We start from the raw sequence: 71,428 nt of genomic DNA, 5'->3' as shown, positions 1-71,428 counted from the left end.
AACTCCCTTTGTTTGCCAATGTATAGTTGTTAGCTAAACCATGCAAAACATGACTACTCTTCTAGTAGCCAAGACCTACTTCCTGGTTATTTGATGTAATTTTGAACTTGTGCTATTTCTCTTGAGTAGAAGAAGCTGATTTATAGCGCACATATATGTAAAATATTGCATTATTTATTTCTGTGTTTAGATTTAGACTTTTCAAGCTGTCATCAGGTGCCACTTTCACGAAGTATTTAGTGCCACTTTCATGAAGTATTCAGTGCCACTGCCAACTGTTTCATTTAAATTCTGGATTTAGCTTTTGTGATTAGTTGTATAACTGGGTTTTCTTGGATTGTCCAAGTGCCTGAAACTTGGTTTCCTCTTTTAACCAAGAGTTATCTTCGGTGCATCTGTCTTGGTAATTTTTTTTTGTCATCTGCATTCCCCTATTAGTTTAATTGATAAGTGCAGATGGAATTCTCCTTGAACTATTTACTGACTGGAACATAACTAGGCAAAAAAAGGTGGATAGGAGGCCTGCTCTTCCCCTACTGCTGCAAACTTCAAATGTAATCTATCCTCCTTTGATCATTAAAAAAAAAAATCCAGATTGAGTCAATATGTGGAGTAACTGTGGAAAGACCAGCTTCTATGAGACTCTGTCTGAATTAAAAGTACTTTACCTTGTCTATGTTTGTGATATTATCTTATGCCACTTTCTCAAGAACAATTATTCTTTTATGGATTAGTGTCTTGTATTACTCCATAAATTGGGAATTGATGAAAGCTAAGTTAGCCACCAATATAAAATCAATATCATTTGCAAATAATGAAGTTTCAACTGAAAATTCCATTGGTATAAGACGACCGCTTGTATACTGAATATTGTATTAATTCCTATTAATCTTTATTTAGCTGCATCTTCGTATTTAAATTTCTGCACTTGTTTTGCCTTGATAAGTTGAGCATCCTTATATATACGCTACAGCATGTTGACCACCAAATATGCAAATTCATTACAGGAAAGAAAGCATGAACATTGACACAGAATCTTTTCACTTAAGGAATGATATTTTATCTATTATGTGGCTTAAAAATTTGCAAAAAAATATCGCCTTGGAACATTATCATTGTTGGAGACAGTTCTTCTGAAAGAGCAGATAGCTCATTTCTTCATTTTATCTTCTGCTAAATGGACAAGCCCACAACTTCTTCAAATGATATATACAAACATTGCCAACGGGGCTCCGCTTGTCTGGTAGGAGCAGCTATTGCACATAACCTTGTGTTGCGACATTGCAGGTTCAAAACCCAATGGTGTAGTTGTATAACTGGTAGGGGTCTGCCTAACCCCAGCTTGCCTTTCAAAAAAAAGATATATACAAACATCACGTATCTTCTTAGTTTTGGAGCAGTAAATTTGTGTCGTCTAAATCAAAGGGACATGGGCACTGAGGAGATTATTATCCTCCCCAACAAGGAGGAGGTGGAGCTCGCCTATGGGTATTTCCAGCGATGTTGGGGGCTTTGAATGCCCCAACGTCTAGTTTTTGTTTGTCCAACGTCTAGTTTTTGTTTGTCTAGACCTTGAGATTCGGACTCTCATGGCTGGTGTGATTTCCAACCAAATATGATATGAAATCATCACATGCCCCATTTTCTCATGTTCAGTATCTATGAGAAAATGGGAGCCAAATGATATTTGAACTTTGCGTAAGATTCGGAGTCGACCCAACCAATCATGCCCTAAACTCGCTAAAGGTTAGACTGATAAGTGATTGTCAGATCCAAGCCAACAAGTGAATGTACCAACACAGAACACCGATATCATGGCTTAGAATCATTATATCTTTTGGACTGATTAATTTTGTACTTTGTATTCTTTTTTTATTGTTCGTACTGGTAGGGGTCTACTTAACCGCAGCTGGATCATCCCAAAAAATGAATCATCACAATTTCTTATATATTACTTTCTAGAAAGTCGTATTATAATATGTGGATGATGACATATATAGGGCCACCAGAATATGTTAGCAGCAATTATGTGAACAAGAGTGTGAACTAAGCATTTCTGTCATTTTAGGCTGCCGGCACGACCTTTGGTATGGCAGGCTGAGCCAGCGTGATCAGGTCTTCATGCTGGGTGCGATTTCTTCTGATTATAAATCTAAAAAAAAAAAAACCTTACCAATGTGCTAGATATGGTCCATTTTTTAGGTGTTGATTGTTTGATCATGTATTTTTGGCAAAAGATATGATTTTTGGTTGCTTGGATATTTAGGAAAAATTTGAATCATTGATTTTGCAAAGTGTTGGGTTGGGTACCGGGTCCGCCCATGATGGACGAGACCCGGCCCACCATTTGAGGAGGGAGCGGTTTGGAAACCGCCCACCTCCCCATCTTCTCCTCATATTCCTCTTTTACGTGAAAAGAGATATAACACAAAACACAGAGAGGAGAGGGTATTGGAGCACTGTGCATGTGAGAGATATCATAACACACACACACAGAGAGTACAATGAGACACACACACAAAGAGAGAGAGAGATCTTGTGCACAATGAGCGCATGTTTTGAAAAAGAAGAAGAAGAAGAAGATGGTGATGTCATCTTCGTGGTGATAGTGCATCATGGGGCACTTGGATTCGTGGATTCGCCATTCTCTCCAAGTGAGGGCACGCATCCGTTGAGCAAGATGAGCATCAACGATCCGCTTTTACGCTTCCACTACAAAGAGGTATTTATTTATTTATCATTCATTGGTATTAGAGCTACAAGTTTTTTTTATGCCATTTTTGTTTGCGGGTGTATCCCTCATATGCACGTGGCTGGGACCATGTGCGTTGATGGTGAACGCATGCAGCGGGGCTGCCATACAACAATAATTTTTTTTTTGTTTTTGACCGTGCGACAGTGGTCGCACGGCCAAGGCGAGGGATCGGCCGACTGTAGAACCTGGGCCGCAGGCCTGACCATCGGCCAGGCCAGGCCCGGCCTCTGACCAGACCCAGCGGCTAGGTTGCAGGCCTGGCCTTCGGCTAGGCGGTTCATAGGCCCGGCCTCTGACCTGGCCCATTGCGGAAGAGCCGCAGGCCCTATTTTTTTTTGGGTCGGATTCTGGCATTTAGCCAGGGTCCATATGAGCAAAGGCTCATGGCATGCGGCTGGTGCCGCAGGCCATTTTTTTTGGTTGGGCCTTCATCTAGTTGGGAGATACTTGGACCCGGTTTGGGGTTATTATTATATTTATTTTTATTTAATTTTTGTTTTAATATATTTATTTATGCATGATATGATATATATATACATATGTTGAAGTCTATATAATTTGTCACATATACATGTTTATGTTATGCATTTATACATATCTGATGCATGTATACATATTTTAATATGTATGAGAATGTATGTGATGTGATCATGTTGATTATTTGAGGAGTTTGAAGTACTTTGGAAGTACTTACTTCATGAGTTAATACTTTATTTATAAAGTTATAATACAGTTTAGATGAATATAATCATCTTAAGGGAAATGGAAGATGATTGTGAACGTAGTGAGCTTTCGATTCCACGCCTTGAGAGAACTTATATATTATCTAATTGTGTGATTATGATTGCATATAGATGTGCTAGTGATTAGATCACAACATGCATGAATAACATAATTGTGTATTGTATCTTTATTAGGATATGACTACACCAAGAAAATCCATAATGGACTTAGCACGGATTGAGAAACTGAACGGTGATAACTATAATATATGGCATAGGAAGGTTCAATTTACACTAGAGGAGGCTGAGGCCTTTGAGGCTTTCAACCATACCGTAGAACGACCTAAAAATGGTAATGCGGCACAATCTCGTAGGGACATGAAAACCTATAAGAAATGGAAGCGCATGAATACGGTTGCACATGTCACCATGCTATGTTCTATGCAAGATGACATCATGTATCAATTTGAGTATTTTAAGACTGCTAAATGGATGTGGATTTCCCTTAAAGATAAGTTTGGGGGAACATCAACCACAAAGCTAAGAAGGTTGACCATCATGTTCGATTCCTACAAAAAGTTTTCTCAGCACACTATGAGCCAGCATCTCAGGGAGATGACAAATATGATAAGAGAGCTCAATAGTGCATGACATATCATTACAGATGAACAGCAGGTCTAGGCTTTGATTCGCTCTCTGCCACAAAGTTAGGAGCATATGAAAATTAATATGACCCATAACGAGAGTATTAAGACTTTCGATGATATTGTCCATCATGTAGAGTTAGAAAATGATCGCCTAGAATCGGCTCGACCATCTAGCATGAGGACATATGTGACAGAAAGCTCGAAGAGGTCAAAATCTTTTAATAAAAAAATTTATGGACCAAGGAAGTTTAAAAGGGGTGACAAGAAGGGACAGTACAAAGAGCAAGAAAAGAAGTCTTATCAGCACTCTGAGAAGCGTGGTAACAAGAAAAATAAGGCGAATGCAAAATGCTTTAAGTGTGGCAATTTGGGTCACTATGCACGTGAATGTCATGAGCAGAAGAAGGTACATTCTCTTATAACTCCTGATTTATGTGCAAATGTTTGTAGTTGTGCACTAATTATTGAATCTAATCCTATATGGATTTTAAACTTAGGAGCCACCGACCATGTGACCAAAAACCACACAAACTTCATCGAATATAGGAAGATGGCATCTAGTTTGAAGTGGTTGTTCCTGGGGAACAACACTAAAGCAGAAGTCAAAGGGATCGGGACTTGCAAATTGTATTTGCGAGAAGGACGATCTTTATTATTACATGATGTTCTGCATATTCCAGAGATTCGACGAAATTTGATTTTAGTTTCTCCTTTGTTTATGTTAAACTATAAACTTGTGTTTGGTGATGTCAATATTGACATCCTTTATGGACAAACTTTAGTTTCTTCTGGTTTCTTGATGAATGATTTGTATGTGTTGGACACAAAACTTAAAAGCTTGAATATTGATAATGAATGTTTTTTTCTTGTTTCAACTGCTAGTAATATGAATGTGGATGCATCTATATGGCACATATAGGGCAAAAGAGAATGGATAGGCTCGCATGAGAGGGTCTTTTGGGATCCTATGCGAAGATTGAAATGCCTATATGTGAGCATTGTCTCACTGAAAAAGCAACTCGATTGCCTTTTGGAAAGGCAGTTAGAGCAACCTATCATCTTCAATTAACTCATTCTGATATATGTGGGCCAATGAATGTGGTAGCGAGGCATGAAGCATCTTATTTCATTACTTTCATTGATGATTATATACGATTTAGCCATGTGTATTTAATTTCACATAAATCTAAAGCATTGGATTTCTTTAGATCCTTTATGAATATGGTAAATAATCAACTTGATCATAGGATCAAGGCTTTGAGAACAGATCGTGGATGTGAATATCTATCTGAAGAATTCAAGGAATTGTGTGATGATAAAGGGATAGATAGATAATTAACTATTTCTTAAACTTCGCAACAAAATGGTGTTGTAGAAAGGAGGAATAGGACCCTCTTAGATATGGTCAGGTCCATAATAGCGCAGGCAAATTTACCCATTTCTTTTTGGGGTGATTGTTTGTTGAGTGAATCCCATGTATTAAATCATGTACCAAATAAATCTATTTCTTCAACTCCCTACGAAATATGGACAGGCAGAAAGCCTGATTTAGCTTACCTTAGACCCTGGGGGTCTGCTACATATGTCCATGATCTTTCTCATCAACATGGAAAATTGGGTCCTTGGAGAAAGAAGCGTATCTTTATAAGATATTGTGAATATTCAAAAGGATATGTATTCTTAAAAGAGAATACAGATAAGAGTTTATGAGATAGATTCAAGAGATGCCACGTTTATTGAGAGTGATTTTCCTAAAAGAGGAAAGATAGAGCGTAATTTCCAATTTTATGAATTGGATGATTCAGATCAGTCTAAAGAGATTGATCATCAAATTTTAGAGACACAAGAGGATGTATCTATACCACTATTGGATAGTAGAAGTAACACTCAAATGAATATCGACTTTGATGAAGATCTGGCAACTCGAAAGAGTTCAAAGAAAAAAATTTCTCGCTGAAGATTCCAAATCGAAAGGAAAGTCTTTGTGGTTATGCCCCAATATGATGAGATACCTAAGAGTATTAGAGATGCTCTATCTTGTTCTAAAAGGGATGAATGGCGCAAGACAATGGAAGAGAAAATGAAATCCATGGCATCCAATGAGGTCTGAGATCTTGTTAATCTTCCAAAAGGAAGAAAACCTATTGAGAGCAAATGGGATCTCAATATTAAGAAGAATGCCGATGAATCTATCGAGTGATACAAAGCACATTTGTTTGATAAAGGATACACACAGATGGCAAGGATAGACTATGAGGAAACATTCTCTTTTGTAGTCAAATGGACCTCTATTCGCCTTTTATTAGTCATAGTATCACATATGGATTTAGAATTACATCAAATTGACGTTAAGACTGCATTCTTAAATGGAAAACTGGATGAAGAAATATACACGGAACAACTCGAGGGGTTTGTTACTACTGGATTTGAGCACAAAATATACAAGCTCAAACGATCCATTTATGGATTAAAGCAAGCATTCAAACAATGGTATTTAAGGTTTCATGAAACCATCATGAGCAATGACTTTGCTATGATTGACGAGGACCACTGTGTTTATCTTAAGCATCAAGATCCAAAATTTGTAATTCTAACTCTATATGTGGATGATATTTTATTGGCTAGTAATCATTTAGAGTTTCTAAAAACCATTAAAGAATAGTTGTCTATTCATTTTGAAATGAAAGACATGGGTGAAGCATGCTTTATGCTGGGTATAAAGATTAAAAGAGATCGTTAAAAAAGACTTCTTTCTCTTTCACAAGAGTCGTATATAAAGGTCTTAGAATAATTTCATATGCAAGATTATAAACCCATAGATACTCCTATTGCAAAAGAGAATGATTTAAGTCTTAAGGTATATCCAAAAGAGTCAAAAAAAATAGAAGCTATGTCCAAAGTCTCTTACTTCGGTGCAGTAGGTAGTCTAATGTACCTAATGATGTGCACCCGACCCGACATATGTTATGCAGTAGGGTTGGTGAGTAGATATCAAACTAATCCAGGACAAGCACATTGGAAGGTTGTGAAGAGGATTATGTGATATCTTAAATGCACATCGAATTCAGTTCTTTGCTACCATGGTGGTAACATGCGTATAGTAGGCTATACAGACGCAGATTGGGATGGGGACCTTGATGAGCGTAAGTCGACATCTGGCTATGCGTTCTTGATGAACAATGGTGCTATATCTTGGTGTAGCAAGAAGCATACGTGTGTTGCCTTATCCACAATGAAAGTTGAATTTATTGTAGGCTCGTTGGCAATACAGAAATGTATTTGGTTAAGGAGATTCATCAAACATTTGGGAGTCACTTCTGATACAAAACTACCAGTGACTTTATTCTGTGATAATCAAGCAGTAATTGCGCTTACCAAATAACTCAAGTTTCATAGTAGAACCAAACATATAGACACGAGATGCAAGCATATACGGGACATTGTATCTAAAGGCAAGGTTGCCTTGGCATATGTTAATACCCAAGATATGGTGGCAGATCCCTTTACTAAGTCGATTAATATAGATTTTTATGTTAAGCATGTAAAATCTATGGGCATTTGTAAGATTTTATATGCTAATGTTATTCATATTTCTTTCTATAATTATTGTATAGCATGTTGTACATCTATATGAGTATGCTATCAGGTTTGAGATAAATCTTCTCACACAGATTTATCACCTCAGACGCTGCTTGTGAGCGAGATGAGATGAGATGTAACAAAATTCAGGGTTGCTAAATTAATAAGCATGTCGGATCTTGGGGATATCATGTGTTAATAACTCAAAAGAGTGGGAGTACAATGAGTTATGATATCTGCCATATATATGTATATGAGATACATCACCCTAACTGGGTTAGGATGAGGTCTCGTATATATTTAACTATATGGAGAGATCGACCTTGCATCCTGAAGGACTCAAGTTAGTTTTTTAGAAAAAAATGAAACTAGTATAGATCTGTACGACAAAAGAATTTATGGTGTATGCATACACTCACTAGAGTGAGATAGTCTTGCCGTAATACGTGAGTCATACCACGTATGTCGCACCATAACTATAAGTCGACCACAAAAGGAAATGAAGAATGATTTGTGCTTCTTCATTGTGTGAGTCCTTGATATATATATATATATATATATATATATATATATATATATATATATATATATATATATATATATATATACTTTGGTGTCTTTATTGACTTTTGACTTTATTTTAAGGAGAAAGATGAGTGTTGCTAGTTTGGCATATTGCTTAATTAGGCCATGTCTGATCTGGTCTAAAAGGACATGTCTGGGAAAGCAACTTATCTTGATTCAAAGAATGAGTGTTGGAAAGGAAGATCATTTGGCATTTTCAGATTATGCACATGTTAAAAGCTAGCTTATTTTACCAAATCCTAGGGATGTTGGGTTTATGATTAAACATGTGACATAATAGAAGGCCTTGATTGGCATAGCTTGGCACTATAAATACATGCAGAGGGATTTAGTATACTAGAATGTGAAAAATGTATTTGATCTAGGACACAATGAGCTTCTAACCTTGCTTGTGCAGGTATACCTTGTGTCATCTTATTTTTGCAGGTTTAGGCTATTATGTTACACTAACCGGTACATAATATGCCTCCATTCCCTAAGCTCATGGGTCACACGATCCATTTGTCAGTATGAATACCCGATGTTATTCACCATTTGAACACATATGGTGTTCCTTCTTTTAAGATCTCTTCCCATCATGTGCGAGTGGGAGAATATTGGGGTTGGATACTGGGTCCACCCATGATGGGCGAGATCCAGACCCGGCCCACCATTTAAGGAGGGGAGGTTTGGAAACCGCCCACCTCCCCATCTTCTCCTCTTATTTCTCTTTTACGTGAAAAGAGATATAACACAAAATACAAAGAGGAGAGGATACTAGAGCACTGTGCGTGTGAGAGAGATATCACAACAGAGAGAGAAAGAAAAGTGTGCACAGTGAGACACAGAGTGAGATCTTGTGCACAGTGAGTGCACGTTTTGAAAAAAGAAGAAGAAGACGGCGAGGCCATCTTCGTGGTGATAGTGCGTCATGTGGCACTTGGACTCATGGATTCACCGTTCTCTCCAAGTGAGGGCACGCATCCGTTGAGCAAGACGAGCATCAACGATCTGCTTTTACGCTTCCGCTTCAAAGAGGTATTTTATTTATTTATCCTTCGCAAACCTTAAAAGATCATACTTGTATATAATCTGGTGATCCAAGAGCCAGACCCTATAAAACCAAGAATGTAAATCACATCTTTAAGTTAAAATTAAAAAAAAAATACAAACAATCCATGAAAATCTTGGTTCATATTCTAGTTCATATATTTCCAGTTAACATGTTTTAGCGTGTGTATATATATATAAAGAGAGAGAGAGAGAGGCCCGTATCATCAAACAACAAAAAGTCCTATGCAAATAGGATGATTTTGCACATAATACAGTTTTTAGTAGCTGTAAAGAACTGGCGCTAAAACCCTTCTTTGGGTTTTTTTGGATGTGCGGCACATGGCTGCACATCTGAGTCTAGTTCAACAAAGACCCGTTTGATGATACAGGTTTTTGTATATATATATATATATATATATATATATATATATATATATAGTCATTAGAATATGAAAACTAATGTGAACCACGATTTTCATAGACTTTTTGTTTTTTTCTCTTTAATCTAACCATACAGATGTGATCTACATGTTTGGTTTTTTAAAAACATACTCTTGAATCATCTTATTTTGATGCATAAACAAGATTTTTGTAAGTCTTTAAAATCAATGACTCATAATCTTTATAAATATTCAAGCATTCAAAACTCATTTTTTCATCGAAATACACAATCCAATGGTTGATTCCAAACAAATTCACCGTGCATCCACATGGTTGGATTTGCAAAAAGTGTTGAAAATGCCCATATTTCTGGTTCTTATATTTTAGTGACTATATATAGAGAGAAACTTTGTGGCTGTCAGGCGTGATGCGTGTGGAGTGAACCATCAACAAGAAAACAAAAACAAAAACATTTTGGATCTTCGGCAGCATATTCCTTAACGTGGGGATTGATTTCGTAAGAAAACAGCTGATGCGTTGTACATTTCTTTTTTATTTTTTTATTGGCTTAGACCAAAGGACCCCCCCCCCCCCCCCCCACCACGCCGAGCTTCAGGCATCTGGTTGTTAAAACCCTTAACTCATAACAATCTAACTTCCCCTAGCTGGGTTTGCCGAGCTTCCATGGGGGCTATTGCCTTTGCATTGACAAAAGTAAATCACTGGTAGAGAATTTTTTGCCACTTTGTATGATACCATGATGCCCACAAGGGCTCCCCTCACCTGATTGGGGTGACCTGTGAATGTCACCAAGTTGATGGGATGTCACAAGTTCGAAACCCACAGGTGGCATCCCTTGCTGCAAGGTCGAAACTGGGTGTACTCACCGGTGGGTAGGGAGACCTCAACACTCAACAGTTTTACCAACCGAATACCATCCAATGTGCAGTCGGTGATATGGGGTTTTCTCCTTGGATTATCTAAAGAAAAAAAAAAACAAGAAAATAATATAGCATGATAACAATTGCAAATTTTTTTAACCTCCACGTGCTATGCTATTTTGATAACGATTGCTATGGAAATGAAAAGGATAGGTCACGGAGATATTTCTATTTACTTGTGTCGTGTCCTGAACGATCTATGTTATTTTTAATGGAAAACAGCAGGAAAGTAACGTATCCCACTGATCTTTTTTAGCGTGTTCATGTGACAGTGGAAAGGTAGTGTTTATTCGGTCGGGGCATACCTTATCTTATTGTGTGCATGGTCATAAGGTTGACTGCAGAATTGCTTTCCAAAAAATTAGGATTGGTTTGGGAATTTCAAAATCTTGGTAATATGACAAAGTTCCTTGGAACATCAAATTTTGGAAATTAATTGGAAAACTCGTTTTTTTTTTTTTTGATAATCCAAGGGAAAAATCTCATCTCTGACCTTACCTTGGCTGGCCTCGGGCTGATAAAACCCTTAAGGTCCCTCCTGCCCACCCGGGAGTATACCCAGCTCCGACCTTGCAGCAAGAGATGCCACCTGTAGGTTTCGAACCTGTGACCTCCCATCAACTTGGTGTCATTCACAAGTCACCCCTATGAGATGAGCTGAGCCCTTGTGGGCGGAAACTCTGTGGAATAACATATCCCTATGTGAACATGAAAATTCACTATGATTATAAAATGGACCTACATTTTGAAATTTTTCAAAAACGCACTTAAACTTTGTTATGGTAAAAAAAATCTAATGAAAGTTTTGGCATTAAATTGATAGTGGAATGTCGAATGTGGCCTTTAAAACTTTATTACTAACTTTTTGCTCTTCTCCGAATTTTGAACTGATCTTTTCTGTAAGTTGCAGTTGCACCAACTTGTTGTTGCATGGAGACAATGGTCGAAACTTCAATACAGTTTAAAGAATAAATAAAAATAATAAAATAAAAATTTGTTAGAGGCAAATATTAAAATCAAAACAAATCTAATTCATAAGCCTTGCAAACCAAGGTTGGCATATAAGACCAAGAGTGTATTCGAATTACTGGATGATAAAGTAACCTTACATGGAAGTAATTAAGCTTTTTCATTAATAAAAAGCGTCCAGACTGTCCAGTAATTATGCTCCATCAATTTCTAAGTCTGACTTGCCTGATCCCCGTGTCCTTTGGGTCTTGCAGGTTGACCACCCAAATGTGAATTCTCCTTTGAGAGAGGCCATCCACCCTCCCATCTCTCATGGTTTCCTATGAACTTCAATACGATGTATGCACACTCTAGGTATCAAACTCACATCGTCTTTCAACTTAAAAAAATTAAGCAGACCCACTTAACCATGTGGTATGCGGGGTCCTGTGCCAAGTTGATGGCCCAAGTTCGAATTCCTCTGCCACATGTGGCTTAAGAGATGTCTGGTAGGGGTCTGCCTAGCCCCCAGCTTGCCTTTAAAAAAAAAAAGTATATATAACCCTTGTGGGCTATTGATGCCCATAGGATTAGAGTCTGAGACCCATTAGTCGTGATAATACCCTAGCTATCCAGCTATCCCATCCTACCTCCATTTATGATCATAAAATCACTTGAAATCAGGTAACCCGACTTGTAGTTGTAGGTAGAGAACATGCCGAAGTAAGAAAAGCCCCAGGTGGGGCTCCACGACCACCCTGCCTTGCGTGGCCCACCTCTAAAAGCTATGGACACACTTATGCGCCAACAGGGTCTGATCTGGTGCCTTCATCTCAGTACCCTCATAACCACCCTGCTGAAATATGTTGAGACTTAGTAGTGATAAAGAGAAAGATGACAGCATATGAAATAAATTTATAAATTATGAAAATAAGCCAATCCACGTTGGGAATCTAAGATGAGAGACTTAGGGCATGTTTGCAATGCCCTGTAATTCTTGATTTTCTCAATACTCCGTGATTGTAAATCACAATTACAGCACTTTCTCAAGGTTAGTATGTTGGATTTAATAATCCACCAAAAAATAAAGGATCGCAATTCATGTTCGCGTTGAATCGTTGAAATAAAAATAGAAATAAAACTTAATGTGGAAGCGTACCTAAATCCATAAGTGCTTCGATAGATTGTTGACTGTATGATCTTTCAGAACCTATATATCTGGCCCTTTTCATTTATCTAAACCTAATGAGAGAGGAACCGAATTCTCTTTCTGATAATAGGGAGTATGAAGAGATGGTCATTATATAAGGTTTGGGGATCATAACCTAATGTGTTTAGGAGTCTGTCTTCAATTCAACCTATTACAGAATTGTAGACAGAGCAGTTCTCTCAACATAGTGTATCATACCGTATAAGATATCACAGGGCCCAACCGGATTAGATCACATAAATTGGGTCTGAACCTAAGACAGTCAATAATGTGGGGTTCAAAGTATGTAGGCCCACATGAATTTTCTAACAATCTCCTACTTGGGCCACATACGTAACATTATAATCACACAATATAACCTTATGAGCTCAAAAATATTGTCTTATCAATTGATATCTCTGTCAATCCGATCTATTGATCATATCAACATAGAACCAAAGCGGTCTTTATTATAAATAATGTAATTGGACCCATCAATGATCATATATATCGACATAACCAAATGACATGGATCAAGTATGGATGTGAAACATGGAAATTACATGCAATGTGATCAAACATGCTTATTTTTAACTAGTCTTTCCTGAAAACTTTAGTTAGATCACAACATAATGAGTACAAAATGAAACTAAAACTTTTACTTTATACCGAAGTGGCAAAAAAAACTTTATTATATCATAAAACATCCAAATACAAAATCTCACTAAACCAACATATCATAAAATGATAAAACATTCATTCGAGCAGTATGCTCATGAAAGACCTTGGGTGGCAAACCTTTAGTAAGTGAATCCATAATCATGAAGTTTGTGTCAATATGTTTTATCGATATCTGACCATTATGTACTCTTTCTTTAACAACAAGAAACTTAATGTTAATATGCTTTGACTTTGAGGAACTCCTTTTGTTATTGGAATATTGCACTGCTGAATTATTGTCACAAAATAACTTTAACAGACTTTTGATATTATCCAAAATCTGTAGTCCTGTGACAAAACTATGTAGTCATATCTCATGATTAGATGCATCATAACAAGCTACAGATTCTACTGGCATGATGAAAGAAACAATAATTGTCTGCTTGACACTCTTCCAGGAAATAGCTCATCTGGCTAATAGAAAAATATAGCCTGACGTGGATCTGTGTCTGTCTTGGCATCTCAAAAAATCAGAATCAGAATACCCAATAATCTCCAACTGATCTGACTCCATGTATACGAGCATGTACCATTTTGTTCTGTATAAATACTGCATAACCCGTTTGCCTTCTTTCCAATGATTTATACCTGGGTTACTAAGATATTTGCCTAACATCCCAATAATGTACACTAAATCTGGATGTATACATACCTGAGCATACATAAAACTCCTCACAGCTGATGCATAGGGAATTTGTTTCATAACCTTAATTTCAGACTGGTGTTTGGGGCACTAAGCAAGACTAAATTTGTCTCCTTTAGCGATAGGAGTATCCCCTGGTTTGCAATCTTTCATGCCATATCATTTCAGAATCCTTTCGATATCGCTCTGTTGTGATAATCCAAGAATACCTCGAGAACAGTCTTGATGTATTTGGATCTCTAATACAAAAAAGGTGTCTCCAAGATCTTTCATTTCAAATTTCTTTGTAAAAAATCTTTTGGTTTCATACAGTATGACTATATCATTACTGGCAAGCAATATGTCATCTACATATAAAACCAGAAAAATAAATTTACTCTCACTGAACTTATGGTATATGCATTTATCAACTACATTCATCTCAAAGACAAATGAGAGGACAACTTGATAAAATTTATGATACCACTGACAGGAAGCTTGCTTAAGTCCATAGATGGATTTTTTTAATTTGCAAACCATTTTCTTGGCATCACCTAAGACAACATATTCTGGTTGGACCATGTATATTATCTCATCGATGTCCCTATTAAAGAATGCAATCTTAACATCCATCTGATGCAGCTCTAAGTCATAATTAGCCACAAGTGCCATCATAATCTTAAAAGAGTCTTTCATAAAAAGCCGAAGAGAAAGTCTCTGTGTAGTCAATGTCTTCCCTTTGAGTAAATCCTTTTGCAACAAAATAGGCTTTACACTACAAGAAAAATGTTAATTAGCGACAGAAATAATCCATCATAATTTTGTGATGGATTAGCGAGAGAAAATGATTCATCCCTAAAATTTGATTTAGTTGCGGGATTTACGACAGAATAATTTCGTCGTCAAATCCGTCGCTAATTAGCGACATAATTGCATCCATCACAAACTATGTCACAACTTAGCGACGGAGTAGCGATGATATTTTTCCATCGCTAATTAGTGACAGTGTGTGTGACAGAATGTTTTCGTCGTTAATTCGTCACTAAGTAGCATCGGTATTGGTGACAAAATTATTCTGTCACTAATTTTTGATATAAAACGCCCATCTAGGGCACGAAATTAACTTTGCTCTCTCTCTCTCTCTCTCTCTCTCTCTCTCTCTCTCTCTCTCTCTCTCTCTCTCTCTCTCTCTCTCTCTCTCTCTCACTCGCGCTGCTCGCCCCGGCCACCTACTGCTCTCCGATGACTGCCTCGGCCACCTCCTCCTCCCTGTGTCTGGCGGACACCCTAACGACTCTGAGAACCCCCTCTCTCTGTGTCTCCTCTCGTTTCCTCAGCGGCCACCGGCGACTAGAGTCGTCGGCGACTACGTCGACGATCTCCCCATTGTCGCCCCTCTCTGACCTCACTCTCCAGGAGCCTCCCTCGGCTGACGACCTCTTTTCCCCGGTGACACCTCCCTCAAACCCTCTTGGTTGCCATCGACATAACTCTGAGCCTCATCCAACTGCCAACTATCATCGTCGTTGCTCCGGTGAGCATCACCACGCCTCTCATTTCGTTCCTCTCCTCAGGTAACCCCTTCCCCCTTTTTTCTTTGGCCTTCTTCTCCTTTGTCTTCTTCGACCTTTTTCCTTCAGCAACGATAGGGTTGCCACCTGCATTGGGTCGAATGGCCGACAGGGACCAAGCCTCTGCTGCCCCCTCTCTTTTCCGTTGGCAGAGGCCTCGACCTCTGCCTCCGTTTTCTTTGTTTGGCTTGGGGAAAGGCTCCCGAGGAGCCCTTATATTTTGGTTGGTAAGGTGGCAAGGCCCCCTGCCTGCCTTTGGTTGGTAGGCCGGCGGGGGCAAAGCCCTTTCCGCCTCCCCTTTTTTTTCTCGGCATGTGGGTAGGGGTCGAGCCCTGTTGCCCCCCTGTCTTCTTTTGTTTTTTCCGGTAGGGGGCGAGCCCTTTGCCTTCGATTTTGTCTTTTGACAGGGGGCTTTTCCCCCTGCCTTCGTGTGTGTTCCGGCATGGAGCGGAGCTCTCCCTGCTCCTTTTGTTTTTCCCGGCAGGGGGCAAAGCCCCTGCCTCCTTTGGTTTCCCAGTAGGGGGCGAAGCCCCCCAGCCTTCCTGTTTTTGTTCATAATCTTGCCTTGGAGACTTGAAGTCTACTTCAATGCAGGTGCAGTTATTTTTACATTACTCTGGGTTATTTTATATTACCTGCTTGGAAACTGAAATATGACATCTCTACTTTGATGCATGACTTCGTTTTCATGTACAAATCCATATTTAAATGCATGTCTGGTTCTCTGGTTTCATTTTATGTTATTTAATTTCTTGGATGCAACACTTTTCTGTTCACACACTCACTTAGTTGTAGATATTTATGACTGCTTTGATGGAGTTTGGAGATCATGCTGAGCATGATTTTAATGTATGAAAATAGAAGTGTTCTTATTTTTGGAGTTCGGATTCCATGCTAGGCATGGTAGTAGTTAGCGGGATATTGGAGTGTGTTTGCTGCAGGTACATATTTGACATTATTTTGATATGAATGATTTGAATGTATTGCAATGTTTGATGCGTCTGTATCCATGCTTGCATGAAGTTATTTTCCATTTGATTATGCCTTCCATGTGAAATTGTATCATGAAAATATGCTTAAAATGAATGTATCATTTTATGGAATGTGATTTCATATTTCTAAATATCCTCGTGATGTGTATAAATATGATTTGATGGTATTACACACAAAAATATTAAATTATCAATTCATGCACAATAGTTCATGAAATTGTATTTTATGTTAAGCATGTTTGTGGTATAGAGGGAAAGAAATTTTATGCATTAACTAAAACAAAAAAATTACTCACAAACAATCACCAAACAAGAACTAATAGATTAATTAGATATTTTTTTCATCATAGCATTATTATGATTCTCTTTTAACTGATGATGATAATATCTGTAACATTATAGGACAAAATGGCTGCAAATCGTGAATGAATGTATCGTAGGATAGTTGATAATGAGGTGTCGCATGAATATATGGATGATGTTGATAATTTTATTGAATTCGCAATGGCAAGTGTTAGTATAGTGGATCCCACTGGTCGGATCAGATGTCTCTGTACAATGTGTAAGAATAATCGATTTGTAGAACCATATGGCGTTAGACATCACCTATACAGGAAGGGTTTTGTTAGTAGTTATCAGAATTGGATGTTTCATAGTGAAGAATTTTGGAATAATTTTGATGCACGGGTGGATGTGGTGCACAATAATCTATATGTGAATTTGATATGTGATGTCGCAGGATCAAAAATAGGTTCTCCTATGGAACCTAGTGATGTATTAACTGGGGTAGAGGAAGAAGCAACAAACGATGTAGCTAGTAGATTTTATGACTTACTTAGAGATGTTGATGAGCCACTGTGGAATGGTTGCAAGAGTTACACTATCTTGTATGTAGTTCTTCAACTATTGAATTTGAAGTCAGAGTATAATTTGAGTTAATCATGTTTTGATCGTCTGTGCTCTATTGTGAAGAGTATGTTGCCCAAAGATGAGAAATTGACAGAAAATCTCTACCGTGCAAAGGTTATGGTCAACGCTCTAGATATGGGGTATCAAAAGATAGATGCATATCTAAATCACTGTATGTTGTATTTCAAAGATCAAGAAAATAGCAGATCATGTTCGTCATGTGAGCATCTTCGGTTCAAGCCAAAGACAAGGGAAAATAGTAGCAAAAGGTCAAAAGAAGTGTCATACAAGTCACTCTGCTACTTCTCTCGCACCCCTAGATTGCAACAACTGTATATGTCTTCGAAGATAGCTAAACAAATGATATGGCATGCAAATAAAGTTCTACATGATGAAGACAAGATCACACATCCTGTTGATGCGGAAGCTTGGAGGCACTTTGATTGTACTCATCAGAACTTTGCAATGGAAGTGAGAAATGTTAGGCTCGGTTTATACAGATGAATTTAATCTATTTGGGGGTAGATCAACCCCATACTCGTGTTGGCCGGTATTTTTCACCCCATACAACCTTCCTCTAAGCTTATGTATGAAGTGTTAAAGTCTTTTTTTGTCTCTATTGATCCCTTGTCCGACTTCTCTGGGCTAAAATCTTAATGTATATTTAAGGTCATTGATTGATGAACAGAAAATATTGTGGGATGACGGTGTACTCATGTACGATGCCCACAAAAAATAAACTTCAATATGAAGGTTGTTGTTCTATGGACAATTAGTGACTTCCCTGCATATGGTATGTAGGGATGGCAGTGGACCGGGGGAAACCGGGGCCCTGCCCCGCCTCGCCCCGTTTGGACCGGGGATGAAGGGTATGAAACGGGGATGGAGGCGGGGACAAAGGTTAAAATCCATCCCCGTCCGGGGGTGGAGGCAGGGATGGACGTGCATTTTTTCCCGCCCCGCCCCGTCCCCGCCTCATCCCCGCCCCGACCACTTTTTCCTGCAATATCCCCACCCCGCCCCGCCTCATCCCCGTTTGAACCGGGGATGGAGGCGGGGTGGAGGATAAAATCTTGAGGTGGGGCGGGGGTGGAGACCTTGTCCCCCGCCCCACTGCCATCCCTAATGGTATGTTATCCAGTTGGAGCACACATGGGAGGTTGGTATGTCCGTACTGCATGGAGGATACAAAATCTTTTAGATTGACGCATGAAAGAAAGCCGTGTTGGTTTGATTGTCACTGTCGATTTCTACCCAGCGATCATGTGTTCCAACGACAAAGGAATATGTTTCAAGCAAGCATAGTTGAAATAGAAGGTCCACCTGCACGGTTGTTGGGCATAGAGATTTTAAGATGATTGCGATACTTTTCATATGGACTGACAGATGCCCGTAGTGCAAGGCCCTTCTTTGGATTTGGGAAGGATCACAATTGGACAGAGAAATCTATATTTTGGGAACTACCATATTGGCCGACCTTATTGATACGACATAATCCGGATGTGATACATGTGGAGAAAAATGTGTTTGATAATGTGTTCAATACGGTAATGAATATCAAAGGAAAAACGAAGGATAATTCAAAGGCCCGTATGGATTTTAAAGTAATATGTAAAAGACTAAAATTGAAATTCCAAGAGTACAATGGCAAATTATTGAAAGCAAAGGCAAAGTACGTACTTGGACCATATCAAGTAAAGCAGGTATGTCAGTGGTTGAGACAATTAAGATTTTCAGATGGATATGTCTCTAACATTGCTCGGGCAGTGAAGATAGACGAGGGCCAATTGTATGGGTTGAAGAGCCATGATTGTCAAGTTATCATGCAACGGTTGATTTCCCTAGCATTTCATGATTTGCTAGACAAATCTATATGAGGGGTATTATCCGAGTTGAGTTGGTTTTTTAGAATATTGTGTGCATTGGAAGTTGTAGTAGCTGAGGTAAAGAATCTCAAGGATTCTGTTGTCACTACTATTTGTCTGCTAGAGAAGATATTTCTTCCAGCATTTTTCGATGTTATGGAACATATGATCATACACTTGCCATATGAACTTAGGGTTGGTGGTCCTATGCAATATCGGTGGATGTACCCATTTGAAAGGTAAATTTTATTTTATATTTTTCTCCTTAATGTTATTGGGAATTTATTGTATTACGATATGTATGTTGTTGACAAATGCATGTTTGACCTAAAAAAAACAGTTTGAAATAAAGCAAGAATAGAGGATTCAATTTGTGAGGCATACACTTTAGAAGAGATTTCAAATTTCTCATCTATGTACTTTGAGCCTCACATTCCAACACGTTACACTTGCCCACCTCATAATGATGATGGAGAACAAGTTATTGTGACTGACAAACTATCGACATTTAAACCACTTGGGAAGGCCTTTGGTAGTTGCCGATCAAGACTCTTGAAAGATCGAGAGCAAGACGCATCACAAATCTATATCCTTTTTAATTGCTCAGAGATCGACCCCTATATCGAGTAAGTATACATAATATGTTACACTTAGTTCTTTACGTACATGTTTTGGTAATATAATTATTTGTTAAATACAAACGATTTGATTTAGAGTTACGAAGAGAACTTCCACATCTAATTGATTCAGAATTACAAAAAGAACGTGAAAATAAGTTTATGGCATAGATGAAAGAGTTGGCAAGGACGATGACATGCATTCTTTCCATGTGAACAACAATATGTTACTTAATTGGTCGTGTTTACAGTCATTGTTTATGCTTGTAGGTCCAGCATGGTGGTGTTAATGACCAAAGAATATGTGATTTACAAAATGGTCTGACCAAAGTTGTGAAATGTTATAACGAATACATTATAAATGGTTATCGATTCCATATAAAAGACTACGGTGCAAACAAGTCAATGATGAATAGTGGCATGTGTGTTCAAGGCAGCAGTTACGGTGAAAATGAATTTGACTACTACGGTGTTATAGAAGAAATAATGGAGTTCACTTACTTAGGCATAAATAATAGGTTAACTTTATTCAAGTGACATTGGTTTGGTCCTACAACAACAAGAGTCGACAAAGCCTCAGGCATTGTGGCGGTGAATCATAAATCAAGGTTTGAAACATATGAATCATTCATATTAGCATCGCAAGCTCAATAAGTTTACTATACTTCATATCTGAATACAAGGAAGTCAGATAAAAATGAATGATGGGTGGTTTGCAAGGTGAAGTCTAAACTATACCCCGAGTATGATCAGTTACAAGAAGACAAGATTGTTAAAGAGGTTAAATGCTATCAATCTGATGATATGTATGACTTCTTTTATGGTTATGATGTCACATATGGTCTACATGTCACATCTCCATTGTCCGATGACACACATATAGAAGAATATGATTCAAATGATATACCAAGTGGATGGTGGCCCAATGTAGAAGAAGACAAAGAGGAGCAGGAACAAGAAGAATATGAAAGTAAAACAAGTGATGATGAAGCATACTCGATCTAGTGAAATACATGTTTGAGTGCTATGAATGATTTGAATGTATTGTCATGTTTGATGAGGTAGTAGTTAGCAGAATATTGGAGTCTGTTTGTTGCAGGTACATGTTTGACACTGATATGCTATAAATGATTTGAATGTATTGTCACGTTTGATGTGACTATATTCATGCTTGCATGAAATTATTTTTGATTTGAATATGTATCCATGAAATTGCATATCATGTAACTGATCCAAATAATATTTTTATTTGTTAAAATATTATTCAGGGAGGTCATAGTGGTCGAGAATCAAGTGGGAGCCATGGGACATCATTAGGTAAATGTCTTTGTGTTATATTTAAATATAGGCATTCATTATATTTTTGCTTATATATTGATATAAACATTATTACTTGTTAATCGTCTTTATAGGATCTCAGTTCAGTGATAGGCAGTCTTAGCCTTCATCTTCACACAATGCTTCGATAGGTATATCATTTAAATAATTGTATACTTGATTAGTTTAAATGCGCATTATGTGAATTTTTAACTCATTGTTCTGTAGGTGATGTTTCACCTACACATGACCCACCTATACCAGCTACTCATACACATCACGAGATAACGCCGGATGTAGGGTAATATGACACATGATAACTCATTCAAATAGTTTATCGATAGTCGACCGTAAGTATTTCATTGTCACTTGTCCAATACTTATCTTATGAATAGTGTATATCGACGATCAATTGTTAATGTGTATCAATTCATGTGCAGTGCGAGGTTCGAGCAACAAGAAGTAATACGAGAAATTAGGAAGTCACTACTGCATCATCTTTCAGGATCGGTCGCACAATGAAAAGAGTACTTGATGGAGGTGTTGGATAGATTAATGTCATCATTTATAGTATGTAATCGTTTATCATAACTAACGTGTTTCATATTTAATTTTTTTTATACTCATGTGTGCTAACTTTCTAAAAATATTTGTAGGCTTCTCATCGCTTCGCGACTGCGAACGAGGATAAAGACGCGAGGGTTGTGTGGCAGAAGGTGGCTGCCAATCGATTTGCCGACATGCTGCACAATATGAAGACTGCAGCAAAAAAAGCAACTGGTGGGATAGATGGTCCACTGCATTAGAAGGGTAATGGGCCTTCTACTATCAGGAGAGATTATTGGAAGGGCATGTGCGACAAGTGAGTGAGCAATGAATTTTAAAACCGCTCAACAAAGGCTGCACAAAATCGAACGAAGATGCCCTATGCCCATCTACACACAGGTGGATCTAGGACTTTTGGGAGCCACCAGAAGAAAATGGTAACTCATCAATATATATATATATATTTATATTGTTAAATTTATAAGTATTTCCACATACTTATTAATTGATTTTTTTATCATTTAACATTATAAGAAGCAGAAAAAGGAGACATTGTGCCTTACAAGGATGTATTTGTTGAAACACATAAACGTAAGAGCACGAAAGATTTTGTATCAAAAAAGGCAAGAGAGACATCGGTATGTATTTATTGTATTAATAAACATTATAATATACAAGTTACCATAAATTACGTTATCATAAATATTATAATTATTAATTATTAATTCATATTATAATTATTACTTTATAGGAGTCATAGGAGCAGCAAATGGTAGAGCGATATGACGATGACTCCACTCAGCATCCACCTTTTGATCCTACAGCATGGGCGACTGCAACCGGTGAACCCAAAAAGGGTCGTGTGTTCGGGTTGAGAGTAACATGAACACCACCGCAGTCGTTGCCTCCTGCAGCCATGGCTCTTAGAGTTCTCCTGCCAGCATCAACTCCCAACGTTCGATCGACCCTGCTATGTCTTGGGATGGTGTATATCAGCGTCTTAAGGATAAAATGCAGTACTTTTTAAATGAAGTCATTCCCAACATTGTCCATAATGAGTTGTGCAACTTTTTTTGTGACAGAGAAACTTCGTCTGCATTTAACATGAGCTCCGGTGCCCGTCAGGTATAAAGATTCATGTCATTTGTTTCATGTCGTTAGATTTCAAGCTAGTATATGCATGATTGAATACATATATGCATGATTGCCTCACTATGGATTTTTTTGACACCTTTAGAACACATATATGCATGATTGATTCACTATACAATTTTTATGACACCCTTATAACACATATACGCATGATTGAATCACTATAAAAGTTTTTTTACAACCTTACAACACATATATGCACGATTTCATCATTATAAATTTTTTTAGTGCTTTATAACACATATATGCATGATTGAATTACTATGAAAGTTTTTTGACAACCTTAGAACACATACAAGCATGCTTTCATCACTATGACAACCTTAGAACACATATGAGCTTGATATTAGCATATATGAAAGTTTTTTAATGCCTTATAACACATATACACATGATTGAATCACTATAAAAAAATTTGACTGCCTTAGAACATGATATGCATGATTGAATCACATATAAAGTTTTTTTACTACCTTAGAACACATATGGGCATGATTGAATCATTATAAAAGTTTTTTTACTGCCGTATAACACATATGAGCATGATATTTGCATATATAAAAGTTTTTTGACTGCCTTATAACACATATATGCATGATTGAATCAATATGAAAGTTTTTTGACAACCTTAGAATATATATATGCATGATTAAATCAATATAACAGTTTTTTGACAACCTTAGAACACATATATGCATGATTGAATCACTATGAAAGTTTTTTTACAACCTTAGAACACATACAGACATACTTTCATCACTGTGAAATTGTTTTACTGCCTTAGAACACACATATGCATGATTGAATTACTATAAAAAAAAATCTAGAACACATATATGCATGATTGAATCAATATGAAAGTTTTTTTACTGCCTTAGATCACATATGAGCATGATTGAATCACTATGAAAGTTTTTTGACAACCTTAGAATATATTAGCATGATTTCATCACTATGGAAGTTTTTTGATTGCCTTATAACACATATATGCATGATTGTGATACATAACACATTTATTTGACAACCTTATAAACCATATATGCATGCGTGAATCACTGTGACATTCTTTGACAACCTTAGAACACATATTTGCATGATTGAATCACTATAAAAAAAAATTCAGTCTTAGAACACATATTTGAATTCTGTTAATGTCCTTCAGTTTATTGCTAGTCTATGTGTCATTCAGCCATTTACTTTGTTGCATTAGATTAGGTGCATTGCATATAATTTATTTCATTATATTTTGTTTATAAATACTAACATTTTGGTTCTCTTGTAGGATGCTGAAGATGATCAGCGTAGAGGAGCTGATGGAGGCATGAAGGGAGGGGCATATCGAGAAAATGAAGCGGATGATGCCTCAAATCTTGGCAAGGATTAGATTTATGTGTTTAATTTGTTTGACGTACTTGTAACTAATTATAACTTGGTAAGGATTGTATTTGGTTGTTAAATTTGTTTAACTTAGAACTTGTGTTAAATTTGTTTCACCTGTATATGTATTTTTTATGTGTACTTTATTTTTTATAAGCATGTTATATGAATTGTATAACGAGAAAATTTTCTCGAGTTTCATATTTCAAAAAAAAATTAAATTTTTTTTAAATTAGCGACAGATATTATCCGTCGCCAATTTAAATCAGTCGATGGTTTGCGATAGAATTTAAGTTGTCGCTAATGTTTATTGTCAAATTGGTGATAGACATTAGCGACGGATACATATCCCTCATCACAGCTTAGCGACAGATTAAATTTCATCGCATAACCAAATCAGTCTCTATTTAGCAACAGATTAGTGGCGAGCATGATCCACCGCTAATCTGTCGCTAATTATCAACAGATAAATTCTGTCACAGTTTAGCGACTAGGATTATGTGACAGACGCTATCTGTTGCTAAGTCGTCGCTAATCCATCGCTAAACACATTAGTAATGGATTTTGTGATGGATTAGCGATGGATAGCGGCTATCGCTAATACACATTTTTCTTGTAGTGTTATATCTTTTCATATTACCCATTGAATTCCTTTTGGTTTTAAATATTTATTTGCAGCCAATGGGTTTCACACCTTTGGGTAATGGGACAAGATCCCACATGTCATTGTCTCTCATGAATTTAATCTCCTCATGCATTGCTTCAATCCACTTTTGAGAGTTAGAACTCTATGTGGCTTGATGAAAATTGATTGAATCATCTTTTCTCAAGCCAGTATTACCCTCATGTTCTGGTAGAAAGACAATATAGTCATATGAAATTATCATTTTTCTCTTTCTAGTGGATTTCCTTAATAACACTGGTTCCTGAGGTGTTTCTTGAGGTTGTTGAGTTTAAACTCCTTGAGTAAAAACTTGATTTTGGATAGGGAGATCTGAAGTATTGCCTTGATCCGAATTTATGAGAACAATGTCAGGAATGAAAATTTAATCATTATCATCCACAACTGTAGGAAGAGAAAGAAATTCTTCTTCAAAAGTAATGCCTTTTATTTTATCACTCCTCTCAAACTTAGCACCCTCAAAGAAACAAGCATTTCTCATTTCAAAAAAGAACTGATTTACAGAGTTATAAAACTTATAGTCCCTGAATCTTTCAGAATACCCAACAAAATAATAGTTAACCATTCTAGAATACAGTTTTTTTTCATATGGTCTATAACACCTACCCTCAGCTGGACATCCCCAAATATAAAAATATTTCATACTAGGTTTTTGGCCTATCTACAATTCATATAGGGTCTTAGTTACTACTTTAGAGGGTACTCTATTCAAAACATAAGCTGGAATCTTTAATGCTTCTTTCTAGAGGGACTTTGGTAAAGTAGAATGAAAAATCATACTCCTTACCATGTCCTTAATAATCTTATTTTGTCTCTCAGCAACACTATGCATGCTAGGAGTGTCTAACATGGTATATTAAGGGACGATCCCACATTTCTCTAGGAATTTAGCAAAGAGTCCTAGACGATGTTCACCTGATCCATCATATCTACTATAATACTCACCACCACGGTCAGATCTGACGACCCTAATTCTTTTGCCAAGTTGGTTTTCAACTTTGACCTTAAATGATTTGAACACATCTAGGAACTGAGACTTTTCATGAATTAAATATAGGTACCAATAACGACAATAGTCATCTATGAATGTAATAAAATATTATTGACCATTCCAAGAAGTTGTGTGAAAGAGTTCATAAATATTTGTATGGATTAGTTCTAAGACGTTTGTTCTTCTTTTGGCACCTAATTTCTTTATGTTTGTTTGTTTCCTTTTTATATACTCAACACAAACCTGAAGGTCAGTGAAATCAAGAGAATCAAGAATTTCACTCAACACAAGCCTTTCAATTCTTGGTTTAAAAATATGACCTAAGCGCTTATGTCATAATAAAGCAGAATTCTCATTCGTTAATTTTTATTTTGTAACATGAGAACTTAATTGCAATATTTTATTAAATGAGGTAATAGTATCAAGCAAATAAAGGTTATCAACCGTAGATAAGGAACTAGTCTCAATAGGATTTGAATCAAGAAATAATTTAAATTCATTATTTCTAAATAAACAAGAATAACCATATTTATCCAAAATATAAACAGAAACCAAATTCTACCTAAAAGATGACACAATAAATGTTTCTTTTAAATTCAAATAATTTTCAGTCTTTAAAAGTAACATAAAGGTCTCTATTGCCTCAACTGCAATTGTTTTGCCAACGCCCACATAGATGAATCTTTCAGCATCAATTGACGATCAACAACTTAGGCAACCCTACATAGACACACTTATGTGAGTGGTAGCACCAGAATTCATCCACCAAGTGTGTTCGAAAAGAGAAGTTAAATTAACTTCAAAACAAACCAAAGTAAGGAGTATACCTTTCTTCTCACACCAGGCATGATACTTGGTACAATCCTTCTTGATGTGACCCTCTCTTTTACAAAAGAAATAAGTAGGCTTTGGGTCATGATGTCTTTTCTGCTTTTTCTGTGATTGAGGTTTAACTGCAGCTTCTTTAGTCATTTTCTTTTTCTTAAACCTGTCCTTAGAGGTTACTGTCAAATGAGCATTTTTTGTCTTTTCTTGTTTTCTTCTATCCTTCTTTTGAACATAGTGTGAAATGAGCTCATCAAAAATCTATTTTTTTTCTGACAGTTGTAACTGACCTTAAACTGGCTATATTGTGCATGAAGGGATATCAAAACCAAATGCATGAGTAAGTCTTCAGACAACTCTAACTTTAGTGCCTTGAGTTTTGAAGCAAGATGAAACATCTCTATAATGCACTCCATAATGTTTTCTTTACTCTTATACCTTATTTAGATAAGACTCGAAAGTAGAGTACTTGTCTCAACCTTTTCATTTTTCGTAAAATGCTTTTCAATTTCTTTAAGAAAATGTTTGACATTCACCCTTTCAGACATGGTGCCCTGAAAGGATTTAGGAATTGCATATTTTATGATCATGAGACTCATGCGATTAAATCAATCCCACCGTTCGGAGTTCCTTTTATCCTCAATGAAACTCCTATCTATAAGAGCAAAAGGTTGATCTTCTTGTAGTGCAAGATTCAAATTCATGCATCCGAGAACAATCATAACATTTTCTTTTCAGTTCTTAAAATTGAAACTGCTCAAAATATGGATGAAATTAATATTTACAAATATCTTAGAAGCAAAGGTATTAACTGAATAAAGAACAAACAAACTTATAATTAACATACAATTTTATATGCATTAACACAAAATAACATATTTAAATAGTGGTGAACATCATCATAAGATACCCAACACAACATTGACATTTAGTCTTTAGATAAAAGTATCAACTTGTAAGTGTTATTTTCAATACAGTAATCAAAATATGAACAATAAGTCCTATCAAATGATAAGTCTTCTTAGGACCGACTCGTTATTCACATAGAAAACCGAATAACTGTCTTATATTTATTATTGAAAGTATATATTTGGGTTTAACCAAATAGTAATATTTCTTTAGGCCGATCACTATTCGCATAAACCGCAAACATATAACCATCACAATATTCTAGAATGAACTAATCTACACAACATAGGTTACTTTGACAATTTATTGATTCAACCAATTCAATTTAGAATATTGGACCCAAAATTTTAAATAATACCAATGTTCAAATATGTCAATAAGTGCATATAAAAAAAAATAAACACAATTAAGTACATGAGCCAAAAAATAACCGAAGATTGACCCATGATAGTGACCCATAATGCATGCTAAAAGCCTTGAATAATAACGCTCTTAAAAAAATTTATTTTCCCTTTTTATTTATTTGTATTGCAAAGCATATGCACGGGTCCGGCCCCATGGGATTGGGTCGGACCCTACAGTGGGTCACATCAGCTCTGACCAGTCATGAGTCAGACCTGAATAAAGTATACCCAAACGGTCTTGACCATGGGGTCAGGATGGACCAGGTCTGACCCATGGGTCAGGTCAACCCGACCCAGCACGGGTCAGACCCTTAACCATGTCGGTTCAATCCCCTTTGACCTAATAGGGGCTTAACTGGTTCGATTCCTGCTGCAGTCTCGGCATGGCACTACCCAAAGGGTTGAACTCAGCCTCGTGCCGCCTAGAAAGCCGGACGTAGCCTAGCACTGCCGAGAGGGACGAGTTTGGCCTTGCACTGCCCTATAGTTCTGATCTGAGTCTAGTACCACCAGAAAAGCGAAAAAAATGGCCTTGCGCCTCCCTGATGGCCAAAATCGGTCTGACGCTTTCTTGATGGCCAAACTCAACCTGGGGATGCCTAGATGGCCGAACTCAGCCTGGCACCATCGAGAGGGACAGATTCAGCCTTGCGCCACCCTGTAGTTTTGATCTGAGTTTGGTACTATCAGGAAGGCCGAAAATGGCCTTGCATCTCCCTGATGGCTAGAATTGGCCTAACGCTACCCTGATGGCCAAACTCAGCCTAGCGCCGCCCAGATGGTCGAACAACGCTGGTGAAGGTTGGATATACCATTGGATGATCATCGACTCTGAACCATCCAACGACTATGGTTGGGGCAAACCAAATGCTCTCACCACCATCGTCGAACGTAACCGACCCCAGGTCACCAGTCGACGAGTGGGGAGAACAGGATACCCCACCTACCATGTCCCAAAACCTGATCATCCATCGGTGGCTGGAGCAATCTAAAAACCCAGCCACCATTGCCAGGCGCCATTCGATGTTCAGCGTGGGTGATCAATCAATAGTCATGTCGGTACCTCACCCCGATCGACTAAATAATGAAAGGGTCGATAGGCCCTTCTCCTGACCAAAACCAAAATAGGGAGGGGCAGATCTACCATCTTTATCGTCTGGATCAAGAGTGAGAGCCAAACAGTGCGAGGAGGGCCAACCCTCCTTCGCCTATGTCCTAACAGAAGGCCGATAAACCAAACTTCTCAAAAGTTGTGCAAGCACTCGACAGTGTCTGCGCCAAAGGCCGGACGCCACTCGGTAATCCGTCTGATAATGTCCAATGGCCTGCAGCCATAAAAGAAAAATGAGCCATCCTTCACGGATAGTCGTTGATCCCATCAGTCCTCCAATGCCACCATTGTTGCCAAAAGAAAAATATTCTTGTTGTTGCCATTTATTTGATTTAATGTTGTTCTTGTGTGATAGTGAATATTCTTGTATGATTCAATTCTTTACAGTATAATATGAGCTAATATTATTTGCATGAAATTAACAGATGTCAACATATCGTTCACGATGAGGGGGCGAGCGTTATTCCTCCCCGTGGATCAGTTCACTACTCGTTAGTCAAGGTTAACACCTAGACGAGATCGACTTCAGATCACAGGTGATTGATACTTCAAGGAAGGAAGAGAAGACCTCCTACACACCACAGGCCATTGCAGCTCTAGAGTAGTCTACAATAGCCTCAACTAAATATTAATCTAGTATTTCTTTGGTACAATTAAAAATTTATTATTGATATTCCTATTAATATTTATTTTTTACAACAAATTAGCAACTGCAGAATCTTCTCAGCACAAATGTGAGAAGAATAAATATATAGCCCACCAGAAGCAAATCAAGCAACAGAAGGCTTCAGTAACTATCAAGCTTAGGATGCAAGGAGTCGTAGGTGAGGGCACACCTTTGTATTCTCTAGGAGGCTTTTGTGCATCGTTAGGGAGTGGGCCAACATCATTCATATGGCATGGATAAAGGTCCCAAAGGATAAGAAGATGATATTATGCGAGACAGTTTATGTAAGTATATTACCTAACTATAGTTTGATAAACAAATTAATCCATAAAAAAATATGGGCAATCAAAAAAGAAAAAGATCGAATCCGATGAGATTCCAGTGACCCAAAAGAACATACAACGACAAAATCTTATTTCAATGATTCAATATGAACAAGTCACTCTGATACCAATTATTGAATTTAATAATCCACCAAAAAATAAAGGATAACAACGCATGTTCTTGTTGAATCGTTGAAACAAAAATGAAAATAAAACTTAATGCAAAAGCGTACTTGAATCCATAAGCACTCCGATAGATCGATGACTGTATGATCTTCCATAACCTGTATATCTGATCATTTTTCTTCCTCTAAACATAATGAGAGAGTGACTGGATTCTCTTTCTGATAATGGGGATTCTGAAGAGAGGGCTATTATTTAAGGTTTGGAGATCATAACCTAATATGTTTAGGAGTTTGTCTCCAATTCAGCCCATTATAGAATTATAGACAGAGCATGTCTTTCCACATAGTGTACTATACCATATGAAATATCATAAGGCTCAACCGGATTAGATCACATAAACTGGGCCTGAACCTAAGACAAATTATAATGTGTGGTTCAATGTATGTAGGCTCACACAATTTTTTTTAACATAGTAAAACATGAAAAAGTACAAGTTGTGATTGTGAATATTTCTGCCATGCATAATCTTGTGAAAGTTGGTCACAAGATTAACCTTGCAACCAACAATCACGGCTTCCACCTTCTCGGTTGTGATTGTTTATCCTCGCTTGTGACCAAAGCAAACATGTCCTTGAAAAAAACTCATACCACAACATAACAGGTTTTTTTCCCAATTACGGTGCCGGTGGTCATTATGTCTAACTAGGTTTGTCCTAATCCTGGTTTTGATTGAGTTTGAGTTTGAAACCAACCCACATAAACCATGCTGAACCTAGGCATGAGCCAGGCGTGGAAAGTTGAGTTTGTAGTTGCTTTCTTCCCAAAGTTATCTTCCAAAATATCCCCTCCCTTTGTAAATGTGGCCAGTGTTGTGAGAGGCATATGCCTCAGTACCTGAAGCGTACGCTTCAGAGGCGAAGCGCACGCTGAAGGTACTGAGGCGTTACAGTGATGCGCCTAAGGTAAATATAAAAAAAAAATCTGATTATTTGCAGATGGGGTTTCAACTTTCCAAATCTGATCATTAAACAAAGGTTGTTCTGATGTAGTCGAATACGTATTAATGGTATTATCGGGGTTTCAGCTTTCCAAGGCTCGTTTACCACAGATACTTGAGAGCAAGGTCGTTGTGAGAGGAGGCGAAGCGCAGGCTCAACGCCTCGCTTCGCCTCATCGCATTTAACAACCTTGAATGTGGCAGCATGCTAATGCTGGGTGCATTCAAACGCATTGATTTAGAGATCGCTTGATCAAGTCTGTTTTTTTTTTTTTATATTTACATGGAGAAACTGCCCCCAAGAATGGAGAACTAGCCGCACTGGCTTTGACTGATGTACTTACTGTCACTGTCCTGACAGCATAAAACTGTGGGCTTACCCCCTTGCCCCGAGGGAGTTGCCAGGATTCGGCTTGTGCAAGAGATGACGCTCATGAGATTTGAACCTGTGTTGGTTACACATAGATCCTTGGTTTTTGCAAACAGAGATCTCAAATTCTTGAGTACGACATCATCAAGACAATTCTTGTATCTCTTGCTTGATAGGAGTTTTTTTTTTTAATAACGAGGAATCCTCAACAACAAGAGCTGGGTCACTTAATGGACCCGCCCCATGTGAGGGTAAACCTGGGTGAGGTTATTGAAACCCAAGCCCTTACGATGACCACCAGTTAAAAGCATCCGCACAACTAGGGGAGTTGAACATGAGGTGAAGAGATCAGCACCTTCTCCTCAGGCTCACTGCCACTCGAGCAACCCAGGCGTTTGTCTCTTGGGCTAGAGATGCATGAAAATGTGATTCATATTTTATTGAAACTCTGAGGTTCCACTTGGGATCTGAGGCAATCAAAGGCACCTTTATAGTTTCCAAGCTTTCATCATATCACTATTATCGAAAATGGAAGGTTGTTCCATGCTAGTAACAACAACCCATACGTGATAAAATTATTAAATAAAACACTTGCTGTTTTATTAGTTTCTTTTAAGACATTAGCAATAATGAGAGTTTTATTTTGTTTGGGTCTAGGCTCTAGATATCCAAATCAAATGCTGAGAAATGATTGAGTACTGCAAATGGTGCCTGCAGATTTAGGGAATTTAGTAGAATCAGGATCCAATTTCACTAAATTCCTCAATATGGTTCAAGAATGTTAAAAAAAAAATTGCTAGAATTCAATGGAATTGAATTTGAATTCCACCAAATTGCAGGTATCCAGAGTCCAGACACACCCAAAAGAAATATTTACATCTAGGCCCCTTAACCTTTTTTTTTTATTACAAGATGGGGTTAGGCAGACCCCAACCAGTTTACAAAACATTTCAATTACACATCATAGATATTAGGAAACCATTATGGGGTTTGTCCTTCCATATTCTATTTGGTTTTAGAACCCCCAGTCTAGCAAGACTCTAGAGCTGCAAAGTTCTGCTTCTTTTCAATGTGATCACACCTGAACCTTTGAAATAACATCCTTTCCACCCGATCAGATTCCATATTATTCAAAGGGACTCCACCTTCTATCATCCCTTTTCTTTGACCGAGAAAGCTGGGGTTAGGCAGACCCCTACCAGTTATACAACCATATATTATTGGGATTCGAACTTGCAACGTCTCAACACAAGGTGACATGCGCTAACTGCTCCTGCTAGACAACCCCCCCTTGTACCTTCATGGTCTAGATGACTCCATAATCACCATCTCTGAGTTCGAAAACCTTACCAGCCTCAAACTCCCATTCCAAAACCTATACCAATGTTGTCAGAATCGGTCTCAAAAGAAAACAGCTGGACTCATCCCGAATCGAATTATCTTGAACCGGCCTAATTAAGAGAATGTTTTTTTTTTTTGTTTAATTCAACAAAGCAAGAGACAAAAAGTAGAGGCCATAAGGGCTCCACTAATCTGGTAGGGGCAATTTGTGAATGTCTCCAAGTTGTCAGGGCATCACAAATTCAAAGCCCACATAGGTGGTGTCCCTTGCCGCAAGGACAAAGCTAGGTGTGCTCCGTAGTGAGCAGGGGACCTCAATGGTTTATCAACCGGAGGCCAGCCAATATGCGCTTGGTGATGGGGGAATTTTTTCCTTTGATTATTAAAAAAAAAGGACAAAGTATAAAATGATTCAGCCCTTGGCCTGATATAATGGCTTTTGCACGGGCCTGAATTGACCATGCATAGAATAATAAAAAAAAAAGGCCGATTCCATTCGAGTTTGGCAACATTGAGACCAGTTAGATAGACCTAGTGAAGGTTCACTAAACCTGACCAAATGGACATGGATCAACCTGTTCATTCTTCCACCAACAATAAACATCACAGTCATTTTCTCTATGGATGGCAATCGATATAATTTATGATTCAAAGACCATTTTAGTTCAAATCAACACCATATCCAACCACAACAACCCTTAGGACATTTAGGTCATTTCAATTATTGACACCTTACCAACTTACCCTAGTAACCCACTTGCCCTAATGATAGGGCCAAATCCCCCAATAATCCCAAAATGACATATGGACCTTACTCCTTTTATAGGACTGCTTAGCTTTGTAAAATCCTGGCAAAAATCAAACTAAAGTTTGGTACTATTTGTTCGTGGCATGAATGAAATGAAAACAACCCTTTGCCAAGTTGCTCACATAAAACTAGGGCTTAGAGAGAAACCTTCCTCACTAAGTTGAGAGGTAAATAAAATAGAAGCCCCAAATGAAAGTTGAAATTGATTTCATTTCCCTTCGATATACACAAAAGTACTCAAAACCGACATCGCTTTTTCGTATGCAGTATATATGAGGGAACCATAGTCCTCCATCCTTCGAATTAACCTTCAATTCTCTCTCTCTCTGTCCAAAACCCCTCTTTCTTATTTGGGTTGTCATCGAGAAACCACAGAGGACGAAATAGAGAGAACAAGGGAAGAAATCGACGGCTACCCTTGTGAGCTCTATGCTTTTGGATGGTACATATCGACGTGTATGCATCGCCGAGTTGGGGTTTCTAGGCACCAATCACAGAGGACCCCAATTGTAGGTAAACTCAATTTTGCCACTTTTTCTCCCTCGTTTTCTCTTGTTGGGTTTTGTGGGTTTGTTGTTTTACTTCGTGTTTTTTTTCATTTTCTGCCTTTCTTTGTTCTAGGGTTTTCGGTGGTAGTGTTGGGTTGTAGGGTACCCGGTGAAGATGGGTACCGTCTTGGGGAATCCGCCTATGCGGCTGCGCCAACTCCTTTCGTCTGGCGAAGGGATGATGAGGCCCTTATTGAAACTGGATGCCGATCCTGTGAGTATCGTCTTCAGCTTTCTGTTGATTGGTGTTTGTTTTTTCTTGGGGTTAACCTTTTGATTGGTTTTGATGATTTTAGTTGCTCAATTGTATTAGTGCGAATAGGAACCGTAGTTTCTTAATTGACTCGATCTTTTTTAATGTTTTTGTTCTGATTTGTGGGGTTATAGTGGTGATTTTGGTTGTGGGAAGTTGGTTTTCTATTTTATTTGTGGTTACATGCATTCTTAGCATTGTAATTAAGGCTTCTTTGGTTTCATTTGTCTTCAATTTTATTGAATTGGATGCTGCTTCAGATGCTTGCTTTCTGCTTTCGATGCCATGGGTATGACCAAGGAGCTATTTGTGGGTATTTGTTATTGATCAATCGCTGGATGGCTAGTTTGTGTTTCTTGTAATTTTATGAATCTCAAGTCGGTGAATGTATAGTTGTTTTTTGTTATTGCTGACTCCATGGTACATGGTATTTTGGTGTACGGTACTGTAGTTTATGGTGATTGATGCTGATCATTTTTTATCTCCTTTCTTCATAGTCCATTCGTCTCTGTGTGTCTTGGTTTGGTTTGATAACTGTCTCATTTTGCATGTATCAACTTCTATATGCGTAAAGAAATTCACAACTGAGCATCTATGCTGTGGACTGCGGGGTCTTTCTTGGTTAGAAGTGGAAGGGGCTGTTCTCCACACTTTCATGCTTCTTGTATCGGTCTGTTTGATTGTTTCCCTTTATGCACGTGGTGTGGTTCTTATCACTAGTTTCAGTAAAATCTTAATTTCTTTCAATCAAAATTTCTTTTGGCGCCTTCCAATATAATGAAAAAACTCTTCTGCATTTTTTTTTGTTGACGTTGAGGGAGCATTATCTTGATGGTTCTTTTTTCATTCCAGTCAACTTTCACAGATACAAATCATTCATATATTGAGCACTTTGCAACGAATGAATCATGGCTATTTTCATGAATTAAAAGTGGAATATGTATGTAACGTCTAGATTATGTTAGTATTTGCATATCAATGTCATTTACTTATTTATATCTATTTGAGATTCATGCAGCTATCTAGTCATATCATTCAACTTTTTGAATTTATCTTTTTTTCCGAAAGGATCTTGTAATTAGGTTTGGCTAATTACAAATGACCTTGATGTTATTTAGGAATGCTATGATGTAGATTCAATGTATGCTCCTTGTGATTTTTTTATGGTCAAAATTGTGCGTTCTTCCACTGCAGGTTTGAGAAATGACCATGGCTTCATGGCATTGCATGAATCAGTTGTCTTGGATAAACTCTGTAGTGTTTAACTGTTTTGTGTGTTTGAGACATGAGTAGGGATGTAAAAGGCTCATGTTTGGTTATACACATAATCCAACCTGAGTTTGGTCAATCAAATTCTGCAAAATTGTATCCAAATGATAATTGGGCTCAGATTCGGTTTTGCAATTTTATATCTGAGACTGCATGCATGTCTGACTCAAAGTTTAACAGGATCGGACCCGATTTTATGTAACTGTAGATTTATTAGGGTATATGCTCTAGCTGGATCTGGATAGGGCAGACATGATCTGAGCTTGAGCTGATCCTGGACTGTTTCAGCTTGGCTCATTTAGGAAAAAAGAAAAAGAACGTTTGAGCTTGAACAATCTTTGTTCAAGATTAACTTGGATCAGGATTGAGCAAGCTTGAGTCAGGCTCTGCTCAGGTTGAGCTGATTGACCTTATAAAAAAAAGTTGAAAATCTGTTTTTGTGGGGGACGAGATTTGAACCTTAAAACTCTTTAAAAGCTGCCTGATGTCTGGGTGGGATACATATTTTGCCTTGTGCGAGTGCAAGAAAAGGTCTATATAATAATATAAACCTATTAATCTATACATTTAACAAGTGTACTGTAATTGAACCTGCTCGAGCTTGATGGATCTGATATATGCAAGCAAGCTGACTTGTGCCTGAGCTTGGCTCAGTTATATACGTGAACGAGCTGGAGTGCAGCTCAGGTAGCTTGACTCATTATGCACCCTAGGTTTGGATTTGGTAAAGACTCTAAGTAGTCTGAGTTTGAATCTGATTATGAACCTGATTAGATCACATCCCATTATATATGAATTGAGTCTGACCCTTTAAATCCCTAGATGAGTAATTTCAATTTGTTAAAGTATAGTTGAAACATCATGTATATATAGTAGGCATGGTAATGATTCGGTGCACAAGGTGCACCTTCTCCTTGTTATAGTCTGCTGGATTTTATTTTATCCAATGGTTGTGCTAATGAAAAAAAAAGAGCGCGCAATGCATTTATTAACTTGAAGATTTGAAAACCTTCACCTAGTGTCTAATTGGCAAGCATAGTAAGTGTGAAAGCATATGCTCATGATTAGCCGGATGTTAGGAGGTTTGTGTGTTCATCGTGCTTGTTAGGACAAGTAGCGTTTGAAGAAATAAAGACCTATCCAAGAATTATAGGGCGACAAAACATCAGTTTTCAACCACACCTTAGGAAAACATGGAGTCCATAATACATGCAAACTTTTTCTTCAAAGCCTATATGCTATGTCGCACGGGTGCGGTGGGTGCAGGCACAAGTACCCCCACGCACCAAGTGTTGTGTGGGCCAGGTCAGGACCGGACTTGGCCAGGCCCACCCGAAAGCATCACAGAAAAAGTGGAGGGAGGGGGGTCCAACAGCCCCCTTCCCCACTTCCTCCCTCTCGTCTTGGTGCACACGAGAGAGAGAGAGAGAGAGAGAGAGAGAGAGAGAGAGAGAGAGAGAGGTGGGTTTTGTTGCCTCCTCCCACCTTTTATTTTCATTAAGCAGGAGAGGGCCTATAGGCACCTCCTTCTCCCTTTATATAAAGGATATGGTTGGGTTTGGATTATAATCCAACCCAAACTCATTTTATATAAAATGTAACATATGGGTTTTGATTGGGTTGTATATGGGTTCGAATATTTATTCAATCCAATATATATATATATATATATATATATATATATATATATATATATATAGCCATAATCCCATACCTGCAGTTTTAGAAATCTTGCACCCGTATCCGTACCAGAACCCGCACCCCCTACCCATGTGACATAGCCTATATGTATTTCATTTAGATTTCACAAAACAGTCCATGGTCTAGAGATGGATGGCATCTATCCAAATAGTTGGCATTATAGAATTCAAGGGATGTTAGGATCTCCAGCTGTCACATAGGTATGGGTGTAATAGTGTTTGGAGGCTTCAATACAGAAATTTCTAAAAAGATGGGAATAGGGATATGATCATATGTGTGTGCATGTCTGTGTGTACGCACATACACACACACCCCACAAGTTTTACCAGATCATAAAATGGATAAATGGGGTTGGTTCAGGTTCAAAACCCAAGTGATCTGTGTCCAAAAGTACCCAGTGCCAGTTTCCATGTCAATGTGGTATGAGTCGTATGACACAAATACAGGGGATTACCCATGTTACATGGATCTTCAGATGGCAACTGATGTTAAGCAAAAGGATTTATTATCTCTCTATATATATACATACATACAGACATAAAACCTTTCTTTCTTTGTTTGTTTGTTAGGTTTTTACTTTTTACTTTTAACTCTCTCTTTCTTCATTCAATAACTATTTCAATATGCCTCTTTTGTGGGCCTCCTATGTCACATGGGTGCGGGTGCGACACTTTCAAAAAACTTGGGTGCGGGGTGCGTTAAAAATATAAAAAATTATATATATATATATATAAGTCCAAAAGTTGGACATAAATGACCCTGGGTGCGTTGACTGCACCCAGGGTCAGGTTGACCGCATTGGGTGTGGGTGCGACACGGGTGCGGCACCTAGTTGAAGAGTCCCTGTGACTTAGTGGGCCTCACATTCTCCTTATTTTTCTGTTTTCTGTTTTCTGTTTATTTTTATATTCCTAGTCAACTCTCTTTTTCATGGCCCATAACCAAAACTTACTATTTTAATAAATAAATATATGTGTAGGGAAAATATTGGCTACAGTCTAGAGCATTTTACCCTCTAGCTGAAACTCATAGTCGCTCTTGTGTAATGAAGTAATCACCTACAAGAAAGATCCAAGCGCATCAACACCACTAATCCGATGAGCATAACAGTCCACCAAAACAGCCACAATGGGTACAAACACAAGAGCCACTAAGGACGCAATAGGCACACACAAGGGAGCATATTCAAGATAAAAAATATTATTTTAATAATGCATAACAAATACATGGGGGAGATAGAAATCTAGCCGTTAAACTAGTCCTAACCGCTAGTAATCATAGCTCTAAAAAAAGTAAAAATAAAAAATAAAAAAAATAGGATACAAAAAATTATGTAGAATATATATATATATATATATATACATAGGAAATGCTCTTTGGATCAAGTGGTTTTGATGTAGAAACATGATTTTAACACATCATGAACCATGAGAATTTGATGCCCTTAAAAAATCTACTTACATAACATGATTGGACTGTCTAAAAATTGGTTTTTCCTAAACTAACCATATAGATCGTATCCAAATAACAAAAATGAAGAAACGAGCTATCTCTACTAGAGGGTACAGTACAGTTGAGGACTCGAGGGTAGCCAATAGCCCAATATTATATATATATATATATATATATGTGTGTATGTATATATTGCTTTAATGATTGGTAGTTGATTGAGCTTACGACACATCTTAAATATTACACCTTGAGCTTAGAGTATTATTATTTGTTTGATCTGATCATGGTTACTCTTGCATGAATCTTTAACCCTACTATGCTGATGTTATGTTCTCATTGACACCTTATCTGCAGTGAAGGGTTTGACTATCCTTGGCAGTAAGAATAAAACAAAAACCCTTTACTCTTTCTCCCTGAAAAAATTTATATAGACACACACACACACATACATACACATGTACATGATCCACAAAAAATGATAAAAATGATGAAACAGGCTATCTCTACTAGAGGGTACAGTACAGTCGAATATATATATATATATATATATGTTGCACACACAAAGCTAACTTCACTATCGAAGGACTAGGAAAGCGGCACAAACCAGGGGTAGTGATTGTTTGTTAAAGATACATGACTCTGCTAAGTGGTAACACGATGTATAGAATCTGACACCTGCCTGGTGCTGGACACATCTTACATTTTTCACCTTGAGCTTAGAGTATTATTAGTGTATGATCTTATCATGGTTACTCTTACATAAAGCTTTAACCCTACTATGCGGATGTTCTGTTCCCATTGAGTTCCATTATACAGGACACCTTATTTGCAGTGAAGGGTTTGAAGACCCTTGGCTATAAGAATAAAACGAAAACCCTTTTCACTTTATCCATTAAAAAATTCACACACACACACACACACACACACACACACACACACACACAAACATGCACATACTTGGGCAGCAAAAACAATTGTTCACCTGATGTTGTTCATTTAAGTTCTAAGTTTTGATATCAATGATTTACTGTAAGTCACTGTGAGAAATGCAAAATATGTTTTGTATGGAATTTATTGCTCATTCAGCATAACTTTTGCAGCCTCCAAAGATTAAAGACTTTATAGACAGGGTAATCAAATGCCCTTTGTCTGATATACGCACTCCACTTTCCAGTTTTTCTTGGGAGTACAATAAGGTATTTTCAGTAATGGAAATTTTAGTTTCCTCTGTTATGTTACTTTAGTTCCTCTCTTTTCTTCTCTCTTTATGCTTCTTTAAATTATCGTTTCTTGTTCCAGGGTAATTTTCATCATTGGAGACCCTTGTTTCTCCATTTTGATACATACTTCAAGACATATATCAGCTGTAGAAAAGATCTTCTATTGTCTAACGAAATTTTGGATGAAGATGCTCCATTTCCAAAATATGAGGTCTTGTTAGTTTTGAAAGTTATGCAGACTATTTTGGAGAACTGTCCGAACAAGAGTTCATTCAGCGGCTTAGAGGTCTGATAAAATCCTTTGACATATGCATTTGCTAGAAGCAGGACAATGGTCTGATTTTGGATAAATCACGTGTGTTGTACTTGGTTGCATATGTGTTGTATATGTATTCACAGACATGCATGTGCTCTCTGGAACTTCTTTTAAGGGGAATATCTTCTTTCCTGAAAAAATATCTTCACATTTTTTGGGATTAAAAATGAAATAAAAGGAATTGATGTACAAAATTACTTTTTTTAATTTTGGATGTTCTTAAATGTTGCACTGCTGTCATAGTTTTTAATTTGGTTTTGCTATGTAAATCTCACGTTAGTTTCATAATGTAGGTCATGATTGTCATATACTATACGGGTGTGTCTGTTTATGCAAATCAAACAGACATATATTATGCATCCGTGCATGTGTGTGTTTATACTTTATACTAATTTGACAGTTAATGGATCACTTATGAAATAATAAAAAAGATAGACAATGAAAAAACGAAATAGATTACCAAATACTTGATTGATGGCAGTACAGTTTCAAATGCATATACTGAAGTCACACACAAATACATGTGAAGGTATGTACCTGTGTGTACTTATCTGTTTTCCTGTTTTTTCATCCAAAGAATTTAAAAAGGAATTCATGAATAAAATTCATGCAAAAGTTGGTTCTGTTCATCCATATCAGTCTGAGGCATTATTCTTCTTTCTTCTTCAGCATTTCAACTGCTTGCTTGCATCAACTGATCCAGAGATCCTGGTGGCTGCACTTGAGACACTCACTGCTCTTGTGAAAATAAATCCCTCAAAGCTGCATGTGAGTGGAAAGATGATTGGGTGTGGTTCTCTGAATAACCTTCTACTTTCTCTAGCTCAGGGATGGGGAAGCAAAGAAGAAGGCTTGGGTTTGTTTACATGTGTTGTGGCCAATGAACACAGGCAAGCAGAAAACGTAGACCTGCTTTCAGCTGATTTAGAAAAAGAGTGTGGGAAGTCACAATACCGATTGAGCTCGACCTTGCATTTTGAATTCCGTTCTGTTAGTGATGAAACACAAGCGTCCAGATTGTGTACTATACATATTCCTGATATACATAAATGCCAGGATGGTGATTTGGTTATTCTGAAGCATTGTGTTGACCAATACAATGTGCCTTTGGAGCAAAGGTTTTCTCTGTTGTCAAGAATCAGATTTGCTCGGGCTTTGCGCTGTCATAGCACTTCACGGGAGTATAGTAAAGTTTGCTTGCTTGCCTTTATTGCATTGGTCCAATCCAGTGATGCACATGATGAGCTGGTAGCCTTTTTTGCAAATGAACCAGAGTTTACCAACGATCTTCTCAAGCTTGTACGATCTGATAGTGCTGCTGTTCCTGAAGACATAAGGACTCTTGCTGTGGTTGCACTGGGAGCACAGTTAACAGCTTATTCATCTTCTCATGAGCGGGCTCGCGTGCTTAGTGGATCTAGTGTTATTGCTGGGGGTGCAGGAGGGAACCGTATGGTGCTCTTAGGTGTACTTCAGAAGGCTGTTATGTCTCTTGATGGCTCATCTGATGCATCATCAGTTTCATTTGTTAGTGCTCTTCTACATGTTTTTCTTCTACATGTTATATCCTCTTCTAGCTCTGGAAGTTCTGTGAGAGGATCTGGATTAGTTCCAGCCCTTTTGCCGCTTCTGCAGGATGTTGAATTGAGTCATATGCACCTTGTGTGTTCTTCGGTCAAAATCCTTCAGAAGCTTATGGATTTCAGCAATGCAGCTGTCTCCTTGTTCAGGGATCTTGGTGGAGTGGATTGCTTAATTCAAAGGTTACAAGTAGAGATCAATAGAGTCCTTGACACATGCTCAGCGAATAGGAGTCCGATGATTATGGGTGATGCATCGATTTCTGGAGATAATATCTTGTACACCCAAAAGCGCCTTATCAAGGCTTTGTTGAAAGCACTTGGATCTGCTACCTATGCTCCAACAAACTTTGGAAGGTCCCAAAACTCCTATGAAAATACTTTGCCTGCTTCATTAGCTGTAATATTTCGCAATGCAACTAGATTTGGAGGTGACATCTATTTCTCAGCAGTTACAGTTATGAGTGAAATTATTCATAAGGATCCTACTTGTTTCCCAATTTTGTATGAAGCAGGCCTTCCTGATGCATTTTTGTTCTCAGTCATGAATGGTGTCCTTCCTTCTGCAAAAGCAGTTTCGTGTATTCCAAGTGGTCTTGGTGCTATTTGCCTCAATGCAAAAGGATTGGAGGCAGTTAAGGAACAGAACGCTTTACGTTTTCTAATAGAGGCTTGTACAACTAGAAAGTACTTGGTTGCTATGAATGAAGGCATTGTTTCTCTTGCCAATGCACTGGAGGAGCTTTTGCGCCATGTTTCCTCGCTGAGAAGTATTGGTGTTGATATAATAATTGAGATTGTTGAAAAACTTTCTGGTTTGGGTGACGGATCCTCTGGCATTGTTGAGAGGGAATCGGCAATGGAAATGGATTCTGAAGAAAATGTGATTGAAGGGCATAAGCTTTCAGCTGATGCAATGGAATCGGCTTTTGAAAGGGTTTCTGATGAGCGTTTTTTCCAACTGTGCATATTTCATGTGATGCTGCTTGTACATCGCACTATGGAAAATGCTGAAACTTCTAGATTGTTTGTTGATAAAAAGGGTATAGAGGCAATGATAGGACTTCTTTTGCTACGAAACATTGCACAGTCATCTGAAGGTTTGTCCACTTCCATGTATACTGCATCTGTTTTCAGAGGTTTTACCCAGCAACATTCTGCTGCACTGGCACAAGTTTTCTGCTCTTCCCTGAGGAGTCATCTGAGAAAAGCTTTGAGCATGCTGAGCTCTCCTGGGTTGTTTTTATTGGATCCTCAAGCTGATCCAAACAGGGAGATATTTTCTAGCCTTTTTGTTGTGGAATATCTTCTGTTTCTTACTGATGCATCCAAGGAGAATCGTTGGTTGACTGCATTGCTTAATGAGTTTGGGAACGGTAGCAAGGATGTTTTAGAAGATATTGGGCGGGTCCATCGAGAAGTTCTATGGCATATATCTCTCCTTGAAGATTCCAAAGTTGACATAAAGGATGGTGCCACCAGTTCAGTGCAGTCCCAGAAATCAGACTTGAATGTGCATGATAGTGGTGAACAGAGACCGAGCAGCTTCCGCCAGATCCTTGATCCATTATTGAGGCGTAGATTATCTGGGTTTGGGGTAGAATCACAATTTTTGGACTTTGTAAGCCTTTACAATGATGTTAGCCGTGCCTCGGGCATCCAGCGGAGACTGGGTATAGATGCTTTAACCAACATGCGTATTGGTTCCAATCCCAGCCAACTACAGGTCTCATCTTCTTTGGACGGTGTCTCTACAAACAAATCAGCAGGTGAACAGCAGAGGTCCTTTTATACCTCATGCTGTGATATGGTGCGGTCACTTTGTTTTCACGTTAGTCATTTGTTTCTTGAGTTAGGGAAAGTGATGGTACTCCCTTCTCGACGACGGGATGATGCCACCAATGTGTCCCCATCAGCCAAGTCTGTTTTATCTACACTTGCTTGCATTATATCGGATGACTTGAATTTTGATGGGCATGTTGATCCTTCTAAATCAGATTCATTTGTGTCAACAAAGTGTCGCTACATTGGTAAGGTCATTGACTTCATTGATGTCATCCTTTTGGACAGACCAGACTCATGTAATCCGCTTCTGATAAATTGCTTTTACAGTTATGGGGTTGTCCAAGCTATCCTAACAACTTTTGAGGCTACAACTCAATTGCTTTTTGCAGTCAATAGAGTACCTGCTTCTCCCATGGAAACAGAGGATGTAGATGCTGGAGTTGATGAAAAGTCGGAAACTGAATGTTCTTGGATTTACAGTGCTCTAGGTAGCTATGGTTTACTTCTTGACCACCTGGTGACATCATCTTTTATCTTGGCACCTTTTACAAAGCATTTGCTCGTTCAGCCTCTGACGTCTAGAAGCACTCCAAAGGACCCAGAGACATTTGTGCGAATAGTTCAATCCAAAGTATTGAAAACAGTGATTCCTATTTGGAATCATCCTCAGTTTTCTGAGTGTAGTTATGAGTTCATCAGTGCTATTATTTCTATTATTAGGCACATTTACTCTGGAGTTGAAGTAAAGAATCTAAGTAGTGGTATTGGAACTCGGATGTCTGGACCTCCTCCAGATGAATCCTCCATATCCATGATTGTGGAGATGGGGTTTTCAAGGTCACGGGCAGAGGAAGCTCTGAGGCAAGTGGGGATAAACAGCGTAGAGATGGCAATGGAATGGTTGTTCTCACATCCAGAGGAAACCCAAGAAGATGATGAACTCGCTCGTGCTCTGGCTATGTCACTAGGAAATTCCAGTTCATTAATGATGGATGACATGGTTGGAAGTTCAGGCAATGTGGACCAGGAGGAGGAAAATGTGCACCTTCCTCCTGTTGATGAACTTTTATCATCATGTCTTAAGCTTCTGGAGACAAGGGAAAACTTGGCTTACCCGGTTAGGGACCTTCTTGTAATGATATGTTCTCAAAATGATGGTCATTATCGAAACAAGGTGGTTGCCTTCATTATTGAGCATTTGAAGTCATGCCATGTGGTCCCAGATGGTGGAAATGATACTATGTTGTCTGCATTATTCCATGTTCTTGCGCTGGTTCTTCATGAAGATGCTGCCACACGAGAGGTTGCTGCTAAGAGTGGTCTTGCATTGGTAGCTTTGGATTTGCTATCTATGTGGGAGCCACATACATCAGATGGAGGGAAGCCACACATCCCAAGGTGGGTGACAGCGTCTTTGCTGTCCATGGATCAGATGTTGCAGGTGGAAACAAAATGGAATTCTGACATATTTAGTGCTGAACAGTCAAAGAAGGATGGAAACAAGGGCCAGTCTTTTGCTGTTAATGAGAATGGTCCAAACAATTTGAACTCAGCTTTCGGCTCGGCTACCATCCAACTATCTGCATCTGATCAGGAGAGACTTGTTGAGATTATTTGCAAATTCATTTGCAAGCAGCTTCCTTCTGAAACAATGCACGTGCTCCTACAATTATGTGCTACTCTGACCAGGGATCATTCTGTCGCAGTGAGTTTTCTTGAGTCGGGGGGTTTGGTTTCACTTCTCTCTTTGCCTACCACTAGTCTATTTCCTGGTTTTGACAGCATTGCAGCAACCATAATTCGTCATATTCTTGAGGATCCACAAACTCTTCAGCAAGCAATGGAGTTTGAGATACGTCACACTCTAATAGCTTCCCTAAACAGGCATCCCAGTGGAAGAATGACACCACGCAATTTTCTTAGTAGCATGGCTTCTGTCATCGCTAGGGACCCATCTGTTTTTATGCTAGCTGCTCAATCTGTATGTCAAATAGAGATGGTGGGAGAAAGAGCTTACATTGTTTTGTCTAAAGACCGTGAAAAGGAAAAGTGCAAGGATAAAGATAGAACATTTGACAGAGAGAAATTGACACCTGCAGATAATAAAATCTCCTCTGGCGATTTTAATACTGCTCCAGTTCCAGGAAATGGGCACACTAAGCTTTCAGATGGGAATTCTAAAGCCTCTAAGCCGCACAGGAAAGCTCCTCAAAGTTTTGTTACTGTTATTGATCTTCTCTTAGATTCGGTTGTGGCATTTGTTCCTTCAAAAAATGACGGCTTAACAGATGGTAATCATGGTACCTCATCACCAATGGAAATGGATATTGATATTGTCACAAACAAGGGAAAAGGGAAGGCCATTGCTACCGTACCTGATGAGATCAAATTGGGTGGCCTGGAAGCTTCAGCATCTCTTGCAAAAGCTGTTTTTATTTTGAAACTGTTGTCTGATATACTTTTAACTTATTCTTCATCTGTGCATATTCTTCTTCGCAAGGATGCTGAAATTGGTAGCTTCCGTGGTCAAAGTCAACGTGAGCCTACTGCACGTCGTCATGGAGGAATATTTCATCACGTTCTTCACAAATTCCTTTCTTGTTCTGGAAGTACTAAGAAAGACAAGAAAGTTGATAGTGATTGGAGGCATAAATTAGCAACCAGGGCTGGGCAGTTCTTGGTGGCATCTGCTGTTCGTTCTGCTGAGGGGCGAAAGAGGATTTTTACTGAGACAAACTGTGCCTTTGGTGATTTTGTTGATTCATCTGATACCTGTGCTTATAAGAAGCCGAATTGTGAAATAATCGCATTTATTGATCTTCTAAATGAAATTATAGCAGCCCGCTCACCCACTGGTTCATATATATCAGCTGAAGCTGCTGCGACATTTATTGATGTTGGGTTAGTCCAGTCCATGACCAAAATTCTCCAAGTGTTGGACCTAGATCATGCTGATGCTCCCAAAGTAGTTAATGGCATTGTCAAATCTCTGGAGTCAGTAACAAAGGAACATGTCCATTCTGCCGACTCCAATACTACAAAAGGTGAAACAACTATTCCATCTACTAGTCAGAATCAAACAGGCAGAGCAGATAGCAGTGGCGGTATTTCGCAATCTTTGGAGAACACTTCACAGCCTGATGACATTGAGAGAGCAACTGATCCAATAGAACCACTTAATGGTGCCCATATTTCTGGGAGTTCAGACTCAATTACAGATGATATGGATCAAGAACATGATGTAAATGGTGGTTTTGTGCCTGAAACTGAAGATGATTTTATGCATGAAAATTCTGAAGAAGCTGGAGGGATTGATAATGGTGTAGATACTGTGACCATCTCCTTTGGCATCCAGCAGGATGCTCAAGGTAATCTTATTGAGGAAGATGATGATGAGGAAATGAGCAGTGATGGTGGTGATGAAGTGGATGAAGATGACGAGGATGATGATGATGGCAATGATGAATTGGATGAAGATGAAGTTCATCACTTGTCGCACCCAGACACAGATCAGGATGATCATGAAGTTGATGAAGATGAATTTGATGAGGATGTCATGGAGGAAGAAGATGAAGATGATGAGGATGATGAAAATGGGCTCATACTCAGACTGGAAGATGGTATCAATGGAATCAATGTTCTTGACCATATTGAGGTATTTAGCAGAGACAACAACTTTTCCAATGATGCTCTTCATGTTATGCCTGTTGAAGTTTTTGGATCCAGGCGACAAGGGCGGACTACATCTATATACAATCTTCTTGGAAGAGCTGGAGACAATGGCATTCCTATTCAACATCCCCTTCTATTAGAACCTTCTGCTTCATCACGTTCAATTCTGCATAGGCAGTCTGGTATGTTTATAAGCCATGTTAATGGAATAGCCCTTTGTATTTACTTTAGTTATTTATTTTCCTTTTATCAATTGTATCTGTTGTCCTGTCACAGATAGTACAGGTGGAACAAGTGCCTCTGATCAAAGCATTGAGAATTCTTCAGCACATTTGGATGATATTTTTCGTACTCTTAGAAATGGAAGACAGGGAAGCCGTTTGAGCATGTGGACGGAAGACAGTCAGGTACGTGGTGGATCTAATGCTACAATGGTTACTCAAGGTATGGAAGAGTCCTTTGTTTCATGCCTGAGGAGACCAAGCCAAGATGAACCTTCCAGCCAACCTAGTGCTCCAGTGCAGCCTCAACACAAAGCCGATGGTGATAATGTGCAAGAGTCAGTTGGACCAAGGGAGGAACCATTGAATGAAAGCAATGCCGGCAATGAAAGTGAGATTTTCCAGTCGTCAAACTTGGCAGGGACAGATGAGACGAGAAATGTTGATATAGGCAACAGTGATCATGGTTTTCTTCAAGAGAGGGATGTGGTCCACTCACAATCCCACGGTATTGAGATGCAATATGAGCGCAATGATGCAGTTGTAAGGGATGTTGAGGCAGTGAGTCAAGAGAGTGGTGGGAGTGGGGCAACCTTGGGGGAAAGCCTCCGTAGCTTAGAGGTGGAAATTGGAAGTGTGGATGGGCATGATGATACAGGAGACAGGCAGGTAGGTGATCAACAAAACCGAATACGAAGAGTCATTGTATCATCAGTGAATTCCTTGCCAATGAATAATGTTGATGCATCCCCGCAAACTGTCAGTGAGATATCACATGATCCTAACCAACCAATTGAGGAGAGTCGCCCAGCTGAAAACCAACAAGTTACTGGATCATTGGATACTGGCTCAATTGATCCTACATTCTTAGATGCTCTTCCGGAGGAACTAAGGGCTGAAGTCCTTTCTGCTCAGCAGCATCAAGTGGCTCAGTCCTCAAATGAGCAGCCTCAAGCTGCTGGGGAAATCGATCCTGAATTCCTTGCTGCCCTTCCCCCAGATATCCGTGCTGAAGTGCTTGCGCAACAACAAGCACAGAGATTACATTCCTCACAGGAGTTGGAAGGGCAACCAGTGGAAATGGACACAGTTTCTATAATTGCAACTTTTCCTTCAGATTTACGTGAAGAGGTAAACATTTGGTCAATTATATTTTTGCTTATGCCTTTGGAAATTTCTGTTTCTGTTATTCACCTGTTTGTTGGCCATATTTTGTAAGTGCTACAAATTTAAGATTGTTGTGCAATATCAGGTTCTATTGACTTCATCAGATGCTATCTTGGCCAATCTAACACCTGCATTAGTTGCGGAAGCAAATATGTTGCGCGAGAGGCTTGCACATCGTTATCACAGTCGTGCACTTTTTGGAATTCATTCTAGAAATCGGCGTGGTGAGTCTTCTGCAAGGGGCGAAACTGCTGGATCCAGCCTGGACAGAGTTGGAGGTATTGCTTCACGAAGATCTGGTGGGGCCAAGATTATTGAAGCTGGAGGTGTTCCTCTAGTTGACACAGAATCCCTAAAAGCCATTATTCGCCTCCTCCGCATTTTTCAAGTAATCAATTTTATATTTTTTTAGTTCCTTTTCTAATCGATCACCCTAAGCTTTTAATTTATGTCCTTCACAGCCTCTTTATAAAGGGCAATTGCAAAAGCTTCTGCTCAATCTGTGTGCTCATCGTGATACCCGAACTTCATTAATGCAACTTTTAATGGATATGTTGATGCTTGATGTGTGGGGCCCCACCAATATTGTAAGCTCTGCCGGAGAACCATCCTATCGCCTTTATGGATGTCAAAACTCTCTCATTTATTCTCGCCCTCAATTTTTGCATGGTAAGCAATTCAATTATTTTTGTCAGGACTTGCTTTGAAATGTATCTGATTGATCTTTTCCTGAATGTTAAAAAAAGATTTAGGTCTGGGCATGTTCTCATTTTATGGTTTGGTATGAGGCAGAAGAGAAAAGAAAAAATTTCCCTCATTGCTTAATTTCTTTCTAGTTGCTTTCAGCTTCTGGCTATTTGTTCCTATCACTGAACATATGATAATTGAAGCATCTAGTAGTATCATCTGCAGTGTCGAAGTGAACCTTTGTCCTAACATCCATTCTATTTCACAGGAGTTCCTCCCATGGTATCAAGGCGTGTCTTAGAGACGTTGACATATTTAACTAAAAATCATCCCCAGGTGGCAAGGCTTTTGCTTCATCATCAGCTGCTTAAGCCCTCTCTCCAAGTGAGAAATTCTGACAGAGAGCGTGGAAAAGCTATAATGGACAGTGAAGACAACACTGCTGGGCAGCAGCATAAAGGTGATGTTGGCATAGTTTTGCTTTTAAGCCTCTTGAATCAGCCATTGTACTTGAGGAGTGTAGCCCATCTTGAACAGGTAACAATGTTGGATGTTTACACGCCCATGTAAACACACACGTGCACATGCAGACTCTCTCTCTAACTGGTTTATTAAGATTGGAAACATCTCTCTCTCTCTCTCTCTCTCTCTCTCTCTCTCTCTCTCTCTCTCCCTCTCTCTTATTGGTTTACTAAGATTTGGAACATCTGTTAATTCCTTTTTCTTGGACTAGTTGCTGAATTTGCTGGAAGTGATAATTGATAATGCTGAAAGCAACTCTGGCATACTTGACAAGTCTGAGGAGTTCAAAGAGATATCTGCATCAAAGAATGTCTTGAATGGTACGGTGTCCACTGCTGATGCTGCTGGAACTTCGACTAGTAAAGATGTCATGACTCCCAATGCTGGTGAAGAATCAAGGCCTTCAACTTCAGTCCCAAGTGATTCTTGTGTATTACAAAATCTTCCAGAGACAGAGCTTCGCCTTTTGTGTTCTTTGCTTGCAAAAGAAGGGTACGATTAGATGTTTACATATTTAGCATTTTGATCTTTATTTTTTTTTGGATACCCCGCATTTGGTTGCCTAGAGCTTATTGATATAACCTCTACTAATATGATTGACCTCTGGTGATTCCCTTGGATCTTGCAAAAGTAAAAATTGATTCATGATCCAATGCTGGGTCTGGAGCAACCATATCGTGGATTATTTGTCTTGATCTACCAAATATTATTTTTCGTCTATTAATTTTCCTCCATAGTTATTATGATGACACATGATTTTGCATTGGGTTTTCACTTTAGGAAGGGAGTAGACAGTTCACTGAATTCCTTTCTTGTTAGATGTAGTTACGGGAATGGTACTGTAATTTGTCTGATGGATTTTCAGCCTGTAATTTGAGATGTTGTTAGTGTCTTCAACTATATATTTTTTTAAGGATATTTTTTGTCTAATCCCAAACTTGATACTTTGTTGGGGGCATCACGGTTTCTTAACTCTATATACTGTATGTTCCTTTCTGTGTTTCCTTTGTTTTCCCTGAACTTTTTCATAATTGTGTTGTTCATTTTATGATTACTTCAACAATTAACTGTCCTATTCTGGTTTCTTCTGCTCTCCCATTTCTTCCAACAAGAAATAGAAGGCAAATATAAGTTTCCTCTCTCCATTTATTCTAAAATGACATTATTTATTGGTCTGGTTCTTGATTAGGTTTCATCATGGATAATATAAAGTCCATACCAAAAACAATCTATTTGTGCATTCCTAACCTCTGTATATTCCTATAGTGTGCATAAATTCAAAATGGCATCTTTGCTTGGGCCACCATTAGATGGATGTGATTATATCCTCTTAGGTTGGTTCATTTTTTCATAGGGGCGTTTTGTTCTCTTTTTGGTTGGGGTGAGGCTGGGGATTTGGACACGGGTGTTTGTCATCACCAATATTCTTTCTATTTCTTTTTTTTTCCTTTTTGATAGAGGGATAACCCCTGTGAGACGCAGACCTGAGACCCCCTGCCATTTCACTCAACACATATCGTTCTATTTTTTTTATCAATAAATAAGGCTACTTTTTTTAATATTTTTAATACTCTGTTTTTGTACATTGCAGATTATCAGATCCTGTATATGTTCTGGTTGCTGAGGTATTGAAAAAATTAGTTGCCATTGCCCCTACCCATTGTCATCTTTTTATCAAGGAGCTAGCAGGCTCTGTCCGAGATTTGATGAGGTCTGCAATGGATGAATTGCATGGATATGGAGAATCAGAAGTAACTCTTGTCAGCATGGACTTGACAGATGGCACTGCAATTCTTAGAGTTCTTCAGGCATTGAGCTCTCTTGTTTCATCCTTGATGGAGAAGGAAAAGGATGTTCCTCTTCTTCCTGAAAAGGAGCAGAATAATGCGATTTTACAAGTGCGGGATATAAATGCTACTTTGGAGCCCTTATGGTTGGAACTGAGCAATTGCATAAGCAAAATAGAGAACTCTTCGCAATCTGCCATGGGATTATCTTCAACTTTTGGAAATCTTATGTTGATGTCCACTAGTGTGATGCCTCCACTGCCAGCTGGCACCCAGAACATATTGCCATACATAGAATCTTTCTTTGTAGCATGTGAAAAGTTGCATCCTGGTCAGTCTGGAGTTTGTCAGGACTTTGTTGGTGCAACCAATTCTGAGGCTGAAGAAACTTCATCATCTAATAGAAGCCAATCATCCCATGTAAAAGCTGATGACAAGCACACTGCGTTCGTGAAGTTCACAGAAAAGCACAGGAAGCTTTTAAATGCATTTATCAGGCAAAATCCTGGCTTGCTTGAAAAATCATTCTCCCTTATGTTGAAGGTGCCACGTTTCATTGATTTTGACAACAAACGGGCTCACTTCCGGTCAAAGATAAAGCATCAACATGATCATCACCATAGTCCTTTGAGAATCTCTGTCAGGAGGGCTTACATTCTTGAAGACTCATATAATCAATTGCGTATGCGTTCAACGCAAGAACTGAAGGGTCGCCTGACTGTCAATTTCCAAGGGGAGGAAGGTATTGATGCTGGTGGGCTTACTAGGGAATGGTATCAGTTGTTATCAAGGGTTATTTTTGACAAAGGTGCTCTACTTTTTACCACGGTGGGGAATGAGTCCACATTTCAACCAAATCCCAATTCTGTCTACCAAACAGAGCATCTCTCGTACTTCAAGTTTGTTGGTCGAGTGGTATACATATTTTCCTACATGGTTGAATGGTCTTTTCAATTTTTCTTTTCACTTTTTTTCCCACCACCAACTTTGCATGGTACCTTGCAGGTTGGAAAAGCATTATTTGATGGTCAACTGCTGGATGTTCACTTTACTCGATCTTTTTACAAACACATCCTTGGTGTGAAGGTCACATATCATGATATAGAGGCTATAGACCCAGATTTCTTTAAAAACTTGAAGTGGATGCTTGAGGTATTGCCGGATTGGTCCATCTTTTTCATGTATTCTGTGTTTTGTTTTCAACATTATTTTCTGTGCACATTGGAAGTCTAGATTCTGGTCCCTGAACTGGAATCCAGTGCTAATATATTTGTTGGGACTACATATGTAGAATGACATTAGTGATGTATTGGATCTTACATTTAGCATGGACGCCGATGAAGAGAAGCTCATCTTATATGAAAAAACAGAGGTAATGATTTTTCCTGGTGTTGAATTTTTTGTTGGCAGTAGCCTCTTACAACTTACAAGTGTATCTGATGCAGGTCACTGATTATGAATTGATTCCTGGTGGTCGAAACGTAAGAGTCACAGAAGAGAACAAACATGAATATGTTGATCTTGTTGCAGAACACCGTCTCACAACTGCAATCCGGCCTCAAATAAATGCCTTCATGGAGGGTTTTAATGAGCTCATTTTCAGGGATTTGATATCTATCTTTAACGACAAGGAGTTGGAGTTATTGATTAGTGGGCTCCCAGAAATTGACTGTAAGTTGTGTACCAGTTTATTGGTTTTCTGGAACTCTTTCTTTCTACAAGTTTTTGGTGATCTTTCTGTGATTTTCTTTAGTATGGCTATGATTTTTTCTCTCTGAATCACGTCTTTGACTGTTCTTCCTATTGATGTATTTCATAGTGGAAGACCTGAGAGCAAATACAGAGTACTCAGGGTACACAGTGGCATCACCTGTCATACAATGGTTCTGGGAGGTGGTTCAGAGTCTCAGCAAAGAGGATAAGGCTCGACTCTTGCAGTTCGTAACTGGCACCTCCAAGGTACTCTCTCTCTCTCTCTGACCCACATAGAAGCCTCCTTTCATGAAAGTCTCCTTCATTTTTCAGTGGTCAATAGTTGTAGTCTATAGAAGTTTTAGGTATTGTTCATTACCACTCTCATGACCTAGTCTGGGTATCCTTCAACTTGTCCACCCTTAGCCTAGTCACTTCAGGACTTGGCCCAGACGATGTTTACTTGAGTTTCTCATTGGGGCACCATGCCTGCTGATCTATGCGATTATGTAAAGGAACATGGTTGCTGATGTGTATGCATCCTGCAACATTCCCCTACTTTTTTTGTTGTTTGATGCTCATATAATGTGGGGAGCCCTATTCTATTCTGTCTGGTGAAGCTGGACTAATGTACAATAATCTATTGTTTATACAGTTTTTTGTTCGTCTCTTTTATGGTTTCCAGCAAAGGGAAGACAAAAATATTGTAGTTGTACTCACATCCTGTAATTTCTTGTTTGTTTACGCAAAAATCATAGGTCCCCTTGGAAGGTTTCAGTGCGCTTCAGGGAATATCAGGCTCCCAAAGGTTTCAAATACACAAGGCTTATGGCAGCCCGGATCACTTGCCATCTGCTCATACTTGGTAAATACCTTTTTATGCTGAAGCTTTAGATTTTTGTGAATCCAACAGGTAGAAAATACCTTGGGCTATGCTTACTGTTATGTATTTATCATCTGAATAAACATCAAATTGGATTAGCTTGCAGCATGTGTTGTCTGCTTTTATAGGGCTAAACATTAGCCTTTCTAGTTGCATTGGTGTAACTACTAAAGGGACTTGAAACTCATATAGATCCAACAACATGGAAGAACATCATGCATGTTATGCTACAGACATGAACACGGGTATGGGGCATGACACTGATGCACTTTGTATGACACGTGAGTTATGTAAAAACTACGAAAACAATAAAGCATGAATAGTGAATACCATTTTAAGTGCAAATTCTTGAACAATAATTCCAACTCATTAATGATTATAAACAGTAATAGTAATTCCAAATTGAAAATTGGTATCGAAATTTAATATATGACAAACTTTAAAGGGAAAATCATGCAAGTAAATGGAAAATGAACAATCATGTCAAAAAGAAATGGCAAAGAGGCATGATTACCCTTGTCCCATTACAGGTTTGACTGTTATAGATGTCTGATTTCACGTCTGGTGTGTTGTCTTGTTGACATGTGTCACTCATGCTAAGTATCCATGTGACAGATTGCATGTTGCAAATAAAACTTTTGGTTCACCTTCCATTTTGACTGGATTCTAGCCAAGGTTTATACCTTAAAGGTTGTAAAGTATCTGTTCATATTAGATTTGTATAGCCAGCTCATATTAGGTTTGTATAGCTGATTGTTGTATAAGAATTTTGACCTTCCATGGTTGCAATAGCAAAACATGTAGTCTGATCCACCACACAGGATTAAATCTGAAAAAAGGACTTTAAAGAAATCGATTATCTAAATTGCTCTTATATATGGTCCAAGTATGCAGCATTAAGAAAAAAAATGGAAGATCCATTCTTATTGAAGACTCAAAACTGAGTTAAATGGGATATGGTGCGATAACCATTCTAATCATGCGGGTTTTTTAGATTGCATCATTTTTGTTTGTAGTGGTGTGGGATGAATTGATTGTATTCCTCCCTTTAGGCTGGTTATGTTAATACATCCACTTGTTTTTGTCTGGTGGTGGCCCATGAGACTCTTTTTATGTGGATGTGTGCTTGAAGAATTTGCTTGACAAGTGCTGCCCAGTTCCCAGCTTATATTTTTCATCCGTTTGCTGCAGTTTCAATCAGTTGGATTTACCAGAGTATCCTTCCAAACAACAGCTTCAGGAGAGGTTGCTTTTGGCCATCCATGAGGCGAACGAAGGTTTCGGATTCGGTTAACAGAATTGGCCATTTGCACTTTTGTAGATATGTGTTCAAAGTCTGACGGATACCAAAAATGTGAAGAATGAAGGTGGCGGGGAGCGTTGGAATCAGTTTTTATTATTTGATGTACAGCATTTTTATAATGGATGTTCCTTTGGCAGTTTTGTATTTTGCCCAAATTGTTATTTGCCCCAATCTGTGTTTCATCTTCTTATCTCATACATCTTTAGAAACAATTGGGTATTAATTGTAGCCAGTGCCCACTAGTCACTACAAATGGAGTGGGATTATGATGGTAGGCTGGTAGGGGTGCTGTGCAGGGGTTCAAATTTATAATGATATCTGTTTGTTGATTTTTCTGACAGCCCCAAGTGGGGTTGGGCTTTGGCTATCATACGGGTGGTCATGTTTCGATTTCTGTGGGCGTCGTTTCCTTGCACAAGCCGATGCCCAGCATAGGTTCCGGTCCTAGCCACGAATTTTTCCCCTCGGGGAGTCGATCCATGATCTTCCTGCTAACCAGGTTCTAGGTTTTTCTGTGTAAGAAAAAAAAAGCCACAAGGGCTCCACGAATGTTGTCAGTATCGGATAACGGTTTGGCCAGCGATTCAGGTGAATCGGCCAATACCGATACTCAAGTGAATCGTCCTATCAAAAAATAATTAAAAATAGTCTCAATCAGAAAGTGACACATGTTAAAACCATTAAAATAATATTAAAAATAATTTTAAGTATTTTTAAATTTATTAAAAAATAGCGGATTCAAGGGTGAAACATATCGATTTTCTTCTGATACGGCCGATACACACCTATACAACATTGGGCTCCTCATGCTTGGCTTGGTTGATCGGCCTATAAGGCCTTCATATTAAGCACATTGCGAATATCAAATCCGTGCATGTCTGTCAAGAAATTATCCCTGACGGACCGGGAGGGAATACTTGTGGAGATTTACACTGCGGGCATCAAAAGAGGGCTACGGTCAATGGTGGCTCTAAACCCTAAACCGTTTACACAGAAGGGGAGTAAACGAGTAGGGGTGGCAATTTCTGACACGACCCGCCAACCCGCCTCTTAGGCGGGTTCGGGTTGGGCTGAAGCCAACCCGTTTAATAAACGGGTCGACCCGCGCAACCCGTTTATTAAACAGGTCGGGTTCGGGTTGGGGGTATGCCAACCCGCCAACCCGGCTGACCCGTTTAATAAACGGGTTAGGCGGGTGGGTCAACCCGCCAACCCGACCCGTCAACCTGCCAACCCGTCTGCCCGACCCGCCAACCCGACCCGTCAACCTGACCCGCCAACCCGCCTACCTGCCAACCCGATCCGTCAACCCGCCAACCTGACCCGCGAACCTGAAAACCCGTTTACCCGACCCAACCCATTTATTAAATGGGTTGGCTGGTCGTGTCGGGTTACCCGTTTATTAAACGGGTCGGGTTCGTGTTTGCCACAGCCGATCCGTTTAATAAACGGGTCGGGTTCGGGTTGAGGTATGCTGACACGCCAACCCGACCCGCCAACCCGACCCGATTGCCACCCCTATAAACGAGGGAAACTTCGCAATTAAAGCTGGTGCCTAAAAGGAGTCTAATATTTATGCTTACACCTCTCCGTTTGCGACCATCCTATTGTATTTAGGCTTTCCGTACAATACGGATTCATTTAAACAATATATATATATATATATATATATATATAGAGAGAGAGAGAGAGAGAGAGAGAGAGAGAGAGAGAGAGAGAGAGAGAGAGTAATGCGTAGGTGCTTGTTGAACATTAAGTGCTTGCTATAGGTATTTGATGAGTTTTTCTGTTCTTATTCGATTTACGAGGAATTCACATCTGGATCATGTGTTTTTAATGAAAAAAAATGATATTTGGAGCCTCAAAATTTTACAAAGATTTTGAACCATCGATGTTTCGAACCTTATAAAAACCCACCCATGTGTCGGAATCAAACATTTCAAGACCTTATCCCTATAAAATCAAGTACATAGATCACATCTGTGCGGTGAGAATTTAAAAATAAAACAAAAAATCTGGAAAACCCATAAAACACATATCACAAGCAATGTTCAAGTACTTACTCTCTCTCTCTCAATATATATATATATATATATATATATATATATATACATTCGTTTGTACATGCAATCAACCCAGCAAATGATGTGGAACCCTTGCTTTTTCACATCTATTACCATAGATGTGATCTACAAGTTTTGTTGAGTGTGAACCGGATTTTGGAACTATAGGATTTTTCGGCAATCCAAAAATCAACTGATACGAATGCATTAAGTATTTTTTGCTAATAAAAACATGTCTTTTTCATCAAAAAAACATGATCCAAGAGTTGATTCTGACTAAATCAAACATGCTATCAAAACAACTCGCAAAATGAGATTCAAACTAATTGCAGGTACAATCAATTGCACCATATATATATATATATATATATATATATATATATATATATATATATATATATATAATGTTAAATATTTTGTGTAGGCCTAGAAATGTAATTAATCACTCATTATAAACTATCTAAGGTATGAGCCCATTTAAAGTGATCTTATGCAGTTGGGCCATATAACATCTTATAGAGTATGGTTATAATAATGTGTAGATACCTAATGCACACTCATATGTCAATTTCTAATTTTATAATGGGTTGAATTGAAAAAAAGACAATGTGACGGTTACAAAGAGTTTATGGTTTCCTAAACCATATATAGTGGCGGTTTCATTTTCCTCCCGCATAAAAAAAGAGACAGTTCCTCCTTTATTTGGATCAGAGAAGAAGAAAAAGCCACTAATAGAGGTTTTGGAAGATCAAAACCTTATCACGATATACCGACGTAACGATGGATTCAAGTACGCTTCCGCACTATGCTTTATTTTTTTTTTTTTTCAATGACTCGGCATGAATAAATTAGAGATAAATAAAAATTATTTTTCTAAATTTTCCAACAATTGATATTAGATCCCTTGTTCTTGTTGAATCATTAAGATATTCATGATTTCTTATTATATGAGAACCCTTTTGTTTGGCATAAGGATTCAATTTTGTCTTGGCTTTTAGTCACCGAAGTCTCATCGGATTCGGCCTCCCCATGACTTGCGGCATTAGGAGTTGTTAAACAAATAAAAAAAATTAACACTACCGAGTCGACAGTGCTTTGGCGAGCAGAGGGACCGACGATCGAAACTCGTCTAGTTTTACGCAGGCACCATCGAGTGCCTATACAAGAAAGAGAAGGAGAGGGAGGGCCGAATGGCCCTCCCCGATTACTCACCGAAGATAGAAGAAGCCTGATGCCCCCCTCCTCATTTCGAAGGTAGGTAAGATCAATGGAAGGCATCTGGCTATTCGTCGGACGTTGCCTGACGGAGCACAAGTACCATTGGGTGCCTGTACAGTAAGAAAGTAGAGGAGGAGGGCTGGACGACCATCTATAGTGCATCCCTAGTGACAGGGAGGGTCAAACGTCGTGCCAGCGCTCGACGATGGTTGGTTGGGGCTGTTCGACAGCCACTGTCGAGCAGTTAGGACCTGATGGTGGGAGGCTAAGTCTGGCCTTCGCCCGACCCTGATTCTGTCGGGGTCGTGCGGGGCCAAACCCAGGTCGGGTTTGGTTAGACCCAACTCGTTGGGCTTGCCCACCCTTTCCCTTGTAACTGGGTATGCGGGACCCAGGTCGGGTCAGGCCTGACCCGACCCGATGGGCTCACCCGCCTCTTCTCCCTCTTATTTTAAGATATTCAATCAAATTTGGATTGGATCTGGTATGACTCGATCCACCGGCTTTAGCCCTAGGCCCTTTAAGGCATGAGTTTTGAATCCAGAAAGGTTTTTTTGGATCCAGGCCATTAGGTTTGCCATTTTGAGGGCTTGTGAAGGTTGCTTTGGGCTATTTTAGTAAGTTAACTTTAGATATTTTTTACCCAATTTAGATATGACCATTTGAATCATGGCTTTATGTATTTTTATACATATATATGCATGCAAATACATATAAAATTAAAACTTTGATATTCTTCTTTGGTATAAATGTCTAATATTTTAAAATGAATTGATTGAAACAACATATTACCAAAGTAACATCTCTTGTGTAGATTGACTAGTTTGGAATACTAAGATGATTGTATATTTAAAATTCATGGGAATAGTGATCGACTCAAAGAAATATTGCTATTTGGTCGAGTTTAAATGTACATTTGGTAATGAATATAGGTAGGGGTGGAAAAACCTAACACGACCTGCCAACCCGACCCTTAGGCGGGTTTGGGTTGGGCTTAAACTAACCCGTTTACTAAATGGGTCGACCCGCCTAACCCGTTTATTAAACGGGTCAGGTTCGTGTTAGGGGTATGCCAACCCACCAATCTGGCTGACCCTTTTAATAAACGGGTTAGGCGGGCGGGTCGACCCACCAACCTGTCCGTCAACCCGACCCGCCAACCCGCACGCTAACCCGCCAACCCGTTTACCCGACCCAACCCGTTTATTAAACGGGTTGGCGAGTCGTGTCGAGTTACCCATTTAATAAACGGGTCGGGTTCGTGTTTGCCACAACCGACCCATTTAATAAACGGGTCGGGTTCGGGTTGAGGTTTGCTTACCCGCCAACCTGAGCCGATTGCCACCCCTAAATATAGGATGATTATCAAGTTTTTCATGTGAATAATGAGTCGGTCCAAAGAAAGGTTTTTTTTTTTACAGAATTAATTATCCATATTTGATTACTGTAATAAGAGTACCACTTACAAGTTAACATTTCTATCCAAAGACTAAATATCAATATTTTGTTGGGTATCTTGTGATAGGATTTACCATAGTTTAAATTTGTTAATTATAGTTAATGCATGTGGATATGTATATTGATTGTGAGCTTGTTATGGTGTGTATGTTTTGTTCTTCATTCAGTAAATGCTTTCACTTCAATAATATCTGCAAACATCAATTCAATCCCTGTTTTGAATGACACAAACTTCAAAAAATTAAAAAGTTAACATTGTGATTGTTCTGAGGTGTATGAATTTGGATCTTTCACTTTGAGAGGATCAACCATCTGCTCACACAGATAAAAGTTTCATTGAGGATAAAAGGAACCATGGGAAGTGGGATCGATCCAATCGCATGAATCTTATGATCATGAAACGTACAACTTCGAAAACTTTCAAAGGCACTATGTCTAAAGAGGTTAATGCCAAGAAGTTTCTTGAGAAAATTGAGAAACGTTTTGCTAAAAATAAAAAAGCTAAGACAAGCACTCTCCTTGCAAGTCTTGTTTTAATGAGGTATAAAGGAAAATAAAACATAAGGGATTATATTATGAAAATGTCTCATCTTGCTTCAAATACATATGCACTAAAGTTAGAGTTGTCTAAGGACTTACTCGTATATCTAGTTTTGATATATCTTCCTGCACAATACAGTCAATTTAAGGTCAGTTATAACTGCCAAAATGATAAATAGACACTAAAGAAGCTCATTTTTCATTGTGTGCAAGAAGAAAGGTTAAAGCAAGAAAAAACTAAAAGTTCTTACTTAGCAACTACCTCTAAAGACAAGTATAAAAAAACAAAAAAGATAAAGAAGCTGCAGTAGACCCTCCATCACAAAATAAATAGAAGAAACATTAAGATGCAAAGTTTAATTATTTCTTTTGCAAGAGCGAGGGTCACATAAAGATGGATTGTACTAAATATCATGCTTAGAGTAAAAAAAAAGGTATTCTCCTCTCTTTGGTTTGTTCTGAGGTTAATTTAACTTCTATACCCAAGCACATTTTTTGGATGAACTCTGGTGCTACCACTCATATAAGTGTATCTATCCAGAGTTGCCTAAGTTGTTGAATGCCAATTGACACTAAAAATTTCATCTATATGGGCGATGACAAATCAGTTTAAGTTGAGGTAATAAGGACTTTTAGGTTATTGCGAAAGACAGATTGTTATTTAGATTTGAAAGAAACATACATTGTACTATCATTTTGACAGAATTTGGTTTCTATTTTCGTGTTGGACAAATTCAGTTATTCTTTTTCATTTAGAAATAGCCAGTTTAAGTTGTTTCTCAATTCAAACCTTATTGAAACAAATTCTTTATCTATGATTGATAACATATATTTGCTTGATATTGTTGCTTCGTATAATGAAACTTTGTATACAAGTTCATATGATACAAAACTTACATTAGCCAATGAGAATTTTGCTATATTGTGGCACAAGCGCTTAGGTCACATTTCTAAACAAAAAATAAAACGGCTTGTAGCAAGTGAAATTATTGATTCCCTTGATTTTACTGACTTTCAGGTTTGTGTTGAGTGCATAAAAAGGAAACAAACAAACATAAGAAAATTATGTACCAACAGATGTACAAATGTCTTAGAACTCATTCATGCAGATATTCGTAGGTCATTCCCTACAACTTTCTCGAATGATCAATAATATTTTATTACGTTCATAGACTATTCACGTTATAGCTACCTATATTTGATTCACGAAAGTCTCAGTCACTAGATGTGTTCAAATCATTTAAGACTAAAGTTGAAACTCAACTTGGCAAAAGGATTAAAGTCGTCAGATCTAATCATAGTGGTGAATACTATTTTAGATATGATGGATTAGGTGAACAACGTTCAGGGCCATTTGCTAAATTTTTAGAGAAATATGGTATCATTCCACAGTACACCATACCAAATAGTTCTAGCATGGATGATATTATTGAGAGACGAAATAGGATTTTAGGACATAGTAAGGAGTATAATTTGTCATTCTACTTTACCAGAATCTCTCTAGAGAGAGGCACAAAAGACTGTAACTTATATACTGAATAGAGTACCAACTAAAGTAGTTACCAAAACCCCATGTGAACTGTGGATAGGCAAGATGCATAGTATAAAGCATTTTCATATTTGAGAATGTCTAGCTAAGATAATACTATATAGGTCACATGAAAGAAAACTAGACTCAAGAATGGTTAACTACTATTTTGTTGGATATTCTGAAAGATCTAGGGTTATAAATTTTATAACTCTGTGAATAAGTTATTTGTTGAGGAGAGAAATGCTTGGTTTTTTGAGGATGTTAAATTTGGAGGAGGTGATAAGGTAAAAGACATTGCTTTTGAGAAAGAATTTATTTTTCTTCCTAAAGTTGTTAATAATGACTAGATTTTAATTTCTGACATTGTTCAAACAAATTCAAAATAAGACAATGTTCAAGATCTCTATATCCAAAATCAAGAGCTTACTCTTAAAGAACAAACTCAACAACCTCAAGAAATACCTCAAAAACTCAAGAACAAGTGCCATTGAGGAAATCTACTAGAGAGATGAGAAGAACAATTCCAAATGATTATATTGTTTTTCTTAAAGAACATAAGGGTGACACTGGCTTAAAGGAAGACAATCCAATCAACTTCCATCAAGCTATACATAATTTCAACTCTTAAAAGTGGATCGATGTCATGCATAAAGAGTTTAAATCCATGAATGACAATGATGTATGAGATCTTGTCTCATTACCTGAAAGTGTGAAACCCATTAGTTGTAAATGAATATTTAAAACCAAGAGGGATTGAAAGGGTGATATGGAAAATATAAGGCTCATCTTATTGTGAAAGGGTTTACTCAAAGGGAATACATTGACTATACTGAGACTTTTTCTCCAATTTTTACGAAAGTCTCTTTCAGAATAATGATGATATTTGTGGTTCATTTTGATTTAGAACTGCATCATATGGATGTAAAGACTGCATTTTTTTAATTGTGACATTGATGAAACAATATATAATGCAACTGGAATATTTTGTCTTAGACGATGTAAAGAAAATGGTTTGCAAATTAAAGAAATTCATCTATGGACTCAAGCAAGCTTCCCGTCAATGGTATCATTTGTATGTGCGAAGGACCTAGAAAATTGGGTGGAACCCCATTGTTTCATTTTTTTTCTTCTCATGTCTAACACTATAGTTGTGATATACATGTTTTGTTTTGTGGGAACCGACTTTTGGATTGCAAGAATTTGACCTATATATAGGTTTTTTTGGTCATTAAAAAATCAATGACTATTAAAATATTGATTTTTTTAGCTCATAAAAACATGTTTTTCTTTGAAAAAATATGATCAAAGAGTCGATTCCTATTAAATTGAGCATGTTGAACACATCTGCGAGGTTAGATTATGACTTGCATTATGATATTCAAACTAGATTGTTGGTACAAACCATTGTACCAAATATATATATATATATATATATATATATATATATATATATATATATATATATAGAGAGAGAGAGAGAGAGAGAGAGAGAGAGAAAGATTTCCTAAATTGTGTATGTCGTAAATTGTCCTTAGCGTTTTTTGAAAAAGTATAACCCATAGATTGTCCATTATTGCTTAGTCACTAAAAACTGCTTTGGATTGAATCTATTTGATGAGAAACCATGATTTTTCTATTTCACCAGGTTTTGTTAGCTTATATGTTCTTTACTAAGCCATGAAGAATTAATGCAGTAAGCTGTTTAGGTCGGTTTATGAGATAAGGCTATTTAAGATGCTTTTGTACATGATGGTGCGTGGTATCTGATATAGGTTGGACGCGTGGGACCTGATATGGGTTCATCTTCCACATGGAACCAATTGCATGCATGCCAACTTGAGCCTACGTACGCCTGATCAGACCAGTCCCTTGGTGGGGTATATGAGATGCTGGATAATTTTAAGAAATTCATTTGTCAAATTCATTCCTAATAGCCCAAACACGCACCCCGCACGTGTGCACACACACACAGAAAATCTAGTATGGCTCTGGACAGTGGTGCCATTTTGCAGCAGATTCTCCTGGTTGCGTGGGTTAGTTAAACCAATGCTGAAAGGATCAGGTGCAATATGCTTGCACAAATGTTTGTGCATTAAGCACCTGGTCACCCTCCATCTTGGGGACAGGGCCTGTCAGTTGTGGGGGCCCAAGGCTTGATGAAGGGCAATCAGGTGCTTAATGCACGAATATTTGTCCAATCATATTGCACCCGAGCCGGAGTTGTCAGTATCGGTACAGCCCTGAATAGTTTGGCCACCTATTCAGCTGCATTGGCTGATACAGATACTCATCTGAATTATTCTGTATCTACCCAAAAATTATTACCTGTTAATCATAATGTGACACGTGTTAAAACCATAAAAATAATTTTAAAATACTATTAAAAAATTATTTTTTGTATTTTTTTACATTTATTAAAAAATAGCCCATTCAGACTTGCAGCGTATGGAATTTCTACCGATATACTGATAACATTGGGTTAAATCACCAAATGTCAGATCTATCCATACAGATGTGAGTTGCAAAGTTTATTTGCTATTGGATTTAATCTTTAGCAACATATAATAAGATTGAATCTTTTTTTTTTTATGACAAAGTTCCCTGCCAAAGCAGGTAATCTCTGGGTGGGGTTATCGACACCCAAGCCTTTACGATGCAACTTGGGATAAAGGGTTAGCACCTTCTCCCCAAGCCCGCTACCACTCAGACTACCCGGGTGTAATAAGATTAAATCTTAAAGGTGACCAAAAGAAAAAGCAACATATCACAATTCATGAAGATAATCATGGTTTAGAAATAGCCCAAAACAGAGTCAACTTTACTAAATAAAATTAGCAAGGAGAACAAATTATGTTCCGATGATTAGCTTTTGTTTTTAAATATCTGTTCTACATAAATTAAGAGTTTGTTATAATGAAGTATCATGATTTGGTATCACAGTGGACACTTAAACTGCACAATGAGAGAGAGAGAGAGAGAGAGAGAGAGAGAGAGAGAGAGAGAGAGCCGAAAGAAGATCAACATTAATACTCATGAAGATCAACAAAATGTTGAACCCATGAACCGAACAAAATAGAAAACAAAACTAAAATATAGAAAAAACAAAAGCTAAAGAAAGAGAGAGAGAGAGAGGATACACTTATTCTCTAATAAAACCACCTGTTTTTTAACATTTTCTTGTTTTTAACATGACAAGGAGCCCAGTTGGGAATTGGATCAACGAATGGACCCGCCTCCCAGCGAGGTAAACCACGGGTCATTATTGATATCTTGGTTGCTATTGTTAGATCCTGATTGTGAAATGTTTAAAACTGCCTTAGCAGTTTGCTTCTTTCCTTGGTTACTCTGATCAGTGAGATTCTGGATTGAATAAATTGAAATCTGTTTCAGTAGCTGCCTTGAAAATTTGTTTTCTTTCCTTTTTACGATCCTTAGCAGTAGAAAAGATGTCCACGATATTAGCTTGCTCAGCTGTGCTGTGACAAGCTGCCTTAATAGTATGAACTGCCTTGTATTCCAATAGCGTGCCTTGATTGAATCTGATTCCATTGTTTCCTTATTCTTGTTACTTCCCCTTAAACTGAGCCGGTTACAGAGGCCAAGTTTGTTCCTAAGATCAATAAATTCTGCAGGCTTGGTAAATATGTCGGCCAACTGCCGTTTTGAAGTAACATATTTTGTGACAAGGGTCCCTTGAACTACTTTCTCTCTAACATAATCATAGTCAATTTGGATGTGCTTGGTTCTATTGTGAAACACCGGATTTTTTGTCATGTGAAGAGCACTAATATTATCACAATGTGAGATGGAAACATTATATAATCAAATCCCAATGTCTCCTAAAATAAAAGAAATCCAAGTGAGCTTAGTTGCCGTAGATGCCATGGATCGGTATTCTGCCTCTGCATTGGATCGTGCCACCGTACTCTATTTTTTTGCATTCCAAGTGATGCAATTGCTGCCAAGAAAAGTACATGAACCTGTTGTGGATTGTCTTGTGTTTGGGTCAGCATCAAAAAAAGCGTAGAGGTCTAAGGTGCTCTGTTTCAATTTTAGTAGACCAAAATCAATTGTTCCTTTAACATATCTTAGAATTCTTTTAAGAGTTTGAAAATGAAACACTTTGGGGGCATGCATAAACTGACTGACAAAATTAACATTAAAAGATAACTTTGGGTGAGTAATAGTTAAATATTGAAGAGCTCCTACTAAACTCCTGTATAGAATGGGATCATGAAAGTCATGATCCTCATTTTAGCCTTTTTGAGATTTTTGAGCCATGGGATTGGCAGAAGCTTTACAATCTAGCATCTAGAAATGTTCTAACAAGTCCTTAGCATATTTAGTCTGACACAGAAACATACATTCGTTATTGTAGTCGACCTTGATTTTCAAGAAACAATGGAGACGGCTTAAATCTTTTATAGGGAACTCTTGTCCTATTTTAGAGATAAAGGCTTTCATGAGAGAAGTATTGCTTCCAGTAAGGATCATGTCGTCAACATAAATTAGCAAAATCAAGGTTCCTTGAACATTATGTCTAACAAACACATATGGATCAACTATGCTGTAGAGAAAACCCAAGTTGAGAAGAAATTCATTTAGCCCATGAAACCAAGGTCTTGAGGCCTTTTTAAAGCCATAGAGAGATTATTTGCATCTTCATACCCAGGAGATTGTTTCATAAAAACGTTCTCTTTCAACCGACTATGTAAAAAACATTTTTAATGTCGAGTTGCCTTATGTCTTAGTTTTTCACTGTGGAAACAATGAGAATGGTTTTTATGCTGCCTGGTCTGATCACAAAAGAAAATTTGTGACTTTGAGTCGATCTAAAGCTCCATCAAGTTTTAATTTAGCTTTATACACCCATTTTGACCCCATAATATTGTTGTTTTGCTTTCTTGAAATAAGATCACAAGTGTTATTGTGAAGAAGAGCTTTCATTTCTTCATCCATGACAGCCTTCCATCCTAGATAAGAGATCGATGGCAACTTTAATACAGGCTCCTTGGGGATAGAATCAACAACATTGTGAAGATATAGGTACTTAGGATTGGATCTGAAAATCCCGTGCATAGACTGAGTAACCATGCGACTGCTCTCATTTTGATCATCATCATGATCTCTTTGTTTGGTTATTGACCCCCTTGGGGATCATCTTTACTATTCTGTTGAGAATTTTCCTGTGATCGATCATTATTTTCAACATTTTTATTAAGCTCATTGTGACGTTCATTATCATGAACCCCAGTTTCCTTTACCATTGCCATGATCAGTCTCATGTTGCTGATCACTCTCAACGACAGGTTCATTTTCACAGTCACTATAAGAATCAGTCCCTTGATTATTGCCATTTTGAAACTCACAAAATTTGTTATCTCAGTGTTGATCGTTATCAACAGGATCACGTTTTTTGGGAGAATTAATGCTTGTTGGATTTTGTTTAACAAATTTTTTACTTCCAACAGCATTACTTTCCCAAGTGAAATAAGTGGTGAACTTTCCATTAACAGTATCATTTTTATATAAAAGTGCAGGATTTTTGTATGGCAATTTTTCTTTGTAAAAAATAACGTGCAGTGAAATATAAATCTTTCCTTTTGGAGGATATAAACATTATAGCATTTATGATGAATGCTACATCCCAAAAACACTCCGGGCAAAGAATTTGGGTCAAACTTATTCTTCTCATAGTCACGTAGGTACGAAAAACAACTTCCAAAAACACGTAAGGAGGTGTAATCAAGGTGTTTTCCATGAAGCTTGGAGTAAAGAGAGCTCATTTTCAAGGTTGAATCAATCAATTTATCAGACAACAATAGAAAAAGCCTCAACCCAAAATTTCTTTGTTAAATTGGCATGAAATAGTATGATAAGGCCCAACTCAATAATGGTCTTATGTTTTCGCTCTGAAACTCCATTTTGTCCAAGCGTTTTAGGACATGAAATTTGTCGCTTTGTTTCAAAATCATCCAGATATGTTATAAAACCATAGCTATGTTGGGTTCAGCCCTATCCCTCATTAATGGTGTAGGGAAGTGAAATAGCCACCCACTACTTCCCATTAATGTAGAAGAAGTTGAAGAGTCAGCTTTATCCCTCCATTAATGATGTAGGGAAGTGGAATAGTCACCCACTTTTCATTAATGCAAGAAGTTGAAGGGCCAAAACCCCTTCGGTTTCTGGAATAAGTCTAGAAGGTTCTATGTCATCCATAAATAGGGGTGCAGAGGTTGTGTGCTGGTAGGAGAAGAGCAGAGTCTTGTGAGGAGAGTGGTTGTGTGAAGCGTACATAGAGAGAAGAAGTAAGAGAGAGAGTAAAGAGAAGAACAGGAAGGAAGAAGGTTCGACACCACGCATTGATCCTCAGAGAGATGTGTTGGTTGTGGTGTGGGTTTTGACTCGGTTTGTACACCCGAGAGGTAATCTTGTATCCCTCTCTTCCTGTGATTCCTTTGTTGTTATTGTCTTTAGCTTTGGACAAGTTATTGGATGTTGTACTCTCTACATTATACTATCTACTCTTATTATAGTTAATTATTCTCTCCGTGCTCCGTGGATATAAGTCATGTTGACAGAACCACGTAAACCATTGCGTTATGATTTGATTGTGCCATTATTAAATCCTATATTGCTTCGCATGAATATTTTTTTATCTTCATTACTCAACAAGTGGTATCAGAGCTAGTTCATGAAAAATCATGTCTTTTAAGTCAGTTAGCTCCAAGTTTGAGGTGGAGAGGTTTGATGGCAAATGAAACTTCTTCTTATGGCAAAGAAGGGTGAAGGCTCTACTTGCACATCAAGGGTTGCACAAGGCCCTTGTCGGGAAGGCGAATAAGCCAGAGACCATGACCGATGATGAATGTGATGATCTTGACTTGAGGGTCGCTGATGTGATTGAGTTGTGTCTATCAGATGAAGTCATGTGTAACGTGATGAAAGAGAGGACATCGGTGGGATTGTGGTTGCGGCTAGAGAGCTTCTATATGACCAAGAACTTGTCCAACAAGTTACACATCAAGAAACAACTTTATAGTCTTCGTATGAAGGAAGATACTCTCATTCTTGACCATCTTAGTGTGTTTAATAAGATTATTGCTAGTCTGTTTAGTCTGAATGTTAAACTTGAAGATAAGGATAAAGCTTTATTATTACTAACCTCATTGTCCCAGTCCTATGAGCATCTTGTGACAACCATAATTTATGAAAAAGAAACATTGAATATGGAAGATGTCACAGGTATACTCATTTCAAATGAAATTAGAAGAAGATTATCACCAAATGAGGATTCTGGTGAATGATTGATGGTGAGTTTATCCAAAGGCAGGGGTCGGTCAAAGGACAAGAAAAATGAACACAGATATAGGAGCAAGTCCAGGTCAATGAAGGACATCACTTGCTATAATTGTGGAAAGAAAAGACACTTCCATAATCAGTGCAAAGAGCCAAAGAAAAAAAAAAAGATAAAGAGACAGAATCATCAAAAACCAAAGAAGATACCACGACCACAGTTGAAGGTGAGCTTGTGATTTTGTCTACTACTAATGATCCATGTATCTGTGTGTGTCAGGATACAGATTGAGTCATAGACACAGGAGTCTCGTACCATGCCACACCACGGAGAGGTATTTCAGTACATACAGGATCGATAGTTTTGGTGTTGTCCAAATGAGAAACACAAGAACATCAGAAATTGTAGGGATTGGAGATATTCATTTTTTAGACCAGTCTTGGGTACATGTTGGTGCTTAAGGATGTCAGACATGTTCCAGACTTGAGGTTGAATTTGCTTTCAGTAAGAAAGCTTTATGAAAAGGGCAGAAGCAGTGTTTTTAGCCAAGGACAGTGGAAACTCAGCAGCGGGTTATTGGTTTAGGCCAGAGGAAAGAGATGTTGTACTATTTACAAGATGCAAGGTAAGGTATGCAAGGAACAGTTGAATACAACTGATGACTTTTCTATTGATTTGTGGCATAGTCGATTAGGTCACATGAGTGAGAAGGGCTTGCAGATTCTTGCTAAGGGGAGCATCTTCCAGAGTTAAAAGGTACATATCTAAACCCATATGTTTATTGCTTAGCTGATAAGCAACATAGAGTATCTTTTGTTAGAAATGCCTTCCATAGAAAATCTCATATTTTGTAGCGAGTTTATACTGATGTTTGTGGTCCTCTGAGAACAAAAATTGTTAATGGTTTTACTGATGTGAAAACTTTCAGTGGTGCACTTTATTTTGTTACTTTTATAGATGACTTCTCTAGGAAAGTTTGAGCATACCCTCTGAAAACCAAGGATCAGGTTCTTGATATATTGAAGCAATTTTATGCTATGATTGAGAGAGAAACAAGAAAACAACTGAAATGCATCAGGTCAGATAATGGTGGCGAGTACACAAGTCCATTCTATGAATATTGTAAAATTCATAGAATTCACCATGAGTTGATAGTTCCAGGTACCTCACAACACAATACAGTTGCAGAAAAGATGAACCGTATAATTGCAGAGAGAATCAGGTTTATGCTTGCACAGTCCA

General features: G+C 38.2%; 1 protein-coding gene across 1 annotated transcript; it reads left to right on the top strand.

The window, feature by feature from the left end:
* The first annotated feature begins 34,308 nt into the window (after positions 1-34,308).
* LOC149838865 (E3 ubiquitin-protein ligase UPL2-like) lies at positions 34,309-56,468 on the top strand. Its single transcript, XM_090006848.1, has 17 exons — positions 34,309-34,534; positions 34,643-34,783; positions 40,345-40,440; positions 40,544-40,750; positions 41,450-47,999; positions 48,094-49,169; positions 49,291-49,593; positions 49,667-49,874; positions 50,161-50,429; positions 50,626-50,906; positions 52,006-53,116; positions 53,207-53,353; positions 53,493-53,573; positions 53,647-53,872; positions 54,021-54,160; positions 54,652-54,758; positions 55,968-56,468. The coding sequence occupies exons 2-17, from the start codon at positions 34,685-34,687 to the stop codon at positions 56,068-56,070; spliced, it is 11,004 nt and encodes a 3,667-aa protein (XP_089862974.1). The 5' UTR covers positions 34,309-34,534; positions 34,643-34,684; the 3' UTR covers positions 56,071-56,468.
* Positions 56,469-71,428: the final 14,960 nt, after the last annotated feature.

This window comes from Nuphar pumila, chromosome 5 (genome assembly GCF_984573655.1).
Source record: "Nuphar pumila chromosome 5, dmNupPumi1.hap1.1, whole genome shotgun sequence".
Classification (NCBI taxonomy): domain Eukaryota; kingdom Viridiplantae; phylum Streptophyta; class Magnoliopsida; order Nymphaeales; family Nymphaeaceae; genus Nuphar; species Nuphar pumila.
The sequence above is the reverse complement of the archived record's forward strand: the minus strand, read 5'-3'. Positions and strand labels throughout refer to the sequence as shown.

Coding starts and splice junctions, on each gene's coding strand:
- LOC149838865 (XM_090006848.1), top strand. CDS start 34,685: ATGGGTACCGTCTTGGGGAATCCGCCTATGCGGCTGCGCCAACTCCTT. Junction 40,751..41,449: donor GTTCATTCAGCGGCTTAGAG/GTCTGATAAAAT, acceptor TTTCTTCTTCAG/CATTTCAACTGCTTGCTTGC. Junction 54,759..55,967: donor TTGCCATCTGCTCATACTTG/GTAAATACCTTT, acceptor CGTTTGCTGCAG/TTTCAATCAGTTGGATTTAC.